Below are 69,646 nucleotides of genomic sequence, written 5' to 3'. Positions count from 1 at the left end.
TTCTGAAAGACCTGACGGCAAAGTTCAAGGAGAAGCTTCTGGACAGTGACCCAGAGGATCCCCGAGGCAGCGGTGAGTGTGAGGCCCAGGGAGGGGGCGCGTGTGGGTTGGGGCGCTGTCGTGGGGAAGTGAAAGTCTCCTGTGGCAGCACCAGGGAGGACATGGGGGCAGAGCAGGGCAGGGGGTCGGGACCAGGGCCGTGGGCCCCGGGGGCAGGGGCAGAGACCGAGCCCTATCCCCGGGCAGCGCCCCTCTCCCTGCAGGCCACGCTGGAGATGCAGGAGGAGGCCGGGGGCGCCGCCGAGGGTCCTGGCAGCTCGTCTTCCGTGGAAGCGTCTCCCTGCGCCTGGACTTGGAGACCAGAGCCTGGACGGCGGCTCCCCCTGGAGACAGGTGGATGCTGGAGAAGTGGGCAGAGGACATGGACATGGACGCGTTTCTTTGGGGGACGTCCTATCAGGACTGGAAGACATGGCTGCAGGAGGTTGCAGAGTACTGGGGGCCACCGGGGACCACAGGTACCTGCGGGGTGGGGAGGAGGGTTGGTTTCTTAGATGAATGTATTTGTGTGTGTGTGTGTGTGTGTGTGTGAGTGTGCAGGCATGTTGGGGAGTGCCCCGCCCCCCTGAGTTCTTCTCAGGAGACAGCGGCTGGGACACAGCTGTGCTCGGCCTCCTCCTGTCCCCCGTCCCCTCCTGACACCCCGTCCTCTCTGCAGCACCTCTGTTCCCTCCACGGACTGTTTGCTGACCCAGACCTGGGGCGTCTTTCTGTGTCCAGACCTTTCTCCCGCTGCGCCCTTCTCAGCCTCTCTGTGCTTCTCCTCTGCCCTGGTCTGTGTCTGGAAAGTCTTCCGTCCCCCTCAGCGCTGGCTCCTGAGAGGCGTCTCTGTCACCTCCTCGGGTCCCTGCGCCTCTGTCCCAGCAGGAGAGACTGGGGGGTGAGCCCCTCGCTCCCCCTGAGCTCGGAGCCCCTGGGGGACGGGACCGTCTCTGTCTGTATGTCCAGGATGTGCAGTAGGTGCTGCCAGAGGGAAACAAATTTCTGCATTTTGCATACCTGGGGCAGGAGAGGCTGAGGGAATTCATCTCACTAATGGGGTCTGGACCAGGATTTCACTGTGATTTTCCATTTCAGCGCCACCAAGCACACCGCCATGCACAACCCCAGACATGTCTGGAGGCACAAGTACCATGCAGGGGCCCTGGGTCATCTCTGGGATCACCCTCTCCTGCGCCATCCTCTCTGGCATCATCTGCTTTATAACACGGAAGGTCCCGTGTGCAGGATGAGGGACGGGAGGGGCCGGGTGTGAGGGGGGCATGGGATCCCCAGGCGGGCCCCTCCCCTCCCTGCCCCTGCTCCTGGGGAAGGAGAGCAGGCGGGAAGGGCGCGTGTCACTGGAGCAGGGACTGGGCCGAGCTGGGCCCTGATAGCTGAGCCCCCTCCTGTAAAGCCCGCGGTGGGGAGGGGCCACCGGGCTCAGGGCCTGTGGGTGTCTGAGGGTGTAGCGGGTCCCTCCTGCCTCGGGGCAGATGTCTGTGGGGCGGGGCCCCTGGGGGTGGAGGGGGCAGCAGGCACAGGTCCTGGTTGTCCAAGGCTTTGCTGGGGTCACCAAGCAGCGGCATGGAACCCTTACGTAATGTGTCAAGGGGAAGGAGGCTCCATTCGGGGGCTCAGAGCAGAGGGCCTGGATCAAATCCCTGGACAAGGGGTGAGGAGACCTCACAGATAGAATCACAGTCTGGAGGTCCGGCCGCAGCCCCGCAGACAGCAGCTTGGATGGTGCAGGCGGTGGGAGGGGACAGCAGGGCAGGAGGAGGTTAGGGGACCCTAACTCTGAGCAGCCCCAGGGGCTCCTGGCTCAGCCCTGTGCTGTCACCTGGCAGCCAGCCTCCTGCAGACCCCAGGTCCCCAGGAAGCTATCCCTGCCTTGAGCAGAGAGGATGAGGGAGATTTTGATGTTTCGGGGAGACACAGCTGGGCTGGATGGCATAGAAGGGGTGCAGGACCCTCAGAGCCTGTGTGCACCCCCAGTGTGAGGAGAGGCTGAGACCCAGGGAAGAGCCTCTTAGCCCGCAGCCTCCCAGGCCTGAGGGAGCAGCAGCCAGGCCGCCCTCTCAGGGGCTCCCCGTCTGACCTCAGGAGCAGGCACAGGCAGTTCCCTGAGCCTGGAGTCCTGACCCCCCTCAGCCTGGGGCTGGCTCTGCTGTGGGAAGGAGGAGGAGCCTCCACAGGCTGCAGCCCAGGGAGGGCGGGGCTTGGGGATGGGGTGACTGTGGAGGGGCAGACCCAGGAGAAGGGACCCAGGATTCCCTCAGCCACTGGCACTAACTGGGGTTTCTTTTCTGATGCAGAGATGCTGTAAGGAGCACCTGATAGTGTGACTCTCTGGGCGCTGCCCCTTTTGGCCTCCTTTCTATCTCCTCCTGCTAGTCCTGACCACCTGGAATTTCAGTCCTGCAGCAAATTCGAACACCTGCTGGGAGGTGCTGACATAGGGGAGGCCACAGTCAGCACCTTTCTGATTTGGAGAAAACTGAGCAGATTCGCCTTCTCCTGGTGCTGATTGTGGGCGTCTCTGCACTTGAACTTCTCCGTACTTGAAGGACACTTTTCAAAGGCGAGGTCTGCTGCACCTCCCCCTGCAGTGACCCTCAGGGCTAATGGCTGTTGCCATGGTCCCTGAGGTCCGGCGTGGGCAAGGAACCATGCGTGCAGGGGGAGAACAGCAAACTCCCTAAGTTGCAGAGAAGCCAAATGCCTGCCAAGAGATAACGACCACCAGAAGCTGCCGCAAAGATTGTTAAGAGAAATGCTGACCAGATAGAACCTTTTCTCGCTGTCTCAGATCTACAAACTTTATTCTGCTACAACTGTATTTCTAAAATCTTTCCCTTTTTCTGGTCATTAGTTGCTAATTAAAAAATATATATAAAAAGGCTAATACAAATGAAACATTACTAAACTCTGTGTAACAATAGAATTGTCAGTTTAATGATTTCTCTGTTGTGTCCTTGGCTTTGTTAACTTTTATCTTAATGATAAAAATATTACTTTGTGAAAAGTATATTCACTGTTCCTATGCTTTTAGAGAACATATAAATACTGGCCACAAACCCAAAGAATATTACACTCAGATTTACACTCTCTCTTGAAGTGTGTCTGTTTGTCATTTCTTTAACCGAATCCCTGACCACCCTGCGCAGTCTCTCAACCCTGAGACGGCCTCATCGTCTACTGCTGTGCTGGTCCACGGCAGAGGTCCTTTTCCACCTTTACCTCTGCTGTGACACATCTCAGTATCGTCACCTTCCTCTGACAAATGATGTGTCTGGGGCCTCCTGGTGGCGCAAAGGGTTGAGCCCAGCACTGTGTAGCTATCCGTGCCTCTAGGTACCACTATGGCCTCTGCAGCCAGGGAGCTGACCCACAGCAGACCTCTCCTGTCTCCCCGCTGCTCCCCTCAGCAGTGGATTTCAGTAGATCTTCCTGTTCTCCTCACTCTGTCTCTGGTGAATCCTCCTACCCCCCCACACCTCTGGCCTGTACCCCAGTTCTTGTTTGCATAAATAAATAAATCTTTAAAAAAAATACAACTAATGATATGTCTGATAAAACATGGTGCGACCTACTGAACCTCAGGGATCGTTTCTGGCTGTGGGGGTGGAGGAGACTGAGTTCTGAAGGGGCCCAATATTGTCACTACCATTTTTCCCCCCTCAGGTAGCATTTTTATTACTGTCTTTGTTGGGACAAGTTTTCAATTAAGTATTGGAATGGCAGAGTTAGAAGCCTGTGGTTCAGCCTTTGAGTGTAATTTTTAAAAAAGATTATTTATGCGTAGAGGAACTGGGGTACAAGGCAGGGATGCAGGTGGTGGGGGGGGGGTGTGAGAGCCGTCACCAGAGACAGAGTGGGGAACAGAGCAGGCAGATCTACTGAAACACACTGCTGAGGGGAGCAGGTGGGAGACAGGAGAGGGCCTGCCTCACCATCTGGGTTATCTCCTTGGCCAGAGATTAAACTCATGTTTGGTGGCTCGGGATAATTCCATAGCGCTGTGTCTTTAACCCCTATGCCACCAGGGAGGCCCCAGTGCAATTATTTTTACATTAAAATTTATTTCTTACATCATTACTCATGTTTGTCTGGTGTTTGATTCTCCCGCAGGTGTAGACCCCGTGATTCTCCCACCAGCACAGCCCCGTGACCATCACCTCCGGCCCTTGTGCTCTCCCCTCCCCTGCTCTGGCCTCCCCCTCCCCTGCTCAGGGCCTCAGCTCTACGGCCAGCTTGCAGGGTTTGTCTTTTTCTCACCCTCTGTTTTTTCTTTATTCCACATGGAAGCGAGACCATCCGACATGGCCTCTCTCCTCTGCTCACGTCACTGAGCATCGTCTCCAGCTCCATCCTCGTGGCCACAGACGGCACGAGTTTCGAGTTTCTCTCTGTAGATCACGGGCAGTTCCGCTGTGTGTACAACTGTCTCCTCGATCCATTGGTCTGTTTGGGGCCATTTGGCTATTTCCATATCTTGGCTATTGTCTTAGTGCTGAAATAAAATGGGGTTCAGGTTCTTTCTGAGTGTGTCTGTGTCCTTGGGGTGGATTTCTAGGGGTGGAATCTCTGGGTCACATGGCTGATCCACTGTCAGTGTTCTGAGGATCCTGCACGCAGATTCCCCTTGTGGCTGGATGAGTTGCGCTCCCAGCCGTGTGAGGGGCTCCCGCATCTCCCACCCGGTCAGCGCTTGCTATTTCCAGATTTCTTCTAGGGACCATTCCCGTTGTGTGCTGGGGAGACTGATTTGTTTTCCTGAGGTTTGTTCCAGTTCCTTGAATTTCCTTTTTTTTTTTTTTTTTTTTTTTTTAAAGATTTATTTATTTATTTATGCAAGCACTGGGTACAGTCAGAAGTGCGGGAAGGTGAGAGAATTCACCAGAGCCAGAGCGGGGAGCAGACCGGTAGAAGGACTGAGGTACACTGCGAAGGGGAGCAGCGAGTGGCAGGAGAGGTCTGCGCGCCATGTGGGACCCTCGCCCTGAGGCTGGGGATCGAACTGGCGCTGCAGAGGCTTCGGCGCTCAACCGCTGCGCCCCAGGGAGGCCCCCTTTGAATTTCTTAATGATGACAATTTTGAGGTCTTCATTTGACAAGGAGAATTCTTCCGGGTCAGGGTGTTGTGTTTTGGAGTTTAATTTTCTCTCTGGGTTACTTGCTCCCCTGAGGTTGTTCTTGGTCATTGATATTTTTCCTTCTACCCATTGTTTGCTCTGGGTGCTCTGCCATAATGGGGGCTTTTGTCCTGTGTGAGTCCTTCTCCCCGACTGTTCTGGGTCTTTACTTGATGTTGGGTAGAGCCTCTTGGGTCTTATAGGACCTGGGGTGGGGCTAGAGCCTCTTCTCACACTCTCCAGGGCCTTGTTCTGGTGGCTGGGAGGCAGGGGATGCTGAGTCTGGAGGCTGAGTCCTTGGGACTTCACCCCTCCCAGGAGCGGTGTCTCAGGGCCTGTTGCTGGGGTCCAGGAGTACAGGGCATTGCTGAAGGTCCATGCTGTATGCAGAGGCCCCATGTGGCGAGTGCTGGACCATGTCTCTTCACGGTACTGCAGGGCCCATGATGAAGAGCTGGGTCCTGCGAAGTTGTGACTCGGGCCTCTGTCTGCTCCTGAGGAGCCAGTGGCTGGGCTGGAGTTGGGGGTGCTCATTTAGGGGGTGTCTGAGAGTCCCCAGTGTAGAGCAAGGCACTGGGAAGCCCAGGCAGGGACAGCTGAGGCTGAGTCTATCTAAATTACTGTTTTTTTAAGGCATGTTTACTTGTCATGTAGTTAACATGTTATTGTATGTAAGTATTGTATCACAGACCTTCCCTTATGAATTGTGTTTTATCACCTATAGAAGGTTGTGGCATCAGGATCTCTCCACATCAGCGTGGAGTAAATAACCAGGGTCCTGCTGGGTCCTATGGAAGCAGAATGCAAGCACCACTCTCACATGGTCTGTCAAAAAGTCCATCTCAGGGAAACCTTATCCTGACAACCAGATTCAGATCATCATGTGTCTCTGAAAGGAGGAGGGTATTTCTGATCTTACCAGCACACCCCACAGCAGCGACTCCTGTGAGGCCGGGACCTCGGGGCTCCTCCTTCAGTGAGAAGTAGGTCTTCCCAGAACCAGTGACTCCACTTCTCGAAGTTGTTTAATTCATGTATGACAATGACTGGGGATTCAGAATATATAAAGAGCTGTTACCAGTAAATGAGAACATCTCTAATTCTCCAGAAGACAGGGGGACAATATGAGGAGTTCTTGGATGGAAAAAACTGTCTTAAAGGTAGAAAACCTCCCAAAGAACCAAGACAACAGAAATCTAAAATGCAAAAGATGCCCTGCAATCCATGACATTTCCAGTATTTAAAATACCTGGACCCTCAGCACAGGACAGAAGATGAGATGTCAGGAGCTCCCTTGCATGGTTGGGCTGAGTTGAACCATCTTGGGAACATAATTCCAGGCCACCCAGTCCCGGGGGTGGTGGCTCTTCCTACAACATGGCATCTCCCTGCCAGGCCTGCACACAGGGATGAGGGCACAGGGATGCGGGGCCCTTCACTGTCCATTGTCTTATGGCACAAACTGACTGTGGAAGGGAAACTCTCAGTAAACACAATGAAGAGGACGCAGTTGTGAGCCTCCCTGCTCTTCCTCTGGCCCGCTCCTGTGCACAGACGGTGCCCCGCTGCTGCTCAGCCTCGTGCTCCTGCCTCCTCAGTGCCTCCTGCACCTCATCTGCAGGCCCCCAGACTCTTCTAGACTTGTGAGTTAGGCCTGGGCAGGGTGTGCAGATGCCCCAGGACAGAAGTGACCTTCCCTGTGAGGAGGTTGAAGCAGAGAACAGGGTGAGGCAACCTCTATGGTATGTGTGAGTGTGTGAGTGTGTCTGGTGTATCCGTGAGTGTGTGCGTTGCTATGACTTGTCCACCTGAACCTCATGACTGCTGGGGGTTCCCCGATCCTCCCTGTGCCCTCCCCTAACCTGATGTCTCTCTCCTCTCCCCTGCGGGAGACCTGGGCTGCCCACCTGCTGCTCCTCACCATCAGGCCTCCAGGCTTTGCTCTGGCTCATTCCTCTCGCTGCTCTTTATTCCCTTCCCGTTACCAAGCGCTGTCTTGCGTTAGAGCTGGGCTCAAAGATCCCCCTTATATCTTCTCACTCTTTGGGTAAATAAATACCCTCCTCCGCCTCTCCTGCCCTGGAGATCACAGTGGAAGAGTTTGCCAGGTGGGAGGGACCGTCTGTGTGCTCCACACTAGCTGTGGCTGTTGGAGTAATGTGTGCCTGGGTCACCTTGTCATACTGGGTCTAACAGTTGAGACTGCTCAGTCTTCTGTGACGACTGGAATTTCCTTGGGACCTGAGATAAGGAATGTCCTCGTGTGGGGGCTCACATTTCTAGAACCATCTCTGGATATGCCACCCCTGACCCTGGGCTGAAACCTGCTCCCGCTAGTTCATCACCTGTCTGCAGCCACCCCGTGGGGAGGCCCTAGTGCCTCCTTGTCCTGGCCCTTATGAGGCAGTGAGTGTGGCAGGGAGAGGTGAGAGGAAGATTGGGGGTCTAGACCCCCTGGGTCCTGCTCTGCCTCAGGAGCTTGAGCCCTTTCCTATTAAGTGAGCAAAATGGGCGAATTATCAGGCCCTGGATTATCAGCACCTCTATCAGGGGAGGACCACCTGGTGGCAGGGGTGGGCCAGCACAAGAGGCAGGTGTTGCTTTGATTTGACTGGGGGGACAGCTCAGTGAGCTCTGCTCATCTAGTCCTTGGGAAGAGGCTGAGAGAAGATGAGTCAGGTTACGATTCCTTAAAGAAGGGGCAGGAAAGACCAGGCAAACTCCAAACTTAAATGTATAGACCTGCCGTCGTGGAAGAGTAGTTTGGGGGCAGCTTTCTTGCATCACTAACGCCATTCCAGGGCCCCCAGTTCAGCACGGAGTCAGGTCTGCTGGCAGTTAACCTCATTGTAGACCCATCTGTGTTGTGGGCTCTGAGACTGTTGAAAGGCCCAGGTCTTCAGTTGAACTGGCAGGTACCAAAGTGATCACAAGCAGAGGAGGAAGGAGGCAGGTGTGTCAGTGGGTGTCAGGGCATGGGGTTGGGGGGAGGGTGGGAAGAGCTCTGTGTGGAAAAGTGTGTCGGGGGTATACTGGTTCCCCATAATGTCATGAAAAATGAGTATCTCAATAGCTCTCAGCTTCCCAGGGCTGAAAGTTTGGCCTGGACTCAAAGTAGCTCCATTGGGGCAAGATTTGCAACCAGGTGCGGCTCTTACAATTGAAGATCTCCAACCTCAGAGCCTGTGACAACCCCCAGCGAGCTTGTACAAAGTGGACATTCTTGGGGCCCAGGGCTCATGAAAATGAAAGAAATTAAATACCTCGTCTCACCACTGCTGAGAGAGAGACAGATGTGGGGGTGGGGATGACATCTGTCTCTACAAATTATCCATGCCTGCTTGCTTGAAGAATGTGGATCCAATGAAAGAAAGGTCAGAGGAAGACCCTCGAGCCGACTCTAGGTGGGGACACATTCTTGCTTGTCCCTTCAGATCATGGCAGGTGACATGTGCCTGCCAAATGCACTTCAAATAACTGCTGTGGGTTGGTCAATCACTGCAGCCTCGTTCATGCTGGGGGATGGGATTCAGAAAAAGGAGAGCCAGGAAAGTAGCAGGGCAATAAAAAGCAGTGAACGTCTTAAGAGGAATCTTGAAGTGTGGAAGGTCTGTTTTGAAAAACTCAAGCAGGCGTTCAAGTCTTACGCACTTTCACAACTCACCAACCTCTTCCAAAATAAACTGCTTCGCCTACTGAAGCTCTTGGATCCATCAAGACAGAGTCTAATATAAAACTCATTGTAGGGGAGTAAGTCAGCAAGATCATGGAATCGGGAGACCAAGTGCCCCTCCCTCCCCACCAGAGACAAAGACTTAGCAACACACAGAAAAAACGGCTTTTGGAAGGAATCCATGAGCTCTATCAAAGGGTCCCGCGACACAAGTGACCCAGAAGAGCCTCACTGAAGAGGGTGGGAAAATTTGTGCCACTTGCCATAGTCTCTCCCCAGCTAGTGCAGCTTGTTAAGGAGAAAACGCCCAACTCCCAGTTTCTCCCTAGGGATGGAAAGAGTAAAATTTTTTAAAAAAAATTTTAAATCTATGTGTAGAAGAACCAGAGTACATCAGAGGTATGGGGGTGGGGGTGAGAGGATTCACCAGAAAGAGTGGGGAGCAGAACAGGCAGATCCACTGAAATCCACTGCTGAGGGGAGTGGTGGGGAGACAGGAGAGGTCTGCTGCGCCGTGTGGGTAGCTCTCTGGCTGGCTGGACTCAGGCCGTCATGGTGATGGTGCTGAAACTTAGGCCCTAGGCCACCAGGGAGGCCCTCAACTTACAATTTTTCATGGGCTACCATAGGAACTGGTTTCTGTCTTGCCTGAATTTAAAAACTGGCAGAAATGAGTGCCAGGCTGAGGGACGCTCAGAACAAAGATCATCACCGTGACTTAGTCCAGCACTGGGGACCTTGCAGTATCACAGGAAACACCAGCAGGATCTCAGAGTGAGAATAGACCAACCATAGCTGGGACCTCATATGCCAAAGCTAGAGAAGGCGCATCCCCAGAAGAAGCTGGAAACTTCTCCAGGAACTCTAGCTAGGCTGACACTTGATGATGCCCCCTATAAGAAACAGGAATGCAAACACAGCAGAGGTGGCTTCATTGTTTGAAATGCCTCATTCTCAGTCACAGCTGCAGGGCATACAAGGAAAGAGACCAATCAAAACCAAGCTACATCTTTGGACACAGAGATATAAACCAGACAATAATTCAAAATCAATATCATAGTTTAGTTTTCTCAGCAAACTAAAAGAGAGCACAGACAGATAACTAAATAAAACCAGAAAGGGAGGCTCCCTGGTGGTCAGAGGGGTTGAGTCTCAACACTATGGACCTGTGGGCAGCCACTGCAGTAAGAGTTCAATCCTGGCCGGGGAGCTACCCACATGGCACAGCAGACCTCTCCTGTCTCCCTGCTGTTCCCCTCAGCAGTGTATTTCAGTCAATCTGCCTGTTCTGCTCCCCATTCTGTCTCTGGTGAGTCCTTTCACCCCTGCCCGCCCCACGGCACCTCTGGTCTACACCCCAGCTCTTATGCATAAATAAAATAAATCTTTAAAAAAATAAAATAAAAAATAAAACCAGAAAGGAAGGTGCACAAACACTAGCAAACTGAACTCAACAGCACATTAAGAGGATTGTACATCATGACCAACTTGTATTTATATCTGAAGTGCAAGCACGGTCCAACAGATAAAAAATTAACCAACATAATATACCATATTACCAAAATAAAGACAAAAACAATATGATCATCTCAACTGATATAGGGAAAGCACTTGACAAAATTCAATACCCTTTCATGATCAATGCAATCCACAGATCACACTCGACAAACTAGGAATGGAGGGAAACTGCTTCAGTGTAACAAGTCATAAATGAAAAGTCCACAGCTGGTATCATCCTCAACTAAGGATGAAAGACTAAAAGCTTTTACTCTGAGATCAGGAAAAAAGGCACATGTGCCAACCTTCACTGCTCGTATTAAACATATTTCTGGAAGTTTTTTTTAAAGATTTATTTATTTATGCATGCAAGAACTGGGGTACAGGCCAAAAGTGTGGTGGGTGAAAGTATCACCTGAGACAGAGTGAGGAGAACAGACAGACTGACTGAAATACACTGCTGAGGGGAGCAGCAGGCAGACAGGAGAGGTCTTTTGTACCATGTGGGTCAGCTCCCTGGCATGCCTGGATGGAACTCTTGCTGCAGAGGCTGTGGATAGCTTCACAGTGCTGTCATTAATCCCTTGTGCCACCAGGGAGGCCCCAGTTCTGAAAGTTCTAGCTAAAGCAATTAAACAAGAAAAATAAATAAAAGGCATCAGCATTGAAAAGGAAGAAGTAAAATATCTCAATTTTCACAGGATGTGAGAATTGTCTATTATGTACAGACAATCCTGAAATTCCATAAAAATATTAAAACAGACTAAAGCATAGTTGCAATATATAAAATGAGCAAACTTAGTTACAATTCTGTCTACTAAAAATGAGTAATCCAGAAAATGATTTAAGAAATTAATCCCTTTTGCAAAAGGAAAGGAATACTTAGGCACAAGCTCAACAAAGGGGCAGAAGTCTTGTACATTGAAACTATTATGAATATTCCTAAAAGAAATCAATGAGATACATATTAATGGAAAAATAGACCTGTTTTTATTGATTAGAAGATGATATTTTTTTAAGTTTTTATACACTCCAAAAAGGTCTATAGATTCAAAGCAATATCAAAACCCCAGCAGTGTACTTTTTTGGATAAATACAAAGAAAATCCTAAAATTCATATGGAGTCTCACGGGACCCAAACAGCCAAAACCATCTTGTGCAGGAGGCAATGTTCCAGCTCCTGCAGAGATTCTGGTGGTCACCATCTTGACCTCGTGGTGGATTATCCCGCTTGGATGGTACATTTCGAACTTCAGGTCTCTCCTCTCCCCGCCCTGTGGACACTCCCTGCCTTCCCTGGACTTGTTCTCAGGCGACTCTGCTGCTGGACCTTGTCCACTCAGCTCTGGGTCCTGCCTGCCTGACTGGGCATTTGCCACAAGGGACGGTGGTTTTGGAGTTTGACTGGGAGTCTGTGTGTTGAAATCTATCCCCTCTCCTTCTCTTTCCTCTTTCTCTATTAAGTCTTTGAGTTACATCACATCAGGTTATTTTGCTTTATGTGTGTGGGTGGCACAGACCCTTTGAATGGGCAACATGTGTTTTTCCCCTTCCCAGTTTGGGGTCCTTGGCAAACCTTGCCTTTGCCCAGTGTCAGTGTTGGGCCCCTGGGTTTGCCCAGGATCAAAATGCTCTCACTAACATGGTGGACATCCCAGACCACGACTTGAATACACTCATTTATTTAAAATATTATTTTTCCTTAAAAATGTTTGCACACATTTCTAAAGTCAGGGGGAAATGGAATTTACTCTTAACTTTGTCTTTTTCATCACCAGCCTGGATCTGGCTGTGCACTTTCACTTTCCCAACTACTCTAATACGTCATCCAATTGGTCACCCTGATGTTCTGAGGTGTGACTCAGCTACATTTTGCCACTGAGACTCTAATCTCGGTCTGATTATTCGTAAAACTGTCTAGAATTAGAGGTGTTTTATGACGAATACCTGCCATAGTGGCTTTTCAACTACATGTATTTTCCCTATAAAGGGCTAAACAAACTTGAAAAAGGTCATAGAAATTCTATTTTCCTTCATAAAAGTGGGAATGCATATATATATTATATATACATGCCTATTTTTTTAAATAAATGCAAGATCAAATACACTCTGTGGAGGCCAAGTGTTATCTCTGAATAACGCATCTTGAAATCTTCTCAATATACAGATCTACTTTTTTAAGATTTTGCATGACTTTCTGTGGTATGGCTGTGTCACTCTGTAAGTAGTTTATCAAGTTAAATATTGTTTCCAGTTAGTTACTTTTACCAGTATAAAGTAAACACAGTAAACAACACCATCTCATTTGCTGTGAAGAATCCTGTGAGGAGTAGAAAAGGACATTTCTGAAGTCACCAAGGAAGCTTCTGTGGTTCTGTGAACTGCAGCAGGAGGAGGGTGAGATGAAGACCTCGAGCCCTCGAGTCTCTAGGGTAAGAGCTTCAGATCACCTTCGTCCTTCCATCTTCCCAAACACAGGCAGCTCTGTGTGGCCAAGGAATTATTTTGAAGTTATGAACAGAATTTGATGAATCAGTTGAGTTTGTTAGAAAACAACCTCCTTGAGTTAAATGAAAATGTAAAAATTCGATAGCTTCTTTCCTTTGTTAAAAAAACCCACACAATTATGTGTTATTTCTGTGCATGTAACTTACCTATATGACCAAGGTCAATATCTTTGAGAACAGAAACCAACAGTGTGGCACCATCACCACATAACCACACAACCATCCAACTCTTTGATCTTGCAAAGCTAAAACAATCTGAACCCATGAAACAAAAACTGCTCATTTCCCCTCCTTCCTGCCAACCATCTACCATCTTATGACTCTGACTACTCTGGGTTACTCTTGCAAGTGGAATCTGACATGACTGGTTATTTTCTGGGTGACTATTTCAGTTCACATAGTGTCCTCAAAGTCCATCTGTGGAGCCCTTGTCAGCATTTTCTTCCCCTGTAAAGCTGTATAAAATGTTGTTATGCAAACTGTCTATACACCCGTATGTCACATTTTATCAGTATACACTTTGGTTGTGTATAATTTTGACTATTGTAAATAACGCTGCTATGGATATGGGGGATTCATATCCTTCAAGTCCCTGCTTTCAACACTTTTTTGTACACACCCAGACATGGAAGTGCTGATTCATATGGTTGTTCTATTTAAAATTGTTGAAGAAGTGCCACACTGTTGACCACAGCAGCTGTATCATTTACCATTTCACCAGCAGTGGACAAGGGTTCTGACATCCCTGTAATTTCACCAACATTTCTTTTCATTTTTTTAACTGTAGATACACTAATGAATGAGAGGTGGAATCTTGTGGTTTTATTTGCATTTCCCCAATATTTAGTGAAATGAAGCATCTTTTTACATCTTTGCTATGTTTCTTGAAAAGCAATGAAAGTTTTCTTGAGTATACATTATAGAGCACATCTGATGGTGACAGCCTCTCTTAGACTTTGTTATTCTGGAAGGCTTCATTTTTCCTTCATTTGGATGGGCAGTTCTGCCAGATAAAGTATTCTTGGCTGGCCGTTGTTTTTTCTTCTTGCACTGTCATGTGGCCCCGTTCCCTTCTAAACTGCAAGGTTTCTCCTGAGAAATGTGAGAAATCATCTAGAATTGCTCTTATATGTGATGAGTTACTTTTTCTTGTTACATTTAATATTCTTTTTGTGACTTTTAACGGATTTTTAAAAAAGATTTATTTATTTCTGCATGCAAGAATTGGGGTGTGAGCAGAGTTGTGGGGGGTAAGAGGGTTCACTCCAGAGAGTGGGGAGCAGGAGAGGGAGATGTGCTGAAATGCACTGCTGAGGGGAGAAGTGGGCGAGGCAAAAGTCTCCTGTGCCATGTGGGTAGCTCCCTGGCTGGCCAGGATGGAACTCGTGCTGCAGTGGCTGAGATAGCTTGATAGCGCTGTCTTCAACCACTGCGCCACTATGGAGGCCCTTAACAGATTTATTTATTTATTTATTTATCCATTCATTTATTTATTTATTTAAAAGATTTATTTATTTATTTATTCATACAAGCACTGGGCACAGCCAGAAGCGCAGGAGGGTGAGAGAATTCACCAGAGCCAGAGCCAGAGCGGGGAGCAGAACTGGCAGAAGGACCGAAGTACACTGCTGAGGGGAGCAGCGGGAGGCAGGTAAGGTTTTTTGTGCCATGTGGGACCCTCACCTGGCGACCAGGGATTGAACCGGCGCTGCAGAGGCTGTGGGCAGCCTCGCAACCCAGCACTCAACCTCTGCGTCACCGGGGAGGCCCACCTTAACAGATTTTTAAGTATGTGCTTTGGTGTGGATTTCTTTGGATTTTACCTAAGCAGAGTTTTCAACTTCTTGAAATTTTATTCTACTTTCTCCATTCAGATATGGGAAGTTCCAGCCATCACTTCTTCAAACAGACTCTCTGCCCCTTTCTCTCGTCTCTTTCAGGGACTCCTATAATGCCCCGTAAGCCCCTTAAATCCCTTCACTTTTCCTCATCATTTTTTTCTTTTTATTCCTTTGACTGAATACTTGTGTCTTGTCTTCAAGTTGAGTCATTCTTTTGTCTGCCCAGTAAAGTCTACAGTTGACCACTCTAGTGATTTTTTTTCAGTTAATTATTCATCAGCCACAGAATTTCTGTTTGGTTTCCTTACACTTTCTATCTCTGTGTTACTATTCTCATTGTGAATTATTTTCTTCTTCTCTTTTGTGCTTTTTTTGGTCATTGAGCACTCTGTCAACCATTTTGAGGTTTTTGGTCTGTTAATTCATATTTTTCCTTTACTATAGAGTCAGTTTTTGGAGCTGTGTCCCTTTGATTAGACTCTCTTTCACTGTTTATGTTAGGACTTGCTGTATTGATTTGGGAAATGTACATTTAAAAATAACCATTTCTGCTAGTCTGTTATATCTGTTTCTTGTGGGGGAACCTTCAGCAGTGAGTCCCACGAGAGACTCTGGATTATTCTCAAGACATTGATGGGAGTGTTTTCTCCTTGCTGTTCACGGCGTCCCCTCTCAGAGAAAGCTTTTTTTCTGTCCAAGCCCGCTCCCTGGTGTCTACGGCAGTCCTGCGTGTTTTCATTGCGATGTGGTCACAAAACACTCTTTTTATTTGCCTGGTCCTGTAAGCATTTTGTTGCAAGACTAAGCCCTGCTGGTTTCTTGTTCTCTGATGCCCACTTTTGGGTGGTGTATTCATTCAGGCAGGATAAAAACCAGTCCCTTGGGCAGAACCCAGATTCAAAATGCTGAGTGTACAAACCCTCTTCCCTTTCTCTCTTTAGGGTGAGTCTGCAGGTGGAAGTTTTTTCTCCAGGACAGCTTGATGCTGCAGGGCAAGGGCTGTGGAGACTAAATGCTGGGAGTTGTCTACTGTTTCCATGGCCTTCTTGGCTCCTTTATGATTCAGGAGACTCTAACTTGGTTCTGTATTTTTTGTCTTTAAAGACTTATTTATTTGTAGAAGAACTGGGGTGTAGGCCAGTGGTGCTTGGGGTGGGGGGCAGGTGTGAGAGCATTCACCAGAGACAGAGTGGGGAGCAGAACAGGTGGATCTACTGAAATCCGCTACTGAGGGGAGCAGCGGGGAGGCGAGAGGTCTGCTGTGCCCTGTGGGTAGCTCCCTGGCCAGGGATTGAACTCGTGCTGCAGTGGCCGCCAATAGCTTCACAGCGCTGAGATTTATCCCCTTGCGCCACCACACCAGGGAGGTTCTTGAAGACTCTCTGTGGAGGCTTTTTTCTCAGCATTTTAGAATTTGGGAGGAAAGAAAGGCCTCTCTTCTGGTCTCTGCTCTGCCACAAGTCCCCCCGAGGGAGGGCGCAGGAGCTACTGAGACGTGACAGTAGGTGAAAGACAGGGAGAAGAATTGGATGTTTCTCTTTGGTGGGAGAGGAGGCTGAGGGCTCTGTGGGGCGAGGAGCTGAGCTGAGAGACCCCGGACAGCTGAGCTGTGGAGAAGGTGGAGGCAGCGGGGAACAGGCGCTCGGGCAGGAGGAGACAGCACGCAGGAGGCACAGACGCTGCTCGTGAGTTCAGATGTGTTGGGTTAAATAAGATCCTGAAAACCTTGATTCCACTTGTGTCTTTTTGCTTTTTAAAATACAGTTCCCGGGAAAAGGAAGCGACAACCGTGGCTCCCACGGGCTCGCATCCCCGGCCTATCCGGGCTCAGTCCAGACCCTCTGCGCGCTGCTTTCTCCTGACTGCTTCTGCGGTTCTCGCGCTTCTTGTCTGATCTCCTCACAGCCTGGGGCATCTTTGCTGGGCAGTGCATTAAAACATTGCTATGAAAGAATTGCAAGCCTGAATTTATGTTTCCTCCCTCCGGAAATGAAGTGCAATTGTTACACCAGACACTGGGTCGCTCTAAACCACAAATCACGTTCCATTTAGGAAGTGAGATGTGTCGGGTCATGCAGAGACTGTGAGGCTGGATTCCGGGGACGGGTTCCCCTGTGGTTCCCCTTTATCCCTGGGGTCCAGTCCTCTGGATTCCTTCACAAGCAGGGGTTTTATCAGGGCCCCACCCTGGCTGACCCTGGGCCTCAACATTGGCGTGCTTCCCCCACGGAGCTGTTTCAAGCTGCGTGAGCCACCACAGAGCTGCCCCTTGTGTGATCAAAAAGCACAGGCTGCACCCCCAGGGGACCACGGCCCCTGAGGACGGCCCCACACAAGGAGAGGAAGCTGCTATGATCATGGAGCCCCACATCTGAGCCACACGACCCACCGGCTCCAGAGCCACACTGAGCGGGCCGGGTCAGAGGCTGCCTGTGCCGCGTCTCTGTGCTGCCCTGGAGGGTGAATGAAGATGCTCAGGCCTTTGTGTCGTTGGCCTCTGTGGCCATCACCCACGGCCTTGAGTGCAGGAGGCGCCTGGGAGCGTGGGCTTGGGGCACGCGCACCTGACAGTGGACACCTGGAGTACGGGGTGGGCGTGCGGAAGGGGGCACAAATGGGCCTGGAGGTGGAGCCTGGAAGGGCAGCGTCACGGAGGCGGTGTGCGGTGGAACGGCTGCGAGAGGAGAGACCACAAGAGACGCCAGAGCGGGCCCAGACAGAAGGAAGATTCGCCAGGGCCAGCCTTCCGCCCCCACTCCCTGCCCGCCCCCAAGTCCCACGCCTGCCCTGCCCCTGGCTGCCTCCTTACAAGTGCAATGGGAAGGTCATAAAAACCCACTGAGGGCTCCAGGATTGTCCTTTGCCCATCTGGCCAGATCCATCGAGAACCTGCCCTGTGCTTGCTGGCGCTACACACCCCTCCACGCCAGCGCCCAGAGCCTGGATCCTGCTTGTGCTGCGTCGGGAAGGCCACGTGTCTCCAGGACAGGAGCAGCAGAAGCCGGGCCTGCTCCCTTTGGATGGACAGAATCCTCCAAATCCCTTCCAGGCCTCCCGCTGCGCAGGAGCCAGGAATGCAGCTTTGGGTTTCCGAGTCCCGACTCCTGGAACAGAGGTAGGTACCTTAGAATGAAGATGGGATGGAGGTTCGGCACGCCTTTCTCCCACGCCCCCATGGGTAAACACAGCTGCGGTGCTGTTCATTATTTGTTGGCATTGCTTGCCGAGTTTAATAAGGCACAGCCCCACAGAGCCACAATCAGAAAGAGAATTTTGTCAGCCCCTCAGAAGCTCCCCTGTACCCCACCCCAACCTAATCTTCAGCGGTGCCCCAAAGTAATCCCTTCCTCAGGTTGGCACCCAAGAGGGACACAATCTCGGACCCATTTAAAAAAATGCCTGTATCTTCTAGATCCATTTCAATCCACAGGTTTCTCACGTTACCGCCCCCATTCTCCCCATTCTAAAATATGATGCCATTTCTTTAAAGTGATAAGATATACAAAATAGTGCTACATCTTGTTTATTGCTCTATCATCAGTACATAAATACATGCACATCCACACAACTGTGTTTATGTTATCTACATGACTGTACGTTTCTACAAAGGCAGCAAAATCAGTGGTTGGGTTCAGACATGGTTCTGGACTCAAGCTGGGTAGTTGAAGCTGTGCCTCTGTGTCCCAGCGCACACACCTCCCCACCTCTCTCTCAAAGTGCTAAGTCTCTATCTGTAAAGCAGGTGTCATGATGTGCCTGCTGCCGAGACCTGCTGTACAGCTCAAACAATATACATGAGGGACATAGCACAGCGGCCGCTCACGGTTAGGAAACTAGCGATTTTTGTAATATTGCAAGGTGGCAGGAGACCTTCCTGCAAATCCACTCACTATAGCCCCTGTCAATCACTTAATTTCTGAGTCTTCTCTCTTTGCTTTTCAGTGAGGGCGGTGTCTTCCATGCTCCGGAGGGTGAGTTCCTGAGCCAGCCACCTGCAAGCCCACACCTGTGGAAAATTATCTACTTGCTATCTTACTGTGCAAGCAATTGGAGAGTCTGGCTCCAGGTGTTATTTTTCATATTTTCTATAAAGCCTTATTTAAATCTTCCTCTAGATGCCACTTAAAAGGAAACATGAAAACAGGACAAAAAGGCCATGTCCTGGCTGCTAGAATCACAATAACACCAGAGGGCACTTCAGTTCAAGAATGAACGGAAGAATCTGAGGTTGAACATCCCCCAGTCTTTTGCAGGGTGGGAAAAGCGTGAGCAGAGGCCTGGCGGTGCAGGAGAAGGACGTTCATCTTCATGAAACCCAAGTGGAAAAATGTTATTTAACGAAGTCTTTCCTTCCCTTGGGTGTGCAAGCCTTGGGAAAGGGGTTGTGACACTTTGATTACCCTCAAATGGATGGTGGATCTTGAAGGGTCACAATAATAAAACAAAACCAAAAATCTCTCTTTTTTCTGAGGATTCTTAAGTAATCCAAGGGCGTCCAGGATTCTGGTAGCTGGGGAAGGTGCACTGTCGCGTGTGCTCGCTAGGGGGCGCTGTGGGCCTTCCCAAGCTGTGACTTCAGTCCCCAGGAAAATTTAGTTTCAAAGAAATACGCATTAGGACTATAATAAATAGGGGACACGGATGAAGATGGACGTGTCATAACTCAAATATAATTCATTGAAATTATGTTATTCCATCGAACTATTTTAACTCTCACAGAGATGACACTTTTTAAAATAAGAAATAGAAACAACTTTATAGAAACAGGGGCCACATGAAGCTTCAATATCACACAGGGCTTTTAAATGATTTTCCAGCATCTGTTGATGGGATAAGGGTTTATAATCTCTCCTATTAGTCTTTTTCCCCACTTAGTATAATTTCAAGGGAACAAGTAAATATCTTTATGCAAATGCTCTCCATAATACAATAACCTAAGTGCAGAGATAATGAAAATCTAGGCAAATGAAGACTCTCATGGAACAGAGAAGATTTCTACGAGCTGTGCCCTCCCCTGTCTTAATCTCGGCACTGCATGTTTAGAAAGTTGAAAGGCTGGAAGGTCTCATACTTGAATAGTAGCTGACATGATCTCAGAGAGGAATGGACTTTCCAGTCAGACATGAACATTCCAAAATCTGAGCAGATGCCAGTATACATAATTAGCTACTTCCATGAAAGAAGGGACTTAAATGCAATTTTAAAATCTTTCGTTTTCAAGAGCTAGCAAAAGAAACTGGATGCTTTTCACAGATAAGTTCGCAAACTTACTTCACGGTTTGTGAAGGATGGAGGGACATTTAGCACAACCTGAATTGTTAGTTGTTGCCGGTTGCTCTGGGGTTTCAGAGACACTGCTTGTGGAGCAAATGGTACATTCTGGTAGAGGACTCTGCCTGGTCCTGGCTAGTCCTCTCTAGGGACCCCTGGGTCATGGGCCAAGCTTCTTGGGGGCTGTGTGCTGCCCCATCTAGAGCACATATATGGGTAAAAATGATTTTTTTTAATTGTTCACTTCTTGGTACTCCTTCCCAATTCTGAATGTGACTTCACAACTTTCTTTGAAGCTGAAGTATAAGACTCAGGTTCTGGGTGAAGATTGAAGAGGTTTGTCATTCTCTGCATCTCACATGGGATATGTGGACCTATCAGTTCACTGCTGTGTGACAGGAACACAAGGAACCCCAGCGTAGGCTGGGGAATCCACTTCAGCTGAAACTTTGTTCAGGATAAGCTGAAAAACCATGTTTACGCTAAGACAAATGCAGTGATATTAGGGAATAGGATGGAGAAGCGCACATGATTCCTGTCAGTGAAAACAAGGAACTTCAAAGAAAATTCTGTCTTGCAGAGGGCTGCCTCTTGGTCCTTAGAAGTAAAATAGATGCTTGTTCGATTTCTTTCATTAGTGGTACTTTAGAAGAAATGTTTGGAATTTTTGTTGAACATTCTCATTTGACACCCGTGGAAACAGAAGCACCAAGAAGAAACATCTAACTTGTGAATGCGACTCTAACTTGTCATGTGCGTCCCTTCTTCAACCTAACCTTGGCTCTTTCTTCCCGTTCTCAGCCCTAGTCTGGGTCAACCAGAATGTCCAGAGCAACCTGATCTAAGGTCCAAGGAGGAGCAGAAGTCAGCCCCTGCTCGTCGTCCCTGCTCTGCCACTAACCACTGTGTCACCTGAGTAAGTGGTTTGGTGTCTCCTCCCCGCAGCACTAAAGCAATGCATTTAAAAATAATGAAATCCAAATGCACTGTCCTCACCTTGCATGACTGCTGGAGAGAACAGATCAGGTAACAGATATGAAATGAAGTTTGAAGTGCTGTACAAAGAGCTGGAGTCCACTTTTCAACAAACGGTGCTCCTAAAATCAAATATGCACACAAACAAGTGAACTTGGATCATTACTTAACACCATGTACAAAAATTAACTCAAAATGCCTCAAGACCTAAGTGTAAGACAAAAAAGATAGGGAAACATAGGACAAAACCTTCATTACTTTGGATTTGCAATGGTTTTTGGGATATGACACCAAAGGCACAGAGAGCCAAAGAAGAAAATCAATCAGACTTCATGAAATTTCAACAACTGTATGCATGAAAAACATCTGCGGAGTAAAAAGACAACCCAGAGAAAGGGAGAAAAATATTCGCACATCGAATATTTTCAGCAATTGATATCCAGAACACAATTGAACTTCTAAAACACAATAACATAAGGAACTCCTAAAGCACAAATGCAAATGGCAAAAATGCAAATAATCTGATTAAAAAAATGGGCAAAAGACTTGAAGAGACATTTTTTGAATAGACGTTTCTTTATCGAAGATGTACAAATGACCAATAAGTACATGAAAAGGTGTCCAACATCACTAATCATTGAGAGAAATGCAAATCAAAACTCCAATGAGATCCTAACCCACACCAGGTAGGATGGCTACTGTCAAAAGCCCCAGAGAACAAGCACTGGTGAGCAAGGATGTGGAGAAATTGAGGTGAGATCACAGGGGTGCGAGCTCTCGGTGGGAATGTAAAATAGTTCAGCTGCTGTGGAAAACTATGGAGGCCCCGTAAAGAATTAAAAATAGAATTAACAAATGATCTAGCAATTCTGGGTGTGGGTATCTCCCCCAAAGAACAGAAAGCCGGGTCTCAAAGCGGTATCTGTACACCACGTTGAGAATAGCGTTATTCACAATAGTTAAAACATGAGAGCAACTTGTGTCCATTGACAGATGAGTGAATAAGCAAAATGTGGTAAATTCATGCAAAGGAGTATTATTCGGCCTTAAAAAAGAACATTTTCAATAGACTACAAGACGGGTGACTCCTGAAGACATTATGTTGAGTGAAATAAGTTAATTACAAAAAGACAAACACTATGATTCTACACACATGAGGAACTTCAGGTAATCAAAATTATAGAGACAGGGCCTCCCTGGTGGCGCAAGGGGTTAAGATGCAACCTATGACGTTATCCGCAGCCACTGCAGCACGAGTTCGATCCCTGGAAAGGGAGCTACCCACAGGGCACAGAAGACCTCTCCTGTCTTGCCCGCTGCCCCCCTCAGCAGTGGATTTCATCAGTCTGCCTGTTCTGTTCCCTACTCTGTCACTGGTGAATCCTCTCATCCTCCACACCTCTGGCCTATACCCCAGCTCTTGTATGCATAGCTAAATAAATCTTTAAAAAAAGGATAGAGACAGAAGTATTAGTGATGGTTTCCAGGAGATGGAGCCAGGGGGAGAACAGGGAGTTATTATTGAAAAGCTACAAAATTCCAGTTTTACAAGGTAAAGAATTGTGGGGATGAATGGAGGTGACGATCACCATGAAACATGAATCTAATACCACTGAACTGTCCTTTCAAAACTACAATTTTGTTAAGTGTATTTTACCACAATTTGAAAAAGAGCGCTGGGGCCAGACACTGAGTCTAGAGCTTTAAGGCAATTGGATGAGTGTTCGTGGGCTACACAACCTAGTCTAGTTCCAAGCTAGTTACTTGACCACTGGGGATCTACCAGTTGCCTCCACTGCTGAACTTTGCTTTGCTCCTTGACTTCCTCCTGGTTCTGCCCGGATGCTGCAGGGGGAACGGGCCAGAGTCGAAGGAGACTCATGGCCTCCCCCTCTGCTGGGAATCTGCAGGCGTCTAAGCTCTGAGAGCTTGAGGAGGCCCAGCCCGGCGCTGTCCCCAGGCCCTCTCAGGCCCGGCCTGCTCATTCATAGATACAGCAGAGGAAGGCTTCAGAGGTTGGTTGGGATAACCTCCTGCTCCTCATTAGGACCCAGTTCACCTCCCCCACATGGGCCCTGGGAGCCCTTGGGTTTCGGGGCCACTCTGGGTGTTGCTGTGATGGGCACACACGGTCCCCTCACCCCCCACCCTGCCCCCAGCGTGTGCTGCTTCTCCTGAGGCGGAGTGAGGTCAGGGGCTGCGCTGGTGCGACTGTGTGTCCCTGTCACCTGACACAGAAGAATGTCATGAAATCCACGAGCGAGTGAGCAAATAGATGCACGAACAAACACATAAGTCATATTTTTCAAGTGTAGGTTCCCCAGTGAGACATTCATTCTGGTTCCTGATTCCCTGAACTTCTTATCAAGTCTCTCTCCACAGCTATTACCAGCCTTGGCCCCAGCCCAGCTGGTGGGGGCTCACATGTCACTGAGACAGTATTTAGAAAGGGGAGTTTGTTTAGCTGTGCTGGTTCCGTCCAGTCCATCCTTCTGAAGCCGCTGCTGAGCCTCGTGCTGGAAAGCTCCCCGATGGGGCAGGACTCGGCAAGAACACACAGGCTTGGCGGAGGGATGGGCCGGTGAGGCAGGGCACCAGCCACAGTAGCTTCCGGCCCCCCATGATTAATTCCATGCTCATTCATTCTGTGTGGTCTTTAGAGAGACAGCAGAGTCTCCAGGTCACGCTGACGTTGATGACCCCAAGAGTTCTCTCCACCGGTGAATGAAGTAACGGGGACTGGAAGGCTGTGGAGAGGCTGAGCAACACCCTGGGCTCGGGGTGGCTTTGCAAGGTCAGCTGGGGCGGTCACGTGACTTCTGGCCATGGTACCCCTGCAGGGAGAGGAGGCGGCCGTGCCTCTGAGACATTGGCAGCCAGCAGTGACCAGTGACAGGAGAGGGACATTGTCTGGGGAGAGTCTCTCTTTAAGGTTCTCAGTCGTGGGCTCCTCATGTCAGACTTGGGCCATTCCACCTGAAGGTGCTGTGTTACCCCGGCCACGCCTCTGTCAGGACAAGAGGCTGCTGACCAGGAGCTCAGTGAGCCACAAGTTCACCTCAAGTGCTGGAAGGTCAGCAGAGCCATCCCAAAGATCCCCTCAGAGTGCCCGCGGCATCATAGGGGCATGGGATGTGCTCACGCTTGTCCTTCCAGAGTGACCATTGTCCATCCGAGAAGCAGGGCAGCGCCCAGAACTGGCTCACTCCTTTCTCGTCCTGGGTGCTGCCCCTGCCAGGCTCAGGGTCAGGCTCTTATTGCCACACAAGGGGGAAATAGAGGAACACGTCACTTGTTGAACGAATGAGGAGTCAGGGAAGCCTGAGGGGGGTTGGCCTTTGAGGTGGGTCTTGGCCTGTGAGAGGGGTTTGCCAGGAGTAGAAGTGAGCGGATAATTTTGGAAAACCAATGTCCCCATCTCTCTGCACATTGTTGTTGTCAGAGACAGGTCACTGCTTCATTTTGCTGTAAATGGCAACATTCTGTCTTTCCTTGCAGCCGAATGACCTTCCACAGTGGGCTACACCACAGTCCTCACCCCGCCCTCTGGCTGAGGCGCTGAGGCTGTGTCCGGGTGCTCGCCGCTGGAATAAGGCTGCAGTAACATTGGAGAGCTCACGATTTTTTGAGTGGGTCATTTCCTTCTTTGGAAGATGCCCAGTTTTTACTGGCAGATCCAGATCACTTTCCAAAATGACTGGACCCGTTCACGTTCACCCCTACAGTGCAGCGGGGTTGCCTTTCTCTGGTCCTCCCCAGCACTTGGAGGCTCCTTAATACAGGCCACTCGCACAGAGGTGAGGCGATTTCTCATTGTGGTTTTAACCTGCATCTCCCTTATTAACAGTGATGAACTATTTTTCATGTATCTATTGGTCTTCTGGAATCTTCTTTGGTGAATTATCTCTTATGCTCTGGTGTCCACTTACTAATTTAGATTTTAAAGAGGCCGCTGGAGACCAAGGGCCCTCAGCATTTTATGAAAACACGGCGGGAATCTCTGGAGTAGGGTGCCGTGCTCTCCTTGGTGTGCTGAGTTCAGGTGCCTGACACCCCCACTGAGCTCGCAGCTCTGCGCTCTGTCTGAGCTCCTGGCCCTGGGGGTGCCGCTTAACTCGGGTAGTAGGGGCTGCAGGCAAATCACCTCATTCACCCACTGTTATTTGAGGCAACACATAAAAAATCGTTGTCACATGCTCAGCAAATCACAGCACCAGGGGATGAAAGTTCCCCTCCCCGCCCTATGCAAACTCTGTGGTTCAAACTAGCTGATGTGGTTCTGACAACGATGGTAAGAGATTGTGTGGTTGATCTGTGCGGTTTGACCTCTCTGCTTCCCCGAGGCGGAAGCCTGGAATTTGGAAAGGCCTCTCCTCCCACTGTGCTGTCCAAACGGCAGTGTCAAGGCTCAGCCCCATCCGAGGACGATACTTGCGTTGGTCCACTCCTCATCTGTGGGTCAGCTGCTGCGCCCGCCCTGGGCTGGGCGTCAGGGCCCACGTCGTGGCCCTGGTCCCAGCGTGCAAGGAACTCACACAAGTTAGGAAGAGTCTTTCCTCTTTGCCATCCTGTCTGAGCCAGCACCATTTCCCCCTGGGCCTAAGGAATGATGCCTTCCTGCCCCCAGGCGTGAGGCTGACAGCCTGTGTTCAGGTCTCCAACTCAGGGCAGTTTGCTTCAGCAACCAACCAGCGGGGTCTCCATGTCAATCTACCCCCACTTCACAGTTAAACAGTTAAAACTGCTGGGTAACAAGACAATATTTTTCACAAGTTCCCAGAGACAGGAATGTCAGGAGCCCCGACACCCAACTCTCCTCAGTCTAGGAACACGGAAGGGGAGGCACCCCGACGGCTGGGCCTTTTTTTAAAAGCTTGCTGTGTTTGTTTCTAAAGACAAAGCTGGGTGTATGGCTTGCCCTGGAAGGGAGACGGCCGCTTCCACCAAGGCCTGTGAGCATCTGGGTTATTTACTTAGACTTTGAAGTGGTTTAAACACTACTCTTTAATATGGAGTTCAATTAGGGTTGTCACAAGGCTGTGAAGTGGGTACAGCTTTATTCTCTTATTTTTTAATATTTACTTATGCATACAAGAACTGGGGTGCAGGTGGTGAGAGGACTCACTAGAGACAGGGTGGTGAGCAGAACAGGCAGATCGACTGAGGTACACTGCTGAGGGGAGCAGCAGGCAAAGCAGGAGAGGTCTGCTGTGCCATGTGGGTAGCTCCCTGGCAGGGATCGAACTTGTGCTGCAGTGGCTGCGGATTGGTTCCTAGAGCTACGTCTTAACGCCTTGCACCGTCGGGGAGGCCCCTTTATTCTTATTTATAAATTGGGATAATAAACTCACCAGGGTTAGATAACTAGGACCAGGTGTCAGTGCTGGAGTCAAAACTCAAACTAAGTCTCTCTGACTCTAAAGCCAATTTGCTCTTCACTGCTGTGCTAAAGAGATGCACTCTCCTTAAAAATTTTATTTTTCCTGGGCCTCCCTTAGTGGCGCAGCAGTTGAGGGCTGGCTGCGAGGCTGCCCGCAGCCTCTGCAGCGCCAGTTCCATCCCCGGCCACAGGCGAGGGTCCCACATGGTGCAGCAGACCTCTCCTGCCGCCCGCTGCTCCCCTCAGCAGTGTACTTCGGTCCTTCTGCCTGCTCTGCTCCCCGCTCTGGCTCTGGTGAATTCTCTCGCCCTCCCGCACTTCTGACTGTGCCCAGTGCATGTATAAATAAATAAATAAATAAATCTTTAAAAAAATTTTTCATTATTCCTACAACCAACTTCTCTAAGCACCGCCCAGATGTCTGCTTGCAGGAGAGGCCCACTGCTCCCCAGAGCTCCTCTTCTTTGAACCTGGCAGGAAGTGTAACTGCTAATCGTGGTTAGAGGTTTGGTAGCTCCTCCTAAGTTTCAGGGGTAGAGGCCACCCCACTTCAGTGCTGTTTGCCTGTTTTCCTGGGAAGGCTTCCAGGGAAAAATCGGTTTCCTGGGTAACTGGCAGGCGCCCCTGGCTGTTCACAAAGGTGTTTCTGCTGCATGGGCCCAAGGGGCTCTGACGCACATGATCACAAATTAATGATGAAAAGACCCTTCCCTGGGCTAGAGGGATGGATATTCCAATAAATACGAGAAAACTGTCAGCATCAGCGGTGACGGCTGTAAAGTGGAAGGACTTTGAGCAACTGGTTCATTTATTTCCCTGGTTTTATGCGGACTTGTCTCATTGTTCCAGACATAGGAAATTCTATCTGTTTAAAAAGCTTCTTAGGGGCCTCCCTGGTGGTGCAGGGGTTCAAATCTCAGCACTGTCAAGCTATCCCCAGCCACTGCAGCATGAGTTCGATCCTGGCCAGGGAGCTGACGCACATGGTGCAACAGACCTCTCCTGTCTTGCCTGTTGCTCCCCCCACCTCTGGCCTACACCCCAGTTCTTGTATGCATAAAGAAACCTAAAAAACAGTTTCTTAGAATTGATTCCTCTGTTTCCTGTAACTAGTCTAATAACCTGCTCTAATATCTAATCAGACTCCCCTATCCAGCAATCTTTTTTTTTTTCCTTTCAAAGATTTCTCTACCTACGCACACAAGAACTGGGATATAGGTCAGAAGTGTCAGGTAGGGAGAGGATTCACCAGAGACAGAGTGGGGAGCAGAACAGGCAGACTGATGACATACACTGCTGAGGGGAGCAGTGGGCGAGACAGGAGAGTCTGCTGCGCCCTGTGGGTTTCTCCCTGGCCAGGGATAGAAGTCATGCTGCAGTGGCTGTGGACAGCTCCACAGGTTGCTCCCCAACCCCCTGCGCCACCAGGGAGGCCCCCCGACCCAGCAATCTTGAACTGTTTATTTTTCCTGGGAACAGAAAGGGGCCAAGGACGCCCACCTTATGCAGGGGTCACTCCTGTTCTACTTTCTTGTCTTAGGAACAGGGATAGCAGTGGGGGAAGGACTCACAGGCCTTGACGGGTGGGGGGAGGGAGATGTGAACCCCAAGTCCAAGCTCAGAGTGGAGGTCAGTCCTAGCGATGAGGAAGAATGACTCTAGGACTTCTAAATGCTCCGTCCAGGCTGTCTGTCTAGCTCGTGCTGGTTTCCCCAATTTGAAAACACAAGGGAGGCTCCATGGACTTGCTTCCTGGGCAGCGGAAGAGCTGAGGGAGGGAACGGAAAGGTGGGATTGACTTAGGGGATGGGGGGAGGGGAGGGGAGCGGGGGAGGTGTTGAGGACTGCTGTCAGGAGATGACGCGGGGAATCACGGGAAGGGCGGCGGGGTCGCGCTGGGCGGCGCTGGGCGGACGCGCGCGCCGGGCCACGTGCGGCGGCGGCGCGGCCTGTGGCGGAAGGATCCGGGCGGAGGCGCGCGTGGTTGGCCGCGCTGGGTGCGGCGGCCCGACGCGTCCGCGGGCCGGCGGCGGGGCCTCCTGGGGCGCGCGGGCCGCCGCTCCCCCCGGGGTGCTGCCCGCGGGCGCCGGGGGCGAAGCCGGAGCAGGTGCCGCGGGGAGAGGCCGCGCCTTCGTGCGGCTCCGGGACACCGGCTGTCGGGGGAGCGCGGGGAGCCTCCCCCCCCCGCGGCCTCGTGACCCGCTAACACGGGCTCCTGCGGGTGTAGACGCCGCCTGGGCCGCGCTGGCGGCGAAGGCTCCCCGGGGCCCCGGGTGATCTGCTCCGCGGGGGCCCCAAAACTGCCCCCGAGGACTGTCGGGGCGCCAGCAGGAGCGGCCCCCGCGCAGGGACCTCGCTCGGGTCGGGACAGAGAATATTTGCAGCCCGCGCCGCGGGGATCCCGGGACGGAGCCAGAAACGAGGAGAAACACGGGCCGTTCACGGAGGGGCGGAGGGTCCTGCACGCGGAGGCCCCTGTCCTCGCCCGCGCGGGGGGCGCACCCCAGGGCCCGGCTCGACCGGAGGGTGCGCCCCGTTGTGTGGAGCCCCACGGAGTGCCAGCGCCTGCGCTCAGTCTCCTATCAGACTTTTTTTAAAAAATAGATTTATGTATGCATACAAGAGCTGGGTACAGGCCAGAGGTGCAGGGCGTGAGAGGATTCACCAGAGACAGAGTGGGGAGCAGAACAGGCGGATCTACTGAAATCCACTGCTGAGGGGAGCAGCGGGTGAGACAGGAGAGGTCTGCTGTGCCATGTGGGTTGCTCCTTGCCCAGCCAGGGGATCTAACTCGTGCTGCAGTGGCTGCGGATTGCTTTTATAGGTTGCGTCTTAACTCTGCGCCACCAGGGAGGCCCTGGACAGGTGAATTTTTAAATACACTTCCATGGCAGGGAGTGGGGAGGAGGAACAGGTAAAGCAGGTTAAGGACCAAGGGGAAGGGTCACTGGACTTGGTGGGGGGTGTGCTGTGGTCTCTACATTGATGGAGTGTGGAGCTATACTCCTGAAAGTGGTAACCAATGGTTCCTCCATTTTTAAACAAAATAAGCAAATTGAAGACCAAACAAGAAAATAAAATTATAGGCATAGCGTAACAAGACATTTAAAAGGCCTAAACAAGATATCTATAAACAAAACCCAGAAATAAAAATCCATTCTACTGTAGAAAACATGCGTGCAGGCCAATATATGGAAAATACACATTAAGTCTTAAACATCTTCTGAAAACCTAAAAATGAATTTCCTAGTTCTGTGCACGAAAGAGCCTGCACTCCCTTGAGTGGCCTCTTGCCCAGTTTGCCAGCGGTCAAGTTCCCAGGATGCTGGACGGTCAGGGTTAAAACTGGAGCGGTCCGGGCAAGCCAGGGGCAGCCCCCTTGCAGTAACAACGAGCACGCTCGCCGCCCAGCGCACGGTTTCTAGATTCCCTTCCCACTACCTGGATCCAGAGCTCCTGGGAGGATCGGCTGATGCCCGTTCTGCGGCAGGGGAGGGATAAAGTGAGGCAGGCGTGTTGTTGTGCCGAATGCGAAGGGAGATTTGTCCACAGGACTGAAGAGACCAGTCCACGCTCATCTGTGGGGATGGGTGTGAACAGTGCTTGGCGCAGAGTGTGAGAGAAGAGAGGGGGATTGACTAGAGAGACGCTGAGACCTTTTGGAGTGATGACCATGTGCTATGTTATGATTAGGGAGTTGGCTACGCAGGTGCACATATTTGTCAAAATTTCTCAAATTGTACCGTAACCCGTGGCTGATGCCAGAGACTGTTACAGGTGGTGCCCCTGGAGGGGGTGCTGGTGAGGATGGATAGCCCCAGGGGAAATACTAAAAGTATTGGACTTTGGGGTGGAGACTGATAAAAAATATAAGGGACATAAGAAGCAGAACCAGGATTCGGTGTTTGGATTCAGCATTTGAGGATTTGGTGCATTTGAGGATTCAGTGTTCTGGATTCAGTGTTTTCTGATCTTCAGTGATTCCCGGGTCAGCCATTCCTGCCCCCACTGTGCCGACCTTCCAGAATGCTGGTGTGGGCCTCTGAAGGAGGTGGAGAGGCCTCCAGCAGCCAACCTCAGAGAGGAAAAGTTCAGAGGCTTTGCAGGTAGCCGAGTGACTGAAAATGTTCTTGGTTTTTTGCTGTCACAGCCTGGCAGAGAAGGCGAAGACCCAGGGCAGGCGCCTCGCTGAGCTGTGAGTGCGGCCGTTTGTCTGGTCATTTTGTTGCTGCTGCTGCTGTTTTGGGTGTCATTTGTCTGGTGCTGTGCCGGGGCATCTCGGCAGCCCCAGGAACATCTCCTGTCGTGTCTCCTGCTGTGTTTCCTGCTGTCACTGTGAGTTGGATCCTGGCCTGTATTCTGGTTGCCACCTGCTCCAGGTCCGCAGTGTTGGGAAGACACCATCTTGGGCGTGCCACTTGGTCCTGTCAAGCAGAAAACTTACCTGCTGGCATGGATGTGGCCTATTTTGGGAGAGCAGCTCCATGTCCTCACTGGTGGGAAGACGCCATCTTAGCTGCTTTTTTGTTTAGGACTTGAAAGCCCTGGACTCTGCTTTGGGTGAAGTAAACAGCCATTTTCAGCCTCAGTAACTCTTTGTTTTTCCCTGGTTTGTTAAATAAAGCCCATTGTTGTTGTTCTTTTAGCCTGAGTAGCCTGCAACTGTGCGCGTGGGTAAATAAACTCAGACACTGACTGACAAACTATTTGGACAGTGTCCTTGGCTGGCTTTAGTGCCCCTTGCTGTCCTGTACCACAAACATGGGTGCACTTCATGTTTTCATATTTCATGTATATTTTTATATATTTAATATATATTTTCTATATATATATAATAGGAATCTAACGAGAAGTGGGCACCCACATGACTGATCAGGGGTGCATATTCAGCTCTCTCTGGATTGGAATTAGGGACAAAAGAAGTGATGCTGCCAGTGTTAAGTCACTGCCAGTGAGCTGATTGCTGTAGAAGTTACTGGTTTCTTCAACTGTTGCGATAGTAGTGATAGAGGCCTAGTCCCTCCACAAGTCCACTCAGGAGGTTTCCTTTCTCAGGTAGTGACTCTGCCATGAGACTTTCACCATTCTGCATCCTTGGTGGAGGTAGGAGCAGAGACAGCCCAGGCTGGGGGTGGGGGTACCCAGAGTTACTTGTTCTTGGAAACAGGCTTGTCCAGTTACTGGGAAATCCCTTCACTGGCAAAAAAGAAAGTCAACTCTTTGAGAAAACATCCCCTATCTTGATCTCTCTCTTTTTAAACTTGTCATTCATTCAGTGCAAATAACGGCACTTTCTGACAGGAGTTGGTGTGCCAGTGTTACCAAGCATCCTTGTCCTGCTTCCAGCTTCCGCTGGCCAAGGGCACCGGCCACGGGCGCACTGCTGGGGGCCAGGCCCTTCTCACTGTTGGTCCCCTGGTTGTGCTGGGCATGTGGCCTCAGACCAGGAGAGGAATCAGGTGGGGGAGGGAGCCAAGGTTTCTTAACTGGACTGTTGTTAGCGTCTTGGGTAGGGCACATCTTTTGTGCATGTGCAAATTGTTCTGTGCATTTAGTTTAGGGTGTTTTGCCTTCCTGAGAAGCCTGCTGACTGCCCACAGCGCCTCTCTCATTTAGTGAAACTGGAAGTGCCCCTTCTGCACTTCCAGTACCCTTGGGTGGGTAGGACGCCCTGATGAGAACCCCTTGTCTACGTCAGGTGTGGGTGTCATGGTCTCCACCAAACAGCAATGCCCAGTCTTCTTGCCGGCTGGTTCTGAGCAGGGCCCTCCCCAAACCTTCTCCCTGTAACCAAAGGAGCAGGAAAGGGGCAGCCTCCAGCTGATACCCCCATCCCTGCCGGCACAGGCTTCTCATCCAAGTGCCCGTGAGCCAGGGTGTGGTTCATTGAGGAGACACCAGGGCAAGACCTACTCACACTCCAGACACCCAAACTGCAGCCAGGAGCCCTTCACACTCTGCGGGGGACGCGCGCCACCTGGTGGGGACAGTGGGACGCTCTGAGTGCGGTGCTGCCAAGTCAGTCACCAGGGCTGAGATGACAGCCCCGCTGGGTGGTGAAGCCCGAGGGGAAGGCGCTAGACTCCCCCACCTCTGCACCAGCCTCATTCCCCTTAAGGAGGGAAAGTCCCCAGTGGGCGCCTCAGGGAAATCCAGGGTCACTGTGTTCTGGACAGGGAAAGACACAGGGACAGGTGGGGACAGACAGGAATGGGGGTGACACTTGCTGCGTGTCCCAGGCCTGTGTGTGCAGGAGTCCTCACAGCCGAACATCTAGGGTTGGGGGGGAGAGGGGGGCTTGTGCCACCCCCATTCCACAGATGGATGAGGAAGGGGGTCAGCCTCAAGGCAGGGGGAGGCCTCTCTACACAGGACAGTCTCCCTCAGGACCGCGAGGAATAGAAGCTTCAGCTCCATAATGTGCAACTCCTGCAGAGAATGTGGCTGCAGCAGCTCCATCTCACCAGATGGACGTGAGAGAAGGGAGTGTTCCCTGTTTGGGACATCCTCCACGGCCAGAGGCCCTCGAGCTGGGTCATGTCTGGCCCTGGGGAGGAGACACCCTACACCCTGGGGGATGGGGCTGTTCCTGTCCCCCAGGGGAGACGAGAAGAGAATGACGCATCCAGTGAAGTGACCACTGAGCCTGAGGAGAGCTGCTGTGCCAGCGCGGGGCTGGGCAGGAGGCGGTGGGAGCCCCAGGGCCGGTCTTGTCCCCGTGAGGAAATCGGGGCTGTCCGCAGGCATGTCTGGAAGGTGAGGAAACACATGTCCCCAGCAGCCCATCTTCTGAGCTTGGGTGGCTGCAGGGAGGGAGCCCGGGGGGGTGGACTGAGCCCGGGGGAGGAGGGACCACGTGGTGGAGTTGCCACTCCAGTGCCCCAAATACAGGCCCTGTTGGCCTGGCGGGCTGGTTTATTCTCTGCCCCTGGAACAAAATGCAGCTTCTGTGAAGCAAAATCGAACAAAAAAAGAAATTCTTAGATAACAAAAAGTCATAAATCACTTTTAATTAGAACACAGGCTGGTTGGCCTAACAATGAAAAGTGAAAAGCAGGGGCAACTGAGGGCTTATTTTGGATTAAAGAATGAAAGCCATCTGGGGTGCACAGTTTTAGGTAGAAATATAAAATGTGCCATGAGGAGGGTAAAAGTGGGGTTTTTTGTGGGGGGAAGAAAAGAGGAAGCTGATATTATCGGTTAAATAAATAGTGCTGATTAGTGCTAGTAAACGTAACTATTCTTGACCACGTAGTTTCTTTCTTTCTTGTTTTTTTTTTTAAAGATTTATTTATTTACTTATACAAGCACTGGGTACAGTCAGAAGTGCGGGAGGGTGAGAGGATTCACCAGAGCCAGAGCAGGGAACAGAACAGGCAAAATGACTGAAATCCACTGCTGAGGGGATCAGCGGGCGAGACAGGAGAGGTCTGCCACGACATGTGGGACCCTTGCCGGCTGGCCGGGATGGAACCGGTGCTGCAGAGGCTGCAGACAGCTTCACAGCATGGCCCTCAACTGCCTGCGCCACCAGGGGAGGCCCATGCCCCTACTTTATTTTATTTAAATAATTTTTTTAAAACTTAACATTTATTGAGGTGATGGTTTGCATCACAGTATCTGTCTTAGGCGGTTAAGATGACACTCTGCAAATGTCTTTCAACAAACCCACCACCAAAGCACCAGGAATCCTCCATCAGAATCCCCTGCCTCTGCCCTCTGCTCCCGCCCCACCACATCCCCCTTCTGGTGGCCTTAGTCAGAGTCCAATGTGCTCTGCCCCCTCCCCTCTTTTTCTCCCCTCCCTCCTGGAGGCCTCAGATCTATGGTTTGAGCTTTCAAGGTTTTGTCTTGCTACAGGGCGGGGAGAGGGGCAGCCCAGACCCTGCAAACCTGCCTGCTCTATACAGGTTCTGCCATCTACTGCATCGACACAAAACATGAGAGTTTAATGGAAAGGAACTTTAATACAATGAGTAAACAATGCAGGAAAGACAAAGAATATGGATTCTAAATCAAGCACCCAGTTACCTGTCCCCGCGTGGGGAAAAGCCCACCCAAGCAGGATTGGCCCAGAGCAAGGCCTGAAAGCTGCCCCAAGTCTAAAGCATCTTCCCATGGGGACCCACAGAAAAGGGTCAGAAACAGCCAGACAAGTCTGGAAGGAAAAGAGCGAATTCAAAATCAAGATAAAAGCTGCCATTGTCACCTCCCCACGGGACTCTCACCCGCATCTGTGTCACCCAGTCCCTGGCCAAAAGGCAAGCGCAGTTTCTTCACGTGTCTCTCGGCTCCATGTGCCTCCTCCAGGTCTCCTCCTGGCTCCATCCTGCTTCTTCCTTCTCAGTCTCCTCTGCAGCTTTTTCTTCTCCCTTTAGCTCCACCCTCCCTTGGATGGGACAGGAAACCTGGAACCTCCCCCTTTTCCTGGGGACCACCCTGTTACAGTCTGACCCCACTTAGGTCTGTTTTTCACAGGCTCAAGCGTAAGTGCCCAGTGCTCTGTGAGGAAACGCTGGTGTTTAAAGTGGTGCCTTCTTCAGGCAGGTCTGCAGCAAGCTGGCTGCCCGCGGTGGGGGAGGGAGAGCAGGGACAGGGTGGGGGCTGCTCTGGCTCTGCCTTATCTTCTGCTCCTTCTCTCTTTAACATGCTAATCTGGGATTGGGTTGCAGGACAGAGAGGCATGGGGTGACTGTTCATGCTGGTGGCTTGTGGGGGGCCAAGGGGGGTCTTGCCTGACCACTGTTGTCTCTGTGGCAGAGGTTTGAAGCTCACTCCCTCTCCTGAAGCTCTGGCCACCGCCTGGCGCTGAGGGTTTCTCACTTACACTCTACACTGTGTTCCATGGGACAAGAAGTATGAAACATTGGGGAGTCATTTGAGTCTGGGTAAATTGAACAGGGTCAGGTGGCTTTTGAGGTTTGGGGCCTGGTGCATCCAGGCAGGTGCAGGCCCATCCGGGCATCAGACACGTACACCTGGGAAAGGAGCTGGAGCAAAGCCATCTGTCACAGACCCCCCGGGACTGAAGCTCCCCCAATCCCAGCTGAACTGATGCTCTACCCGTCAGAACCCCATAGACTGAAAAACTGATTTGCACTAAGAGGACCTGAGTGGGGACTAGCCTGCCTTTTGTGTGCATTGGTGTTCCCGGGGCAGCAGGGACCAATATTTCTCGGGGTTGCATTCTTGGGGCTGCATTCAGGCCGATGAGAAAAGATCTCCGAAGCACTTTGGGCTTTCTCTGGCGTCCTCTCATGGTCTCGTCCTCTCAGAGCCGTTCCGACATCCAAAGGTGAGGTCACCAGGTCTCCGGCTCTTTACATGTGAAAGGAATTTTTGGCCTAACACTACAAGGCCGGAGACACACAAGTGAAATGGTAAATCCCAAAGATGTTAGCGTTTCCCTCCGCCCCCAATTCTTTTGTTTTTTTTTTTTTTACTATTTTTAAAAAATAATATTTTTTGCACAGGAGAACCGAGGCATAGGCCAGGGGTATGGGGGGCTGATGAGAGGATTTCCCAGAGACAGAGCGGGGAGAGAACAGGTGGATCCACTGAAATCTACTGCAGAGGGGAGCAATGGGGCATGTGGTCCTGACCTTGGGCATCAATTGAGAGCTTGACACCGTGGTCGCTTGCCTGGGCCCTAGGCACAGGGCCACGGAGCCTCAGCTGGGGTCCGCAGCACCCTAGAGACATTCAGCGCCAGGCGCTGGCTGTGGAGGTGCACGGCCTCCACGCTGGCACCAACACTTCTCTTCCAGGGCAGAGGCTGCTGGGGGCGGGAGAATGAAATCTGGGGAGCAAACCGGGCACTACTCCCTCTCCTTGCTGCCAGGGCCTCACCAGGGACTCTGGCTGGCTGGTCCCAGGCCTCATCTGGAGACTCCGCAGGGCTCTACCCCAGCCCTTTCTGTGCACGTTTGGCTGGGGAGACCTGTGTGGGGCTGGGAGCCTGGTGTCTGGCCTGACATGGAGCCTGGAGGGGCTGCCAGCCCCACTGATGTGGGTTGGGAGAGGTCCTGGGCCCCTGGGGTTGCCTCTGAGTAAACTCCCACCAGAGCTCCCCTTCCAGCGGCACGCGGGACTATCCCCAGGAGAGTTCCCCACGGGCACAGGTGTTGATGCCATCCAAAGGGCAGGTCTATGTTAAGGAAAGAGAAGGGACGTGAAGGACTTTGCTCAGACACAAGCGGGCAGAAAGAGCTGCCCCTGAAGGGCCGTGTTTGTTAACAGAGATGGCTGCCAGGCCTGGGTGGGCAGGGGAGCTGCCTCCTCCCGGGCGAGTCTTCTTCTCTGTGGGAGGGCTCGTTCCTGTGGGCCTGGGCCCTGCTCTGGACTTCATTATGGCTGGGCTGGCGCCCAGGGATTTTTCTCCATGAGATTGGGATGGGGAGATTGAAAAGACCAGTGGGTTTTTTCAATGGCCCCACCCTCCATACCCTACCTCCAGCCCGAACCCTGGTCTTCGCCTCCAGGTACTCACTGTTCCAGAGAGCTTGTTGAATGGCTGTGTCCAACCTTTCTCCCCCCACCTCCGGGCTCTGGTCTTGTGATGTCTCCTTCCCGCATGTTCTACTCGTCGCCTCCACTGCCATGACTGATCTGCATTTTCTCGCCTGCAGAACCAGGGCTCTGACCAGCTGACACGATTCTCCAGGACACCTGTGGCTCTGAGTGTCCAGCTCAGCGCTGGAGGATGGTCAGGTCTTTGGCTCACGTGCTTGGTGAAAGTGCGTCTTTCCACAGCCAGCAGGTGGCAGCAAAGCCGTGCTCTGAGGGGCCTGTGGGCCAGGGGTGCTCAGCTGTCCAGTCTCTGGGGTTCCAAGTCCAGGACTGCTGGCGCGGGGTCCCTGCTGATGGAACTCTCTTTATTGAGAGTTCCACGGGCGCTCCCACACGTGGCTCCTGGGAACATTGCTCCCTGGGATGCTCAGTGTCTAAGGAAAGGTTCCTGGGTCCCATTAAGAATGGGAAATGCTGCCTTCCAGAACACCCCTCCCGCTCTGAGGGGTGCGCACATAGTTCCTGCCAGGATCAGAGAAATCCTTGAAGTGAAGCGACGATTTCAACTTCATTTAACCCAGAGACCCTCCCACCCCAACTATTTCTTTTCTAAAAACACAAGATCCCTCCACACCTACCTCCCAGCTCAGTCTCTGCTGAGGCTCTGGAAACAGGAATGCACTCTGGCTCGGGGGTGGGGGTCCTCCAGGTTGGGGCCTGAGGTGGGCCTGAGGTGCTGCCAGGGAACTGTCACACTCACAGCCTCCTCTGCCTGCCTCTTGTAAGCTTTCACTTTGGCCTGCAGCCTGTCCACCAGGTCCTGGAGCTGGAGGACGGCCTTGTGGTCCTCCTCAGCCTGTAACAAGGGCTTCGTGTTCAGGCCCCAGATCCATTGCTGCTTCTCTGGGGTCTGATCCTCAGAGCATTTGCTGACTTTTTATTTTTAAATTTTAAAAGATTTATTTATGCATGCATGCAAGAGCTGGGGTACAGGCCAGAGATGCGGGGGTGAGAGGACCCACCAGAGACAGAGTGGAGAACAGAACAGGCAGATTGACTGAAGTATACTACTGAGGGGAGCAGCGGGGAGACAAGACAGGTCGGCTGCACCATGTGGGTTGCTCCCTGGCCCGGGATGGAACTTGTGCTGCAGAGGCTGAGGATTGCTTCATAGTGCAGTGCTTAACCAGTTGTGCCACCAGGGAGGCCCTGACATTTTATTTTTTAAATAAATCTTTTAATTTATTTATTATTTTTAAGGATTTATTTATTTATGCATACGAGAGCTGGGGTGCAGGCCAGAGGTGTGGGGGGTGGGAGGACTCACCAGAGACAGAGTGGGGAGCAGAACAGATGTATTAACTGAAACACACTGCTGAGGGGAGCAGCGGGGAGACAGGACAGGTCTGCTGTGCCATGTGGGTAGCTCCCTGGCCGGGGATTGACCTCGTACCACAGTGGCTGTGGATAGCTTCATAGTGCTGAGACTTAGCCCCTTGCGCCACCAGGGAGGCCCCAGTTGCTGACATTTGTGGGCCCTCTACCTGGTGAGTCATCTCCTTGACCTTGTGTTCATCTCTGGGGGCCGCCTTCAGAGCCTCAGCTCCCCTCCTCTGCCTCCAGCTCATGTCCCAGCTCCTGCACCTGGGCGTGGCGCGAGAACGTGGCATCCAAGTCAGATCTCTGGGGCTTTTCTCACGGCCTCACTTGAGCTTAGCTCCCTGTACAGGGGAGAATAGAGAGCCATTTCGGGCCGAGGCAGCCAGGTGCACACAGCGCGGCTCAGAGACAGGCTCTGCCAGATGCCCCTTCTCTGGGGCCCAGGCGGTTCAGTCAGGGCTGTGCTTTCTGCAAGCTGCACCCCGATCCACGTGGCCCGGCTGGCCCAGGAAGGCAGCAGGGTGACGGAGGGCGTGGGGCCTGGGGTCCGTGCAGATGTGCTCAGCCCAGGGGAGCAACTGAACCCAAGCACGTGGGGCTCAGGTGAGTCACTGAAGATGAGTTTCCCTGTGTTTAGGACGGAGACTATAAGCACCTTCCCGGCCTCCCTTCAACGTGGAGATCAAATCAGACAATGTGAACATGCACTTTTTTAAATGGTAAAGTGCCACACAGGGGGTGTTAATTTTATAGCTGCTCCTGCCCCTTCTGAAGTCTTTTTTTAAAAAAAGATTTATTTATTTATGTATACAAGAGCTGAGGGACAGGCCACAGGCATGGGGGGGGAGAAGATTCACCAGAGACAGAGCGGGGAACGGAACAGGCGGATTGACTGGAATACACTGCTGAGGGGAGCAGCAGGCAAGTCAGGAGAGGTCTGCTGTGCCCTGTGGGAAGCTCCCTGGCCGGGGATGGAACTCGTGCCCGGGTGGCTGCACACAGCTTCATAGGTTGTGTCTTAACCCCTTGCGCCACCCGGGAGGCCCTCTTCTGAAGTCTTGAGGGGAGAGGACAGTCACCAAGGCTGCTGGTCACCAAGTGCGGCTCCTGCTCCACAGTCCAGACAGAGACAAGAGGTGGGTGTGGCGGCCAGGTGCTGGGGATCCCAGAGGTCAGAGACGGGGGTGACTCTGGACTTGCAGACCAACTAGATGGACCCTGAGAAAATCCAGAGGCTCCCTGTTCAGGCCGACCCTGGGTCCCAGGAAGCTCTCTCTGCCAGGCTCAACAAAACACCTGTTGCCCACGATGCTCTCCAGGCCCGGGGAAGGTTGAGGAAACTAAGAGGACTGGGCGGGTGGCAATTGGAGGAGGGTCCAGACAGCTCACTACGTGGGGAGCCAGAAGGGCTGAGGAGGGCTCCCTGCCCCCCCCAGGAATCCAGAACCCCAGAGGATGGCAGTGGATCCCATCCCTCCCTCAGGACAAGTGGACCCCGGCCTTCTGTTGGGTTCTTGCCTTGAGTTCCAGCTGACCAGTGTCTGTCTCTCTCCTGAGGCTCGGCCATGACCTGGTAGCCCGCGTCAGCACCCGTCACCCTTCTTTCCCTGCAGAACTGTGGTGAGTTCTGGTCATCTTGCTTTAGCATATTTTGCTTATTTTTGTTTGAGAGTTTCGGGCTGCTTTCCTGACCTTAAGTTGTCTTGTTCAGCCTCTCTAGAGACAAGTCTCCTACCGCTTTCCTGGCCAGACACCACCTCACGGCTGGCCCCGACCAGGCTCACATTGATGGATCTCCATGTTTTTGTTTTTGCTGTAAAGATGTATGTATTTATGCGTACAAGAGCTGGGGTAGAGGCCAGAGATGCAGGGGGTGAGAGGATTCACCAGAGACAGAGTGGGGAACAGAACAGGCAGACTGACTGAAATACACTGCTGAGGGGAGCAGCGGGCGAGTCTGTTGCGCCATGTGGGTTTTTCTCTGGCCGGGCATCTAACTCGAGCTGCAGTGGCTGTGGGTTGCTTCACAGTGTGGTGCTTAACCCCTTGTGCCACCAGGGAGGCCGTGGATCTCCATGCTTAGTGCAGACTTGTGGTGAAGGCGTTGAGAGGAAAGCTGGTGGTGACTCTATGAGAGCTGCGGCTCCATCTGCTCTTCTTCTGAGCAATGGTCTCCCAGCCAGTTCACCCCATTTTCTAAGGGATTCTCAAGCCCTGCATGATAGAATGATCTGTGTGACCTCCATGATGTGCTAAATTTCCTTGTGTGTCATTTCCTCGTAGAAAAATGCTCGGTGGATCGAAATGGTTCATTTGCTTTCACGCCAGGCTGCACTTCTGCTGATTGGGGAGCCCCGGACATGACGCTGTCTCGAGTCCCTTCCTTCCCCACCCCCACCCGCAGCTCCCAGGCCACCTTCCCTGCCCATCCCTTCCCTCCACACTCAATTCTCTCTCTGCTTTTTTCTTGTACTTTGGATATTTTCAATCAAAAAGAACTCCTTGTCGGGCCTCCCTGGGGGCGCAAGGGGTCAAGCATAGCTCAGTTCCCCCCTTGGCTCCTGCTGAGTCCCTCAGGGTGCAGGGGGCCAGGAACCCCCCACAGAGGGAGGGGCAGTGGCTGAGAACCCCAGGACCCAGCCTGGCAGCGTCCTTGCAGCCAGAAGCCCCAGGCAGCCTGTGGAGGGAGCTGAGGGGAGGACCCCCCCTGAGGCCAGCACCCCAGGAGGAGGCCAGGTCTGGCCCCTGGGCCTTTGCAGGTGTGCCGGGGCCTCTGCTCTCCCAGGGGAGGGGCAGCTGGGCGCACACGGAGTGGCCCTGACCTGCAGACAGCACCCCTTCCCCACAGAGCCTCTAAGGGGAGGCTGTACCTCTGGGAATGGTACTTGGGGTTGGGCCAAAGTGTGGCTGCGGGTGTCCTTCCTCACCCTCACCCAGGGGGTGTCTGGGAACTGCTCCTGCCCGCCCACCCCTACCCTGGCCCAGAGCTTTCGCTGGACTGTCCTGGGGGGGAGCAGGTGTGGCCTCCTGGGGCCGGGGGTGACCAGGGCCCAGACCCGGGAAGGAGGGGGATCCCTGGGCGGGGCAGGAGGAGAGGGGGGGCAGCAGGGAGGGTGGGGGAGGGGCAGCTTTGGAAGGAAGAGGCTGGGGTGGCTGGATGATCTGATGTTTGAGAGGTAGGACCCCATCTTTGCGGGATCACCCCAGTCCAGACCAGGTCCCAGTGGGCGGGGGCGGGGCTGGGCTCCCATGTCCCAGGGTCAGGTGGGGGTTCGGCAGAACGTCCCAAGTCCCGCTCCCCACCCCTCCCCCTCCAGTTCCCCTGGTCACTGTTTTGCGCTGTCGCGTCTTTCCCGAGACAGAAAAACCACCTGCCCCCCCCCCCTCAGGTCCCGGAGATCCTCCTGTGAGCGCCTGCAGCGGCGCGAGCTCCAGGGAGGGGCGGGGCTGCACTAGGGCCGGGTTTCCCAGGGAAGGGCGGGCCGTGAGGACACTCGGGGACCCAGCCCGGGGGGGGGGGGGGGGGGGGGGGGGGGGGGCGGGGGGGGCTGCCCAAGGGGAGGGTGAGGACAGGCACCCGCACGGGCCCAGGGGGCGGGAGAGCTGCCCACGGGCACAGACCGCCCTGACCAGCCTTCTGTTTGGGGGCCCCCTGGGGAGCCTTGGGGTGAGCTGCAGATTCGGGGTAACTCGGCAGGACCTGGAAGGGCCGGGGAGTCCACGCTGGGCGCCGTCTCCGCGTCTTTCCCCCTGGACGCCCTGGGCCCCGTCTGGGCGCTGGGCTTGGGGATCTGGGGTGCGCGGCCGTGCCCGTGGCTGCGCGAACCTCCTCTGCCCCAGTGTCAGGGGAGAGGCTGTCCTGAGCTAATCCCATGCGGGCCTTGTGGACCCCACCCCACTCCAGACCATCAGGACATGGGGGAGACACATCCTGTCACCACCAAAGGGAGGGTGGCTGGGACCTGAGGGTGGGGTTTAGCAGTCAGGTGGGTATAAAAACCAGACACGTGGGCCTTGGGTCTCTCTGTCGCTCGCCTCCTGGCTACACGGCTCCTGGCTGGCGGCAGCTCTCAGGGCGCCATTCGGGATTCCTGATGGGCGGATCGGGTAGGACGCATTTAAAACTTTGTCTCCCACTTTTCTCCCTGAGCTGTGCATCTCCTCATCTCCCCTTCCCTTGTCAATAAACCTTTATGAACCTTTCGCGTGCGCCTGCAGCAGAGCATGGATAAGTCCTTTAAGCGCGCGGGTGGGGACCCCCAGCCAGGCACCCCGTCTTGTATCGGGGCTGCCCTGCAACACCACCTCCTCGTGGGAGCCGGTTTCCGGCCTTGGGGCGCCTCCTTTCCAGGTTTTTCTCCATTCTCGTCCGCACCATTTCGACACCAGAGGTGGTGAAGTGACTGTGGGGGTGGGGGGGCTCCCGCCCGCCGGCTGCCACCGGCCAATTTTCCCTGAAATCTGCCGCCGGCGGTTTGTGGTTCCGAGTTCTCCGCTCATCATTCCCCGCCTTCGCAGTTGTGGTTTCACGCCCGGGGTTCGCTCTTGGCGAGGCCTCGGCGAGTCAGGGTTACCTATTGGCTGGTCCGCCAGGGGCGGTGTTTGTGGACGTAAAGGTCCGCCCTAGCCGACTCCGGCCGCCGCCAGTCGCGCTCCCTGCTGCGCGCGGGGCAGGGCTGCTCAGGCGGGTCCGGGGACTCAGCGGCTTGGGGGGCTTCTAATGACGTTTCTGCACCACCTGCTGTGCAGCGACTGGAGTGGGGGTGGCGCGCCCTGGAGCGCGCTCTCTCTCTCTCCCACCCTGGGGCCTGGGGCTCCCTCTCGGGGCCCTCCCGCTGCACCCCCCTGCTCCCCCGCCAGTGGATCCTTCTGGGGTGCCCCCGACGCCGCCCCAACCGGGCATCTGCGGGTCGCGGGGCGCCGCGGGCTCTGGGGCGCCCCCGCCCGGCGGTTCTGCCTTCCTCGGCGGAGACGCGGGGCGCGGCCCTCCCGGCCGGGGCGCCCTGGGGCGCGGGGCCGGCGCCTGCTCGGGGTGCTATTCCTCCTGTTGTGGCCGTGGGGCTACTCCGGGGTGTCGGCGGCCCCCAAGACAGCGTCAACCCGGGCCGGGGCGCCCCGCCTCGGTGAGTACAGGGGGCGCGCACTGGGGGCCGGGGGAGGGTGCAGGGGGGGCCGGGAGGGGCTAAATCCCTGCAGTGGGGGAGAGCGGGTCCCTGGGGCTCTGGAGCCGGGTCTGCGGCCACAGAGGTGGCCCCGCCCGCCCCGTCCCCCTTTTCTTTTCTCTTGAGAATCTCGGCCTCCTTAGGACCATGGGGGGGGAGGGGAAGTTTCTCTCCCCAGAAGAGGCGACACCTCAAACAACTGACAGGGGGAGTGCCTGAGAGGGGGACATCGGAAGTTCTCCCGAACCCCGCACCCGCACCTCGGGACTTGGGAGCCCAGCCCCGCCCCCCAACTGGGACCTGGCCTGGACTGGGGTATCCGGCAAAGACGGGGTCCTACCTCTCAAATATCAGATCCTCCAGCTCCCCCAGCCTCTTCCTGCCAAAGCTGCCCCTCCCCCACCGCCCTGCTGCCCCCCCCCTCCTCCTGCCCCGCCCAGGGGTCCCCTCCTTCCCTGGTCTGGGCCCTGGTCACCCCCGGCCCCAGGAGGCCACACCTGCTCTCCCCAGGACAGTCCAGGGAAAGCTCTGGGCCAGGGTAGGGGAGGGCGGGCAGGAACAGTTCCCAGACACCCCCTGTGTGAGGGTGAGGAAGGACACCTGCCGCCACGCTTTGGCCCAACCCCAAGTACCATTCCCAGGGGGACAGCCTCCTCTGAGGGGCACGGAGGGCGTGGGGTCCCCACCCTTCTCTGTGGGGAAGGGGTGCTGTCTGCAGGTCAGGGCCACTCAGTGTGCGCCCAGCTGCCCCTCCCCTGGCAGAGCAGAGGCCCCGGGGCACCTGCAAAGGCCCAGGGGCCAGACCTGGCCTCCTCCTGGGGTGCTGGCCTCAGGGGGGTCCTCCCCTCAGCTCCCTCCTCAGGCTGCCTGGGGCTTCAGGCTGCAGGGACGCTGCCAGGCTGGGTCCTGGAGTTCTCAGCCACTGCCCCTCCTCTCTGGGGGGGTTCCTGGCCCCCTGCACCCTGAGGGACTCAAGGGGCCGCAGTGGGGAGCTGAGCTGGGTGCTCAGCATGTCTGGTGTGGGGTCTGGTCACCTGTTGTGTGGCTTATGAGTTCCCGTGGGCCTGCCCGTGCCCGTGCCAGAGTCACCTCTGCCAGGAGCTCTGGGCCTGCCTGACCTCGCCACAGACACTCAGGTGATCCTGAGGCACCTGGACTCTCCCTCTCCAGCTCACACCCCTCCCTGCACCCTGCCCCCATGGCCCAAGGCCTCACTACCAACTGTGGTGATTTTCCAGGGGCTGTTTAAATGGAGGGGTTACCCCTCACCCCTTCAGAGAACCCCCTGTGTCTCAGACATGGGGTAGGCCATGTGAGGGCCTCTTCTTTCAGTCCTGCCCTCACTGGGTTGTCATCCCCTGCAGACTCTCTCAAGGTTAGCATCACTGTCACTTCTACACCGGAACCTGTGCTGCCATGGTGTGGGGCTGCAGTTGAGGTGCAGGGGGAGCCCTGTTTTTCCTATGACTGCCGGAGCCACGAGGTCAGGCCCGTCTGTGTTCGGGGGAAGAAGGTGGCGGCTCCACTCAGGGAGGACCTGAGAGAAATTCTGAAAGACCTGACGGCAAAGTTCAAGGAGAAGCTTCTTGACAGTGACCCAGAGGATCCCCGAGGCAGGGGTGAGGGTGAGGCCCAGGGAGGGGGCGCGTGTGGGTTGGGGCGCTGTCGTGTGGAAGGAAAAGTCTCCTGTGGCAGCACCAGGGAGGACACGGGGGCAGAGCAGGGCAGGGGTCGGGACCAGGGCCGTGGGCACCGGGGGCAGAGACCGAGCCCTCTCCCCGGGCAGCGCCCCTCTCCCTGCAGGCCACGCTGGAGATGCAGGAGGAGGCCGGGGGGCGCCGCCGAGGGTCCTGGCAGCTCGTCTTCAGTGGACGCGTCTCCCTGCGCCTGGACTTGGAGACCAGAGCCTGGACGGCGGGTCGCCCTGGAGACAGGTCGATGCTGGAGAAGTGGGAGGAGGACACGGACATGGACGCGTTTCTCTGGGGGACGTCCCATCGAGACTGGAAGTTGTGGCTTCAGAGAGTTGCAGTGCATTGGGGGGCGCCGGCGACCAAAGGTAACAGGGAAGTGGTGTAGGGAGGAGTGGTGAGTTTCTTAGATGATGAGTTTGTGTGTGTATGTGTGTGTGTGAGTGTGTAGGCGTGTTGGGGAGTGCCCCGCCCCCCTGAGATCTTCTCAGGAGACAGCGGCTGGGACACAGCTGTGCTCGGCCTCCTGTCCCCTGTCCCCTCCTGACACCCCGTCCTCTCTGCAGCACCTCTGTTCCCTCCACGGCCTGTTTGCTGACTCAGACCTGGGGCGTCTTTCTGTGTCCAGACCTTTCTCCCGCTGCGCCCTCCTCAGCCTCTCTGTGCTTCTCCTCTGCCCTGGTCTGTGTCTGGAAAGTCTTCCGTCCCCCTCAGCGCCGGCTCCTGAGAGGCGTCTCTGTCACCTCCTCGGGTCCCTGCGCCTCTGTCCCAGCAGGAGAGACTGGGGGGTGAGCCCCTCGCTCCCCCTGAGCTCTGAGCCCCTGGGGGACGGGACTGGCTCTATCTGTACATCCAGGATGTGTAGTAGGTGCTGCCAGAGGGAAGAATATTTCTGAATTTGGGGTACCTGGGTGGGGAGTTCTCCACTTCTGAGGTCTGAACCATTATTTTACTGTGATTTCCCTTTTCAGCACCACCGAGCACGACCCCAGGCAGGTCTGGAAACACAAGTACCCTGCAGGGGCCCTCGTTCATCTTTGTGATCACCCTCGCCTGCCTCATCCACCTGGCATCGTCATATTCTTTATAACACAGAAGGTACCATGTGCAGGATGAGGGGACGGGCCGGGGGGTGGGTGTGAGGGGGGCCCAGGATCCCCAGGCGGGCCCTCCCCTCCCTGCCCCTGCTCCTGGGGAAGGAGAGCAGGCGGGGAGGGCGCGTGTCCCTGGAGCAGGGACTGGGGTGAGCTGGGCCCTGAGAGCTGAGCCCCCTCCTGTAAAGCCCGCGGTGGGGAGGGGCCACCGGGCTCAGGGCCTGTGGGTGTCTGAGGGTGTAGCGGGTCCCTCCTGCCTTGGGGCAGATGTCTGCGGGGGCGGGGCCCCTGGAGGGCGGAGGGGGCAGCAGGCACAGGTCCTGGTTGTCCAAGGCTTTGCTGGGGTCACCAAGCAGCGGCATGGGGTCCCTGTATGATGTGTCAAGGGGAAGGAGGTTCCATTCCTGGGCTCAGAGCAGAGGGCCTGGGTCAAATCCCTGGACAAGGGATGAGGAGACCTCGCAGATAGAATCACAGTCTGGAGATCCAGCCGCAGCCCTGCAGATAGCAGCTTGGATGGAGCAGGTGGTGGGAGGGGAGAGCAGAGGCCGGGCAGGAGGAGATTAGAGGGGCCTTAACTCTCAGCAGCCCCGGGGATCCTGGCTCAGCCCTGTGCTGTCACCTGGAAGCCAGCAACCCCCAGACCCCGGGCCCCCAGGCAGCTGCCCCTGTCTAAGGAGAGGGGCCCAGGGATAGTTTTGCTGTTGTAGGTGATGCTGACCACTGGGCTGGATAGGACAGAAGGGGTTCGGGACCCTCAGTGCCTGTGTGCACCCCCAGTCTGGGGAGAGGCTGAGACCCAGGGAAGAGGCTCTTAGCCCGCAGCCTCCCAGGCCTGAGGGAGCAGCAGCCAGGCCGCCCTCTCAGGGGCTCCCAGTCTGACCTCAGCAGCAGGCACAGGCAGTTCCCTGAGCCTGGAGTCCTGACCCCCCTCAGCCTGGGGCTGGCTCTGCTGTGGGAAGGAGGGAGGAGGCTCCACAAGCTGCAGCCCAGGGAGGGCGGGGCTTGGGGATGGAGGTTACTGTGGAGGGGCAGACCCAGGAGAAGGGATCTGGAACTCCCTCAGCCACTGGCACAAACTGGGTTTTCTTTTCTGACAGCAGAGATGCTGTAAGGAGCACAGGAAGACAGGGATTTCTGGGCACTGCCCCTTCTTGGCCTGCTCTCTATCTCCAGCTGCTAGTCCTGACACCTGGAGCTCAGTTCTTATAGCAACTGCCGACACCTGCTGAGAGGGGCTAACACAGGGGAGGCCACAGTCAGCATCTTTCTGATTTGGAGAAAACCCAGTGCTGCATCCTGCCCACAGACGCCCCTTCTCCTGGCGCTGATTGTGGGCGTCTCTGCACTTGAACTTCTCCTTACTTGAAGGACACTTTTCAAAAGTGAAGTCATTTTCCACCTTCACCTTTCCTGTGAAAATCAGTCACATCTCTGCATCGTCACCTTCCTCTAATAAATGATGTGTCTGGGGCCTCGTTGGTGGTGCAAGGGGTTAAGTACAGCACTGTGAAATTATCTGCGGCCTCTGCAGCACCAGTACAGCCTCTGCAGCCATGGAGCTGACTCTCGTGGTCCAGCAGACCTCTCCTGTCACCCTGCTGCTCCCCTCAGCAGTGTATTTCAGTCAATCTGCCTTTTCTACTCCCCATTCTATCTCTGGTGAATCCTCCCACCCCACTGCACCTCTGGCCTGTACCCCATTTCTTGTATGAATAAATAAATAAATGTTAAAACAAATCAAATTATGTGTGTGGTAAAACATGGCGTGACCTGCAGAACTTCAGGGATCCTTTCTGGGCCTGGCTGTGGGGGTCAGGGAGGCTGAGTTTTGAAGGGACCTAATATTGTCACTACCATTTTTCCCTCCCAAGGTAGCATTTTTATTACCGTTTTTATTGGGACAAGTTATCAATTAAGGATTGGAATGGCCTGTTGTTCAGCCTATGAGTATACAAGATTTATTTATTTATGTGTACAGGAACTGGGTATAGGGCAGAAGTGTGGGGAGTCGGGTGCTTGTGTGTGAGAGAGAGAACTCCCCAGAGACTGAGTGGGGAGCAGGACAGGCAGAGCTACTGAAACACACTGCTGAGGGGAGCAGCGGGGAGACAGGAGAGGTCTGTCTCACCACCTGGGTTATCTCCTTGGCCAGAGATCAAATTCATGTTGTGGTGGCTGGGGATAATTCAATAGTGCTGCGTTTTTAACCCCTATGCCACCAGTGCAATTATTTTAATTTTATTTTAATTTTTTTTATAATAATAAATTTTATTTTTATATTCCCCATACAATTTCAACCACCCCATTCTGACCCCAATCCCTCCCCTCCCGCCCCCCACCCCCCCCAAAAAGTGTCTCTGGTTCATAGTTATTTGTTGATTTTGATTTTCACTTTCTTATAGTTATTCATTTTCCTGGTCCCTTATTTAAGTTTTCTAGATTCCTTCTATGAGTGAGACCATCCGGTATTTTTCTTTTTCTTTCTGGCTTATTTCGCTGAGCATGATCCCTTCCAGCGCCATCCATGTTGCTGCAAATGGCATGTGTTTATCTTTTTTGAATGCTGAGTAATATTCCATGGTGTATATGGACCACATCTTCTTGATCCAGTCATCTATTTTTGGGCATCTGGGCTGTTTCCAAAGCTTAGCTATTGTAAACAGTGCTGCTATAAACATAGGGGTGCAGGTGCTCTTTGGAATGGATGTTTCTGTGTCCTTTGGGTAAATACCTAGGAGTGGAATTGCTGGATCCTATGGAAGCTCTATGTTTAGTAGGTCGAGAAATCTCCACACAGCTCTCCATAGTGGTTGGACCAGTTTGCGCTCCCACCAGCAGTGCTGGAGAGTTCCTTTTTCTCCACACCCTCGCCAACATTTGTTGTTGCTAGTTTTTTTAATATGTGCCATTCTCACTGGTGTAAGATGGCATCTCATGGTAGTTTTGATTTGCATTTCCCTGATGACAAGTGATGTTGAACATTTTTTCATATGCCTGTTGGCCATTTGCATTTCCTCTTCAGAGAAGTTTCTTTTTAGCTCTTCTGCCCATTTTTTGACTGGATTATTTTCTTTGTTGTTGTTGAGTCTCATCAGCTCTTTGCAGATTTTTGTGACCAGTCCTTTATCATTAGTGTTGTGTGCAAAAATGTTCTCCCAGTTGGTGGGGTTTCTCTTTGTTTTGGTTATTGTCTCTTTTGCTGTGCAGAAGCTCTTTAATTTGATGTAGTTCCAGCTGTTGATCTTTGCCTTCACTATCACTGCTTTGGGTGATGTGTCTGTAAAGATGTCTTTGATGTGCAAATCCCGTAGTGTTTCGCCTATATTTCCTTCTATGTATTTTATGGTTTCAGGTCTTATGTCTAGTTCTTTAATCCATTTTGAGTTGGTTTTTGTGTATGGTGTGAGGTAGTGGTCAAGCTTCATTCTTTTGCATGTAGCGACCCAGTTTTCCCAGCACCATTTATTGAACACACTTTCTTTGCTCCAATGCATAGTCTTTGCTCCTTTGCCAAAGATTAGTTGACCATAAATCTGTGGGTTTATTTCTGGATTTTCTATTCGATTCCATTGGTCTGTGTGTTTGTTCTTGTTCCAATACCATGCAGTTTTGATGATTATGGCTTTGTAGTAGAGTTTGAAATCTGGGAGTGTGATGCCTCCATTCCCTTCTTTTTTTTTTTTTTCAGGACGGTTTTGACTATTCAGGGTTTTTGGTGGCTTCATATGAATTTCATCAATATTTTTTCTATTTCTTTGAAGAATGATATTGAAATTTTAATTGGAATAGCATTGAAAATGTAGATTGCTTTTGGTAGGATGGCCATTTTGATAATGTTAATTCTTCCGATCCATGAGCAGAGGATGTCTTTCCATTTCTTTGTTTCTACTTCTATTTCTTTTAACAGTGTTTTATAGTTTTCTTTGTATAGGTCCCTTATTTCTTTTGTTAAGTTCATTCCCATGTATTTGATTTTTTTTGTTTCAATAATGAAATAATGGTTTTCTTGATTTCTTCTTCAGATTTATTGTTTGTGTATAGGAAGGCTACTGATTTTTGTGCATTGATTTTGTATCCTGCCACTTTACTAAACTGATTGATTAGTTTAATTAGCTTTTCTGTGGAGTTTTTGGGTTTCTCTATGTATGTTATCATATCATCCGAGATAGTGATAGTTTGACTTCTTCCTTGCCTATTTGGATTCCTTGTATGCCTTTCTCTTGTCTTATTGCTCTGGCTAGGACTTCCAGTATTATGTTGAAAAGCAGTGGTGAGAGTGGACATCCTTGTCTTGTTCCAGATTAATGGGAATGCTTTCAGCTTTTCATCATTGAGAATGATACTGGCTGTGGGCTTGTCATATATGGCCTTTATGATGTTGAGGTGTATTCCTTATATCCCGAGAATTTCAAGGGCCTTTATCATAAATGGGTGTCGTACTTTGTCAAATGCTTTCTCAGCGTCTATGGATATTATCTTATGGTTTTTATATTTCTTTTTGTTGATGTGTTGGATTACATTGATTGATTTTCAGATGTTGAAGCATCCTTGTGTCCCTGGAATAAATCCCACTTGGTCATGGTGAATTATCCTATGGATGCATTGTTGGTTTCTGTTGGCAAGGATTTTGTTGAGGATTTTTGCATCAGTGTTCATTAGGGAGATTGGCCTGCAATTTTCTTCTTTTGTGCTGTCTTTGTTGGGTTTTGGTATTAGTGTAATGTTGGCTTCGTAGAACGTATTTGGTAGTATTCCTTATTTTTCAATTTTTTGAAAGAGTTTGTGTAGGCTAAGCACTAATTCTCTGCTGAATGTTTGGTAGAATTCATTTGTGAAGCCGTCTGGGCCTGGGCTTTTGTTTTTGGGGAGTGCTTTGATTGCTACTTCAATTTTGCTGCTTGTAATTGGTCTGTTTATTTGTTCTATTTCTTTGTCCAGCTTTGGATGATTATATCATTCTAGGAATTTGTCCATCTCTTCTAGGTTGTTGAATTTGTTTGCATATAAGTGTTCATAGTAATCTCTGATTATTCTTTTGATTTCTACTGAATCTGTTGTGATTTCTCCTCTTTCATTTATAATCCTATTTATATGTGTTTTCTCTTTGTGAACCTTGCTAGAGGTTTGTCTATTGTTTATTTTTTCAAAGAACCAACTTTTGGTTTCATTGATCTTTTCGATTTTTTTTAATCTCTAATTCATTTATTTCTGCTTTGATTTTTATTATTTCCTTTCTTCTACTGACTTTAGGGGTTTTTTTGCTGTTCTTTTTCTAGTTCTTTGAGATGTGAAATTAGGTTGTTTGTTTGAGTTCTTTCTTGTTTGTTGATGTGAGCTTGTATTGCTGTATATTTTCCTCTTATTACTGCCTTTGCAGCATCCCATATATTCTGGAAAGTGGTGTCCTCCTTGTCATTCAACTCAAAGTATTTTTTAATTTCTTCTTTGATCTCCTCATTAGTCCAGTGGTCTTCCAGTAGTGTGGATTTCAATCTCCATGAAGTGGGAGGGTGCCCTGTTTTTTTTTTTTCATGATTTATTTCTAGCTTGATGCCTTTATGATCGGAGAAGATAGTTGGAATGATTTTGATTTTCATGTATCTGTTGATGTTTGTCTTGTGGCCCAGTGTGTGATCAATTCTGGAGAATGATCCATGCGCACTTGAGAAAAATGTGTACTCAGATTTCTTTGGGTACAGAGTCCTATAGATGTCTGTTAAGTCCATGAGATCTATGTCTTTATTTAGGGCTCCAGTGTCTTTGTTTATTTTTTGTGTCATTGATCTGTCCATTGGTAAGAGTGGGGTGTTAAAGTCTCCCACTATATATGTATTTTCTTTAATACCTGTTTTTGGAGCTGATAATAATTGTCTAATATATTTTGGTGCCCCTTCATTTGGCGAGTATATGTTGATGAGTGTTATATCTTCCTGATGTATTGTCCCCTTGATCATAATGTAGTGTCCATCTATGTCTCTTTTTACTTTTTTTAATTTGAAGTCTATTTCATCTGATATAAGTATAGCTGTTTCTGCCTTCTTTTTTGGTCCATTTGCTTGCAGGATTGTTTTCCAACCTTTTACTTTCAGTCTGTGTTTATCTTTTGTGGTTAAATGTGTTTCCTGGAGAAGCAAAAGGTTGGATTTTGTTTTTTAATCAAGCCTGCTACTCTGTGTCTTTTTATTGATGAGTTTAATCCATTTACATTTAGAGTTAATATTGATATGCTGGCATTTGTGTTTGCCATTTTTTTGGTCTTTTTTGTGATTTTATTCCTTGCATTATTCTGTTCTTCCTGTTCATTGCTCTGTTGGTTGTGGCTTTAGGACTTCTTGTAGAATTTTTTGGAGTGGGGGTTTATTGTAATGAATTTCTGGAATTTCTGTTTGTCTGAGAAGGTCCATATTTTTCCTTCATAGAGGAAGGAGAGCTTTGTAGGGTAAAATATTCTTGGTTGGCATTTGCTGTCTTGAAGTTTGCTGAATATGTTACTCCTTTCTCTTCTTGCCCATAATGTTTCTTTGGAGAAGTCAGAAGTTAACCTGATTGGTTTTCCCTTATAAGTTATCTGTTTTTTCCCCCTTGCCAGTTTCATTATTTTTTCCTGTCTTGGACTCTTGCAAACTTTGCTATTAGGTGTCTTGCTGTAGTTTTCTTTTCATTATGGTAATTGGGGGTTCTTCTCGCTTCTTGTATGTCTATATTCATCTTGTTTTTCATGCTTGGGAAGTTTTCTTCAATTATCTCCTTGAATAATTTCTCAGTTCCTTGGTCTCTCGCCTCACCTTCTGGAATGCCTACAACTCTTACATTTCCTCTCTTCATGGAGTCTGATAATTGTCAAAGAGTGTCCTCATGCTGCTTCATTTGCACTTCTCTCTCCTTTTCTCTTTTGGCTCTTTTTATTTCTGTATCTTCGATAGTACTGATCTGTTCTTCCATTTCATCAATTCTGTTTTCATTGCTTTTCCCAGAGTTCTTTATCTCCTCAAGTAATCTTTTTATCTCCTGCGTTTCTTTCCTTTCTTAGGGTCTCAATTTCATTCTTCAGTTCAGTGATTATTTGTCTCAAATCATTTTTTCCTTTTCGTTTTCTTTCTGCTTTTTAATCAGGATGATTATTAAGTCTCTATCTGATGGGCCAAGAAGTTCTCCCATGGCATTGTTGAGCTCTGGTGACTGTATTTCTTTTTGTGGTGTATCCTCCTGCTGGCTTGCTTGGCTATTTATATTTTTTCTTCTCCCTGTTGTTTGCTTTCTAATTAGTTCTGTGCGTTGGGACGTTGTGCCACTGGTGTTGGCGGGCATCTCTTTGGAGTGCTCCGTTAGGGGTGTCAGAAACTGTTTACCACACTGAGACCAGCACTGGTAGGCCAAAACTCCACCAGGGTGTTGATGCTGTGTTGCTGGGCTCTACCCTTTACAGAGGGCTCTGTTCCCTCCCTCTGTATTTTCTCAGTTCCAACAGGGAATCAGCTAGTTGGTGATTTAGTTCTGGTCATGAGGTGGTGCCAGAGACCCATACAGGCTGACCAGTGTTTTTTCCCAGTGGTTCTCTGAGTAGTGGAGTGGGGGTGGAAGGGAGCACCTCAACAAAGGGGCTCTTGTTCAAGCCGGGTGCTGTGTGTTCCCCGTGTTCACCTGGTGTTGTGCCCGCAGCTGTATGGATCCCACGCCCAGAATTCTGCACTCTAGGTCTCAGTTCCAGGGCTATCAGATCCAAAATGCTGGCTGTCACCCTGTGCAGTGGCTGCTGCTATGGCGCGTCCCACACCCCGGATCCTGTGCCTAGCTCTCAGTTCCAAGATGGGGTCTTGCTCCACACCTTATTTATCCCCTTACCCCCATTTGCCTGGCCCACCCTCTCTCAGCACCTGATGGTGTTTTGGGGATCCCTGGTTTCCAACTATAGCCTGTTGGTGATTTTTTTCTGGCTGCTAGGTGGCGCCAGAGATCTTTCCTAGTGTCATTCCAGAACTGTTTTTCTACTCAGTGGGTTCCGGGGGAACAGAGTGGGAGTGGTGTGGAGAGCCTTAACAGCGTGGGGGTGCTGTGTCTGCCCTGTGCCCCACCGTCGTGGGGATCCCACACCCCGAATTTCGTGTCCCGGGTCTCAGTTCCAAAGCCCTCATGTCCAGGATGCGGGCTGTAGCCCAGTTCAGTGTCCGCAGAAATGGCTCCTTTTGCACCCCGCTCCCATGTCCGGGCCTGGTTCCTGATTACTCCGTGAGGGACATTCACCTCATTGAGGGCCCCCGCGCGTCTCCCTGCAAGCCTAGGTCGCTGGTGCGGGGACCTGGGCAGCCCCGATCTGCGTATGCTTTTCAAGTGGGATGCTTTTCCGCACAAGCTTACCGGCTGGCCTGGGGCTGTGTGCAGGTCTCCGGGAGTCTTTGTTTTTCTCTAATGGCACCTGGAGCCGTTTGCTCACCTCCTCAGCGAATCCTGCACGGTTCTCCACAGTTCTGTTAATAGGGCAGCCCTGATACAAAACGGATTGCCTGACTGTGGGTCCTCACCCGCCCACTTATAAGGACTTATCAGTCCCAACTGGCACTCTGAGAGCTGGCCGCAAGCCAGGAGCCATGAAGCCAGGAGGCGAGCGAGAGAGCGAGCCCCCCTCCCCCCCCCAAGGCCCATGTGTCTGGTTTTATACCAAACCTGGCTGCTTAACTCCACCCTCAGGTCCCAGCCACCTTCCCTTTGGTGGTGATGGATGTGTCTCTCCCCATGTCCTGATGGCTTTGGTCTGGAGTGGGGTGGAGTCCACAAAGCCCGTGTGGAATTAGCTCAGGCCAGCCTTTCCCCCTAACAGTTCCAGTTCACAGGGTGCAGTGGCTGAAATAGTTCCTTTCCACTCACAGTCCCGCTTCATGCGTAGTTTGTTCTTGTTGGTTGTTTTAGTTTTTTGTATTTTTGGTTTTTTCCCCTCCTTTCTGTTGGTCGGAGAGTGCTGACTTTGTGGGCTGGGGAGGGTAGCAGGGTTCTGAGCTTTCCTCCCTTCTAGTCCTCTTTTATAGCAACTTTCTTCTTTGGGCAGTTTGCCAGAGTCAACCATTTATCTTCCATGTCCCAGTTCTCACAGGAACCTGCCGCTTTAACTCCCTATTAACTTTTTTTTTTAATCATTTTTTTTAAAGATTTATTTATTTATTTATTTATTATTTATTATTTTATACAAGCACTGGGTACAGTCAGAAGTGCGGGAGGGTGAGAGAATTCACCAGAGCCAGAGCGGGGAACAGAGCAGGCAGAAGGACCGAAGGACACTGCTGAGGGGTGCAGCGGGCGGCAGGAGAGGTCTGCGCGCCATGTGGGACCCTCCTCTGGTGGCCGGGGAGAAGCCGGGGATAGAACTGGTGCTGCAGAGGCTGCGGGCAGCTTCACAACCCAGGGCTCAACCGCTGCGCCACCAGGGAGGCCCTTAACTTTTTTTTTTTTTTTATGGGAGGTCTTACTCGCAGCATTTCCTCACCGCCATGTTGATAGGATCTTGAGTGTTTATTTTTATCTCCTAACAATTTTAGCCAAGTCTGGGCTGGAAATTTGGGCTGGAAATTAGTTTAGATTTTGGAATGGTTTTATAATTAGGAGCTGATGCCCCCACAAAGAGGTCAGTACTGGCTCTGGAATCAATTTTTGACTTTTGAAAAACAATCTCGTCATCTGAAGAATTCTGATCACCTTTCCCTGATACTGCAGGCTATTTTTTTTTTTCTTTTACTTTCGGTTTTGCATCTTTCCTTTGGCTTCCAGCCAGGCTAAAACGATCTATCTGTTCAGGCAATTGTTTTGTTAGTACGGGGCTGTCAGCTGAGGACTCTTTGATGTCTTCTAAGGATATAGACAGTCGTGATTCTCTGAGTTTTTTATTTATCTTTTCTAATTCAGACCCTTGATCTAGCATGTCTTGTAGCAGCCCCCACAGTGAAAAGGCATCTATGGGGACCTTTTTGCATCCATGGAAAGTATAATAGGTTGTCATTTTCTCTCCCACTCTGGCCCAGGTGTTCACATCCAGAGTTCTGTCTCTTGGAAACCAAGGACAACACATTTCAACAAAATTTAGGAAGCTGGCCAATTGTGCATGAGAGGTCTTAAGGCCTCTCTTAGCAAGTGTATACTTAATTATAATTATTAATAAAGAGTTGTCTTTCCCTCAACTCAGTATGGGCCACATCTTCTCAATCTATAATCCCCACTCTTCCAGTTCTTGATAACTGCTCCTCTCTTATCCTGTTTATTCTCTACAGGGGGGTATGCACCCTACCCTATGAGCAGATCATATCCGTCCCCGTAAAGGAAAGAAAGATTACCTTTCAGGTCCCTGTTCGGGCGCCACTTGTCGAAGACCAGGTTTTGGCAAAATGTCGGGTCAGGTATCCCTGAAAGGATGAGACAGCCTAGGCGAAACTTTAAGGGATGAAGGGAAGGGGAGTGAGGCAGTCACAGACACTCTTATATTGGTGAAAGTATCTCCTCCTGAGGGTCTCAGTGGGTCTTTATTATACATTAAGGCAAGCGATGAGATTACATCATCGTATGCATAGAAGCAAAACAAAAACAATCCGTACATTCCTTTCCCATAGACATTTTGGTGCCTACATGTTTTTAAGAAAAGAAACGACCTTAAAAGTTAATCGATAATTAAGTCTTAGACTCATTATTTCAGCTTAAACAACTACCTAGGTCAGCTAACAGTCCTTGGTACCTCCCTGTCGCCAAGGCTGTAATATCAGGAGACTCCTTTATCCATATGGCCTTCAGCTAGAGACCAGTTGCTTCCCGGTAATCACTTACTAGAACTTTTTTCTACCTTGAAACTCCTAGCATAATCAACTTTATGATTCATTACAAGGCTTCTTTACGGAACTTCCATATGACGAATATTATGACCAGCTCTGGGTTGCTTATCAGACATGCCCTTGCACAATAATTATTTCCCATTGTCAAGTGGGCCAAATTATTCAATGTTTAATTTTTAAGCAAGTAATTTTCCATGCCATGTACTTACAATATTCTTATACGTATAATTTATTGCCCAATGTATTTACTGAGAAGTTCTTTCTATTATGATCAAGAACAAAAAACAAAGGGATGTTCAGTCTTCAGCCCCACAGTGTGAGGTTCTTTAAAGTATTTGGCCCCACGTTGTGAGCCCATTTTCTTCAGCCCCATGGTGTGAGGCTCTTTAAGCTTCGGCCCCACGGTGTGAGGCCCTATTCTTAGCTGCTTGCCAGTGTCTTACCTGGCTGGGGCAGCGAGGACCCCTGCAGTACCCACCCTTCTCTGTGGGGAAGGTGTGCTGTCTGCATGTCAGGGCCACTCAGTGTCCGCCCAGCTGCCCCTCCCCTGGGAGAGCAGAGGCCCCGGGACACCTGCAAAGGCCCAGGGACCAAACCCGGCCACCTCCTGGGGTGCTGACCTCAGGGGAACCTTCCCCACAGCTCCCTCCACAGGCTGCCTGAGGCTTCTGGCTGCAGGGACTCTAGCAGGTTGGGTCCTGGGGTTCTAGCCAATGCCCCTCCTCTCTGTGGGGGTTCCTGGCCCCTTAGAACCTGTGGAACTCAGCAGGAAGTTGCAGGGGGGAACTGAGCTGGGTGTTCAGCATGTCTGGTGTCGGGTCTGGGCCACCTGTTCTGTGGCTTATTAGTTCCCTGTGGTCCTGCTCGTGCCAGTGCCAGAGTCACCTCTGCCATGAGCTCTGGGCTTGCCTGACCTCACCACAGACACTCCGATGATCCTGAGGCACCAGGACTCTCCATCTTCAGCTCATAACCCTCCCTGTGCCCCGTCCCCTTGGCCCAAGGCCTCATCTCTACCAACTCCAGGGGCTGTTTAAAGGCTGTGACCCCACACCCCTTCAGAGAACCCCCTGTGTCTCAGACGTGGGGGAGGCTGCGTGAGGGCCTCTTCTTTCAGTCCTGCCCTCACCTGGGCATTTCCTTCTCCCCTGCAGACTCTCTCAGGGTTAACATCACCATCACTCCTACGCCCGGACCTGGGCTGCCATGGTGTGAGGCTAAAGTTGAGGTGCAGGGGGAGCCCTGTTTTTCCTATGACTGCCGGAGCCACAAGGTCACACCGATCTGTGTTCGGGGGAAGAAGGTGGAGGCTCCACTCAGGGAGGACCTGAGAGAAATTCTGAAAGACCTGACGGAAAACTTCAAGAAGAAGCTTCTTGACATTAAACACGAGGATCCCCGAGGCAGTGGTGAGTCTCAGGCCCAGGGAGGGGACGCGTGTGGGTTGGGGCGCTGTCGTGTGGAAGGAAAAGTCTCCTGTGGCAGGGGCCAGGGAGGACACGGGGGCAGAGCAGGGCAGGGGTCGGGACCCAGGCTGTGGGCCCCGGGGGCAGAGACCGAGCCCTCTCCCCGGGCAGCGCCCCTCTCCCTGCAGGCCACGCTGGAGATCCAGGAGGAGGCCGGGGGGCGCCGCCGAGGGTCCTGGCAGCTCGTCTTCAGTGGACGCGTCTCCCTGCGCCTCGACGTGGAGACCAGAGCCTGGACGGCGGATTCTGGAGACAGGTGGATGCTGGAGAAGTGGAAGGATGACACAGACATGAACGAGTTTCTCTGGAGGACGTCCCTTGGAGACTGGAAGACGTGGCTTCAGAAAGTTGCAGCGCACTGGGGGCCCCCGGGGACTACAGGTAACTGCGGGGTGGGGAGGAGGGGTGGGTTTCTCAGATGAGTGTGTGTGTGAGTGTGTGTACGCATGTTGGGGAGTGCCCCGCCCCCCCGAGTTCTTCTCAGGAGACAGCGGCTGGGACACAGCTGTGCTCGGCCTCCTCCTGTCCCCCGTCCCCTCCTGACACCCCGTCCTCTCTGCAGCACCTCTGTTCCCTCCACGGCCTGTTTGCTGACCCAGACCTGGGGCGTCTTTCTGTGTCCAGACCTTTCTCCCGCTGCGCCCTTCTCAGCCTCTCTGTGCTTCTCCTCCGCCCTGGTCTGTGTCTGGAAAGTCTTCCGTCCCACCTCAGCACCAGCTCCTGAGAGGCGTCCCTGTCACCTCCTCGGGTCCCTGCGCCTCTGTCCCAGCAGGAGAGACTGGGGGGTGAGCCCCTCGCTCCCCCTGAGCTCTGAGCCCCTGGGGGATGGGTCTGCCTCCTCTCTCCGCATATCCAGGACCCGCTATAGAAACTGCCAGAGGGAAGAAAATTTCTGCACTTTGGTGTACCCTGGAGTGGGGGGTGGTGGAATTCTCCACTTTTGGGGTCTGGAGGAGGGTTTCACTGTGATTTTCCGTTTCAGCGACACTGAACACGAGCCTAGGCAGGTGTGGAACCATGAACTCGACCTCAGACCTAACCCCAGGCATGTCTGGAACCACGAGCACCCTGCAGGAGCCCTGGGTCATCTCTGTGATCACCCACGCCTGCGCCATCCTATCTGGCATCATCATCTGCTTTATAACACAGAAGGTACCATGTGCAGGATGGGGAAACGGAAGGGGCCGGTGTGAGGGGGGCCCGGGATCCCCAGGCAGGCCCCTCCCCTCCCTGCCCCTGCTCCTGGGAGAAGGAGAGCAGGCGGGAAGGGCGCGTGTCACTGGAGCAGGGACTGGGCAGAGCTGGGCCCTGAGAGCTGAGCCCCCTCCTGTAGAGCCCGCGGTGGGGAGGGGCCACCGGGCTCAGGGCCTGTGGGTGTCTGAGGGTGTAGCGGGTCCCTCCTGCCTCGGGGCAGATGTCTGCGGGGGCGGGGCCCCTGGAGGGTGGAGGGGGCAGCAGGCACAGGTCCTGGTTGTCCGAGGCTTTGCAGGGGTCACCAAGCAGCGGCATGGGACCCCTACATGATGTGTCAAGGGGGAGGAGGCTCCATTCAGGGGCTCAGAGCAGAGGGCCTGGTCCAATCCCTGGACAAAGGGTGAAGAGACCTCGCAGACAGACCCGACAGTCCGGAGATCCGGCTGCAGCCCCGCAGACAGCAGCTTGGATGGTGCAGACAGTGGAAAGGGACAGCAGAGATGTTGGGGGAGCAGGTCAGAAGGACCCTAACTCTGAGAAGACCCCAGGATCCTGACTCACCCCTGTGCTGTCACCTGGCAGCCAGCCTCCCACAGACCCCAGGCCCCCAGCCAGGTGCCCTGTCTTGAGAAGAGTGAAACAGGAAATGGGGGACACTGTTGTGGGGGACACTGACAGCTGGGCTGGATGGGACAGAAGGGGTTGGTGACCCTCAGATCCTGTGTGCACCCCCAGTGTGAGGAGAGGCTGAGACCCAGGGAAGAGGCTCTTAGCCCGCAGCCTCCCAGGCCTGAGGGAGCAGCCGCCAGGCCGCCCTCTCAGGGGCTCCCAGTCTGACCTCAGGAGCAGGCACAGGCAGTTCCCTGAGCCTGGAGTCCTGACCCCCCTCAGCCTGGGGCTGGCTCTGCTGTGGGAAGGAGGGAGGAGGCTCCACAGGCTGCAGCCCAGGAGGGCGGGGCTTGGGGATGGGGTGACTGTGGAGGGGCAGACCCAGGAGAAGGGACCCAGGATTCCCTCAGCCACTGGCACAACCTGGGGTTTCTTTTCTGATGCAGACATGCTGTAAAGAGCCCCTCAAAGTGTGGATTTCTGGGCACTGTCCCTTCTTGGCCACCTGTCTCTCTCCAGCTGTTGCTAGTCCTGACCAATGGGAGCTTCAGTCCTGCAGCAACTGCAGACACCTGCTGAGAGGAGCTGACACAGGGGAGGCCACAGTCAGCACCTTTCTGGTTTGTGGATCACCCAGCGCTGCATCCTCCCCACAGTGGCCACCTTCACCTGACGCTAATGGTGGGCATCTCTGCACTGGAACTTCTACTTACTTGAAGGACACTTTTCAAAGTCGGGCCTCCCCTGGTGGCGCAGTGGTTGAGCACTGGGCTGTGAAGCTGCCTGCAGCCTCTGCAGAGCCGGTTCGATCCCCGGCCACCGGTGAGGGTCCCACATGGCGCGCAGACCCCTCCTGCTGCCTGCTGCTCCCCTCGGACTGCACTTTGGTCCTTCTGCCTGTTCTGCTCCCCACTCTGGCTCTGGTGAATTCTCTCACCCTCCCGCGCTTCTGACTGTACCCAGTGATTGTGTAAATAAATAAATCTTTAAAAACAAAAACCAAAAAAACAAAGTCGACGTCATTTTCCTCCTTTACCTCTACTGTGAAATCAGACACATCCCTGCATCGTCACCTTCCTCTGACAAATGATGTGTCTGGTAAAACCTGCTGTGACCTTCAAACCTTGGGGATCCTTCCTAGGTTGGCAGGGGTGGGGTCTCGGGCACCTCCTCACTTGTCCACACCATCAGTGACCTTCCTGTGCTGAGTGATCCTCCTGCTCCCCCTGCAGGTGTCTGATTAGGACAGTGATTCAGTGTCTAGAAAACACAATAGAATCCGGCCCCAAAGTGATCAGGCCCCTATCACGTCAATGTCAGCACGTAGCACAGAGGACAAGGTGATGCAGGCACACTTTACCCCAAGGGCTGCGTGCAGCGTGAGCACAAGGTAACGCAGGCAGGCAGACAGCTGTGTCGCCACGTGCTCTCATCCCTGTGGGCAGGCCTGGCAGGGGGATGCCATGTTGTGGGAGGAGCCCAGTGCCCTTGTGCTGGGTGGTGTGAAATGGGTTCACACAGTGATTCAGCTCATAGACCAGCCACGCGAGGGGCTCCTGCTGTTTCATCTTCTGCCCAGCGCTGAGGGTTCAGGTATTTTAAATATGCCAGATTTCATGGATGTGCAGGATTAGCTTTTGTATTTAAAATTTGCATTAAATCTTTGGGAGATTTCTCCCTAATAGTGTTATTTTCCACCTGTGATGACTCACATTTATTTATTTCCAAAACTTTGGAAAATTTAAAACGTCCTCATTTATTTGTAGGGGCTCTTTATGAATGAGGACGCTAGAAAGTGGGTACAGGTAGGTAGTTTGGAAAAGGGGTGCCCCAGCCCCCGCCCAGATGTCCCGAGATCATTTATGAGTCTGAATGAGGAACAACTGATGGGACTCAGGGGCCCCAACCCCATGAAACATGGAGTGTTGAGAACAGCAGCTCGGCAACACAGAGCTGAGGCCCGGGGCCAGAGCTGGCTTCTGGAAGGCAGGCCAGGTAACCTGGGGACTCTGCCCAGGAGACCCGCAGGGCCTTCCTATTTATCAGGAAATTGCCTTGCTTTTCTGTACCTTGGTCTCCACAACTAATTCTCTACTCACTGTAGAGAAGATCCGAGGGCCGCCCCCTAGGGGTCCAAGAACCCACAAAACCTGTATTCAATATAGAGCTGATAAACGCTGTTGTTCAGTCCTCTGCGATAATTAGAATTTCCTTGGAACCTGGCTGAGGGAGTGTTCTCATGTGGGGGCGCACACCCTCAAGAACCATCTGTGGACACAGCACCCCTGACCCCATGGCTGAAACCTGCCCCCGTAGTTCATCACGTGGTCAGTCCAGCCACCCCATGGGGAGGCCCTAGTGCCTCCTTGTCCTGGCCCTTATGAGGCAGTGAGTGTGGCAGGGAGAGGGGAGAGGGAGATTGGGGGTCTAGACCCCCGAGTCCCACTCTGCCCCAGGAGCTTGAGCCCTTTCCTCTTAAGTGAGCAAAATGGGTGAAGCTCTCCTCCCGCACACGTTCACTGTCCAGGCAGGACCAGCCCTGCTGCCAACACCCCCTTTGGCCACGCATGAGGGTGGGTGGAGGAGGCCTGTCCTGGGCGCAGGGCCTGTCTCTACAGGACAGGGACTTGGGGTCACAGCAAACTGAATTAGATATAATGGAGACGAGAAGGTTCTCACTCTTTCACTGGAGTATCCAGCAGGGCCTTTGTGGGTGGTTTAAAGGTGAAACACTCACAGTAGGTGAGAAAATTCAGGTTTGATAGGAAGAGCTTGGTTAGTCCAGTGAGCTGGTGAGGGAAGAGACCGCCATGCCCTGGTGTGGGGCCAGGAACCAGGGTTGAGTCCCTGGGCGGAGACACCCTGGTTGACTCAACCCATGCGGCTGGGTCTGTGGACACTGACTCGGGGAACAGGAGGAAGGCAGAGGGAGATGTGGCAGGACCAGGGGCAGGGCATGGACCTTGTGGACACTGGGCATCCCTGGCTCACCTCAAGGCCAACTCCCAGAACCCACACTCATCACCCCAGGTAGGGTTGGATCTGCCCAGAGTGATACTTCTACCGCACAAGTGGAGACAGGCATCTGGAGGGCACCTGTTTCTTCAACTCCCCAGCAGGAGTGTCCATATCTGTGAAATAGTAAACGCTGCTGGAAGGAAAGAGTTAAGCAGTAGGTCTTGCAAGTGACCCTGAGCTGGCCACGCTGAGGTCTCATCCCAGGCCCCTCACTCAGGTGTCTGCCTGCCTCCCTGAGGTCAAGGCCAGGGTCCCTGGCAGGGGTGGGCCATGTGGTGCAGTCCAGGCACCTCCCCTGTCCCCTGAGTCATGTGACAGGTGGCAATAAGACCAAAGAGCAGTGCCCACTTGGCAGACCAGGGCTTTCTAGACTCTGGAGCTGATGATGCTGCTGTCCTGACCAGAGTGGCCTCAAATATGTCTTAAGTCAGAGGATTTTATAAAATAAAAACCTCTAATGTGCTCTTTACATTTTTTAAAGATTTATTTAATTTATTCATGCATACAAGAATTGGGGTGCAGGCCAGGGGCGTGAGGAAGAGAGGATTCACCAGAGACAGAGTGGGGATCAGAATAGGTGGATATCCTGGAACACACTGCAGAGGGTATCAGCGCGGAAACAGGAGACGTCTGCCGCGCTATGTTGGTAGCCCCTGACCTGGGATGGAACTCTTGCCACAGTGGCTCTGGAGAGCTCATAGTGCTGAGACTTAACCTCTTGAGCCACCAGGGGGGCCTTGTTTACATTTTTTATACACTCAGTAAACTGTGGATGCTGCAGAAATCCACCTTCTTATTCTCTAAAATTACTTACATTTACTGATTTTTGGAATGAAACAAATATCCAAATTTTCAGTTTTTACTCACCCACTTCAGGTTTCTATTTTTCCTGATTGGCTCATCAGTCTTTAAAAATAGAACAACAGACAGTTCCTACCCTCCTGGGTCTATGCAGGCATCTCTCTTTCCTTTTTTTCTTTGCTGAATAAACTTGACGAATACAGATGAAAAAACAAACAGGACAACACACACCCTAGACAGTCAAACGTGGAGTCTGCCCTTCCAGGGAGATTTCAAGTGTCAAGTCAAGAAGTTCCGTCCCCCCAAATCCACTCCCCCTGCAGCAGGCACCAGCTCAGCAGCATGACCAGCATCTGTGCTCACATCTAGGAGGGGCCCAGGGTGATGTATATTCCACGATATACCCCACTGGGCTAGTGCATGTTCATATACGCAGATCATGGTGTCTGTCATGACACCGCCCTGCGGTCGGGGGGGCGGAGGGGAGCTGCTAGAGAGTCAGGCAGAAAAGAAGGCAGGCCATCATGGCTGGAAGGGGCAGAGTCCCCGGTCCCCAGGGTGTTACCATTGTGCAGTCACACCCACAGCGCCTCAGCCTCCACTCCTGTCTCTTTATTTATTAGGAAATGAATGTTTGCTCTGGAGAAAATGGATGTGAAGCAACACTATCACTAATAGCCCCTACTGCGGCAGGCTTCGCTACCCATGCTGTCTCTTGACAAGGTCTGGGCACTGGGGGAGACTCCTGAGAAGAGGGGAGTTCCTGCACTTCCCAGAAGATCTGAACTAGGGAGTCTCCGTGGCAACACCTGCTATTGCTCTCCTGTTTGTTCTTGGTTAATGCATAAGTAAGTTAATTATAAATTGGCTTGTGAAAACCTAATTCGGACCTAGATGCTAATTGGCCTATTGTTCTTAGGTTTGAACCATTGCTGAGGAAAGTAAAATTGCTCAAGGTATAGCCAGGAAAGAAATGTTTCGGCCCTGAGAACTATGGAGAACAAGCTGCCTTGAACCCGCTGTGCTTGGAAACCATAGCCTAACACAGGGGTACGTGCTTGCAGCAGCAGCACATTTCCCGGTGTTCGCAAAAGGTCAATCGTTCACAGGCCGCGTGGAAGTGAGGTATTTCTAGTTTAGAGTTAGACTTCAGTAGAACTGACATAGATTTGATGAGTTGCTTTAGGCCACTTTGAAGTAATTGATAAATTAGCCAAAGTTAATCGAATGCTAAGGAGATAGGTTGATTTCAGTAATAGAATATAGAGTAGGACTTCACGCCCACGCCGAGACTAGGAAAGTCTAACAGAATGATTAATTGTCACCAAATGTGCTGTCTGAAATAACTGATCATGTTAGAACATGAGCTGAACTAAGAAAACTAATTGTCCCTGATGTTTTTTAAGGTAACCAGAGAAATGCCCTTTTGGTAAGAGACCAAGGGAGTCTCTATATGTTCATGAGAAAATATGTAAAGATTGTCTTTGTTCTGCTTCAATGCTTATGCTGATGTCACCCCACTGCTTGCCTTATGTATAAATAAAGACCCGCTGAGACACTCAGCAGGAGAGACTTGCAGGAGAGATAGAGTCTGTGTCTACCTCCTCCCACTTCCCCTCAGCCCCCCAAGTTATTGCTGACGCCGTCCTCAAATTTCAGGGACTCCTGACACGACGTTTAGCTTGAGCGGGTCTCCAGCACCCTATGAGGCACTGACATGGAGGGAAGCCACTGCTAATGTTCTTTTACATTCTTTCTAGAATGACGTGTGTGCAATGCGCATCATGTTGCCGTATCATAAACACCCAACGATCAACATCTTCTGGAGCTTTCATAAGGGCTGGTCTGAGGGCTGCCTGCCGGACAGAGGGACAGTGAGACGGCTCAAGCTTAGGCCGTGCGCGGTCTGCTACATTTCGCGTTGCCCCATTTCTCAGTACTCCTGGTGCTCTTAGAGGTCAGCCATTTTTCATGATCTCAGGTGACCGAGACCTCCTGGGCCTTCTCTGTCCTGCTTCTGACTTCACTCCTGTGAAGACACTCTGTGGAGGCTTTTTTCTCAGCATTTTAGAATTTGGGAGGAAAGAAAGGCCTCTCTTCTGTTCTGCCACGAGTCCCCCCGAGGGAGGGCGCGGGAGCTACTGAGACGTGACAGTAGGTGAAAGACAGGGAGAAAAACTGGATGTTTCTCTTTGGTGGGAGAGGAGGCTGAGGGCTCTGTGGGGCGAGGAGCTGAGCTGAGAGACCCCGGACACCTGAGCTGTGGAGAAGGTGGAGGCAGCGGGGAACAGGCGCTCGGGCAGGAGGAGACACACGCAGGAGGCGCAGACACTGCTCGTGAGTTCAGATGTGTTGGGTTAAATAAGATCCTGAACACCTTGATTCCACTTGTGTCTTTTTGCTTTTTAAAATATGGTTCCCGGGAAAAGGAAGCGACAACCGTGGCTCACACGGGCTCGCATCCCCGGCCTATCCGGGCTCAGTCCAGACCCTCTGCGCGCTGCTTTCTCCTGACTGCTTCTGCGGTTCTCGCGCTTCTTGTCTGATCTCCTCACAGCCTGGGCTATCTTTGCTGGGCAGGGTATTAAAAAATTACTATGAAAGAATTACAAGCCTGAATTTATGTTTCCTCCCTCCGGAAATGATGTGCAATTGTTACACCAGACACTGGGTCGCTCTAAACCACAAATCACGTTCCATTTAGGAAGTGAGATGTGTCGGGTCATGCAGAGACTGTGAGGCTGGATTCTGGGGACAGGTTCCCCTGCGGTTCCCCTTTATCCCTGGGGTCCAGTCCTCTGGATTCCTTTACAAGCAGGGGTTTTATCAGGGACCCACCCTGGCTGACCCTGGGCCTCAACATTGGCGTGCTTCCCCCACGAAGCTTTTTCAAGCTGCGTGAGCCACCAACAGAGCTGCCCCTTGTGTGATCAAAAAGCACAGGCTGCACCCCCCAGGGACCACTGCCCCTGAGGACAGCCCCACACAAGAAGAGGAAGCTGCTGTGATCAGGGAGCCCCACATCCAAGGCCAAACGAGCCTCGGGCCCCAGAGCCTGAGGGGGCCGGGGCAGAGGCTGCCTGGGCCTAGTCTCTGTGCTACCCTAGAGGGTGAATGAAGATGCTCAGGCCTTTGTGCCGTTGGCCTCTGTGGGCATAACCCACGGCCTTGAGTGCAGGAGGCGCCTGGGAGCATGGGCTTGGGGCACGCGTGCCTGACGGTGGGCACCTGGAGTAAGGGGTGGGTGTGCGGAAGGGGGCACACCTGGGCCTGGAGGTGGAGCCTGGAAGGGCAGCGTCACGGAGGCGGTGTGTGGTGGGAACGGCTGCGAGAGGAGAAGACCACGAGAGATGCCAGAGCAGGCCCAGACAGAGTGAAGATTGGCCGGGGCCAGCCTCCTGCCCCCCCTCCCTGCCCGCCCCCAAGTCCCCACGCCTGCCCTGCCCCTGGCTGCCTCATTACAAGTGCTATGGGAAGGTCATAAAAACCCACTGAGGGGTCCAGGATTCTCCTTTGCCCATCTGGCCAGATCCATCAAGAACCTGCCCTGTGCTTGCTGGCGCTACACACCCCTCCACGCCAGCGCCCAGAGCCTGGATCCTGCTCGTGCTGCGTCGGGAAGGCCACGTGTCTCCAGGACAGGAGCAGCAGAAGCCGGGCCTCTGCTCCCATTGGATGGACAGAATCCTCCAAATCCCTTCCAGGCCTCCCGCTGCGCAGGAGCCAGGAAATGCAGCTTTGGGTTTCTGAGTCCCAGAACAGAGGTAGGTACATTAGAATGAAGATGGGATGGAGGTTCGGCACCCCTTTCTCCCACGCCCCCATGGGTAAACACAGCTGCGGTGCTGTTCATTATTTGTTGGCATTGCTTGCTGAGTTTAATAAGGCAGAGCCCCACAGAGCCACAATCAGAAAGAGAATTTTGTCAGCCCCTCAGAAGCTCCCCCTGTACCCCACCCCAACCTAATCTTCAGTGTTGCCCCAAAGTAACCCCTTCCTTAGGTTGGCACCCAAATGGGACACAATCTCCGACCCATTTAAAAAAATGCCCATATCTTCTAGATCCATTACAGTCCACAGGTTTCTCACGTTACCGTCCCATTTTCCCCATTCTAAAATATGATGCTATTTATTTAAAGTGATAAGATACACAAAATAGTGCTACATCTTGTTTATTGCTGTATCATCAGTACATAAATACATGCACATCCACACACCTGTGTTTATGTTAGCTACACAATTGTATGTTTCTACAAAGGCAGCAAAATCAGTAGTTGGTTTCAGACATGGTTCTGGACTCAAGCTGGGTAGTTGAAGCTGTGCCTCTGTGTCCCAGCGCACACATTCCCCACCTCTCTCTCAAAGTGCTAAGTCTCTATCTGTAAAGCAGGTGTCATGATGTGCCTGCTGCCGAGACCTGCTGTACAGCTCAAACAATACGCACAAGGGACATAGCACAGCAGCCGCTCATGGTTAGGAAACTAGCGATTTTTGTAATATTGCAAGGTGGCAGAAGGCCTTCCTGCAAATCCAGCTCACCATAGCCCCTGTCAGTCACTTAATTTCTGAGTCTTCTCTCTTTGCCTTTCAGATGAGGGCGGTGTCTTCCCCGCTTCGGAGGGTGAGTTCCTGAGCCAGCCACCTGCAAGGCCACGCCTGTGGAAAGTTATCTACTTGCCATCTTACTGTGCAAGCAATTGGAGAGTCTGGCCTCCAGGTATTATTTTTCATATTTTCTATAAAGCCTTATTTACATTTTCCTCTAGATGCCACTTAAAAGGAAACATGAAAACAGGACAAAAAGGCCATGTTCTGGCTGCTAGAATCACAATAACACCAGAGGGCACTTCAGCTCAAAATGAATGGAAGAATCTGAGGGTGAACATCGCCCAGTCTTTCGGAGGGTGGCGGTGCAGGACAAGGACGTTCATCTTCCATGAAAAGCAAGTGGAAAAATGTTATTTAACGAAGTCTTCCCTTTCTGGGTGCGCAAGCCTTGGGAAAGGGGTTGTGACACTTTGATTACCCTCAAATGGATAGTGGATCTTGAAGGGTCACAATAATAAAGCAAAACCAAAAATCTCTCTTTTTCTGAGGATTCTTAAGTAATCCAAGGGCGTCCAGGATTCTGGTGGCTGGGGAAGGTGCACTGTCGCTGTGTGCTCGCGAGGTGGCGCTGTGGGCCTTCTAGGTACTTAGAGGCGCTGCCCCTGGAAATAGACTGGCCTGTGCCAGTGACTTCAGCCCCCAAGCTGTGGATTCAGTCCCCAGGAAAATTTAGTTTCAAAGAAATACGCATTAGGACTATAATAAATAGGGGACACGGATGAAGATGGACGTGTCATAACTCAAATACAATTCATAGAAATTATGTTATTCCATCGAACTATTTTAACTCTCACAGAGATGACACTTTTTAAAATTAGAAATACAAACAACTTTATAGAAACAGGGACCACATGAAGCTTCAGTACTGCACAGGGCTTTTAAATGATTTTCCAACATCTGTTGATGGGATAAGGGTTTATAATCTCTCCTATTAGTCTATTTCCCCAGTTAGTGTAATTTCAAGAACAAATAAATATCTTTATGC

The 69,646-nt window shown here is 52.1% G+C and overlaps 2 protein-coding genes across 2 annotated transcripts; both read left to right on the top strand.

Annotated features, from left to right (window-relative positions):
• Positions 1-43,241: 43,241 nt before the first annotated feature.
• Positions 43,242-47,892, top strand: LOC119253495 (uncharacterized). The gene is made up of 6 exons (XM_054698215.1): positions 43,242-43,333; positions 44,737-44,997; positions 45,159-45,431; positions 45,692-45,851; positions 46,035-46,161; positions 47,258-47,892. The coding sequence occupies exons 3-6, from the start codon at positions 45,188-45,190 to the stop codon at positions 47,387-47,389; spliced, it is 663 nt and encodes a 220-aa protein (XP_054554190.1). The 5' UTR covers positions 43,242-43,333; positions 44,737-44,997; positions 45,159-45,187; the 3' UTR covers positions 47,390-47,892.
• Positions 47,893-56,527: 8,635 nt separating this feature from the next.
• On the top strand, positions 56,528-59,025 carry LOC119251554 (UL16-binding protein 1-like). Its single transcript, XM_037518795.1, has 4 exons — positions 56,528-56,534; positions 58,120-58,374; positions 58,543-58,812; positions 58,994-59,025. Exons 1-4 carry the CDS (start codon positions 56,528-56,530, stop codon positions 59,023-59,025), a joined length of 564 nt encoding a protein of 187 aa, XP_037374692.1.
• The last annotated feature ends 10,621 nt before the right edge of the window (positions 59,026-69,646 follow it).

This window comes from Talpa occidentalis, unplaced genomic scaffold, assembly GCF_014898055.3.
Source record: "Talpa occidentalis isolate TD23 unplaced genomic scaffold, MPIMG_talOcc4v2.1 talOcc4.2, whole genome shotgun sequence".
NCBI lineage: Eukaryota > Metazoa > Chordata > Mammalia > Eulipotyphla > Talpidae > Talpa > Talpa occidentalis.
This window is presented reverse-complemented; position numbering and strand designations above follow the sequence as displayed.

Excerpts from the sequence above, each read along its gene's own strand:
- LOC119251554 (XM_037518795.1), top strand. Across the intron at positions 58,375-58,542 it reads CGAGGATCCCCGAGGCAGTG|CGCCCCTCTCCCTGCAGGCC; the intron begins GTGAGTCTCAGG and ends CTCCCCGGGCAG. Across the intron at positions 58,813-58,993 it reads GGGGCCCCCGGGGACTACAG|CACCTCTGTTCCCTCCACGG; the intron begins GTAACTGCGGGG and ends TCCTCTCTGCAG.
- LOC119253495 (XM_054698215.1), top strand. The coding sequence starts at position 45,188 with ATGCAGGAGGAGGCCGGGGGGCGCCGCCGAGGGTCCTGGCAGCTCGTC. Across the intron at positions 45,852-46,034 it reads CCAGCAGGAGAGACTGGGGG|CACCACCGAGCACGACCCCA; the intron begins GTGAGCCCCTCG and ends TTCCCTTTTCAG. Across the intron at positions 46,162-47,257 it reads TATTCTTTATAACACAGAAG|CAGAGATGCTGTAAGGAGCA; the intron begins GTACCATGTGCA and ends CTTTTCTGACAG.